The sequence below is a fragment of the Lepidochelys olivacea genome (genome assembly GCF_965140295.1).
Source record: "Lepidochelys olivacea isolate rLepOli2 genome assembly, chromosome: 6".
Lineage (NCBI taxonomy): Eukaryota > Metazoa > Chordata > Testudines > Cheloniidae > Lepidochelys > Lepidochelys olivacea.
The window spans coordinates 5,205,348-5,274,298 of record NC_140416.1 but is presented as its reverse complement, the minus strand read 5'-3'; the positions used below and the strand labels follow the sequence as shown (position 1 = coordinate 5,274,298).

General features: G+C 54.9%; 3 protein-coding genes across 3 annotated transcripts; 2 read left to right on the top strand and 1 right to left on the bottom strand.

Moving 5' to 3' along the window:
* Positions 1-19,752: 19,752 nt before the first annotated feature.
* Positions 19,753-24,373, bottom strand: LOC311521514 (carbonic anhydrase 4-like). The gene is made up of 9 exons (XM_084629842.1): positions 24,353-24,373; positions 24,059-24,165; positions 23,879-23,908; positions 23,076-23,240; positions 22,393-22,541; positions 21,702-21,791; positions 21,396-21,468; positions 20,956-21,119; positions 19,753-20,644 (listed from the first exon to the last, which is right to left on the bottom strand). The coding sequence occupies exons 2-9, from the start codon at positions 24,135-24,137 to the stop codon at positions 20,435-20,437; spliced, it is 960 nt and encodes a 319-aa protein (XP_084485968.1). The 5' UTR covers positions 24,138-24,165; positions 24,353-24,373; the 3' UTR covers positions 19,753-20,434.
* A 2,769-nt stretch (positions 24,374-27,142) lies between these two features.
* ARMC5 (armadillo repeat containing 5) lies at positions 27,143-33,218 on the top strand. The gene is made up of 6 exons (XM_084629841.1): positions 27,143-27,481; positions 28,373-28,480; positions 28,956-29,790; positions 30,031-31,472; positions 31,998-32,130; positions 32,361-33,218. The coding sequence occupies exons 1-6, from the start codon at positions 27,175-27,177 to the stop codon at positions 33,151-33,153; spliced, it is 3,618 nt and encodes a 1,205-aa protein (XP_084485967.1). The 5' UTR covers positions 27,143-27,174; the 3' UTR covers positions 33,154-33,218.
* A 2,763-nt stretch (positions 33,219-35,981) lies between these two features.
* Positions 35,982-52,619, top strand: TGFB1I1 (transforming growth factor beta 1 induced transcript 1). The gene is made up of 11 exons (XM_084631407.1): positions 35,982-36,030; positions 41,777-41,931; positions 42,218-42,285; positions 42,779-42,921; positions 43,312-43,408; positions 43,678-43,783; positions 46,875-47,114; positions 47,664-47,837; positions 49,950-50,031; positions 50,260-50,408; positions 51,578-52,619. The coding sequence occupies exons 1-11, from the start codon at positions 36,018-36,020 to the stop codon at positions 51,842-51,844; spliced, it is 1,494 nt and encodes a 497-aa protein (XP_084487533.1). The 5' UTR covers positions 35,982-36,017; the 3' UTR covers positions 51,845-52,619.
* The last annotated feature ends 16,332 nt before the right edge of the window (positions 52,620-68,951 follow it).

Below are 68,951 nucleotides of genomic sequence, written 5' to 3'. Positions count from 1 at the left end.
ATATCACATTGGTAGATGTGCAGGTGAACGAGCCCCTGATGGCGTGGCTGATGTGATTAGGTCCTATGATGGTGTCCCTTGAAAAGATATATGGACAGAGTTGGCACTGGGGTTTGTTCCAGGGTTTGGTTCCTGAGTTAGTGTTTTTGTTGTGTGGTGTGTAGTTGCTGGTGAGTACTTGCTTCAGATTGGGGGGGCTGTCTGCAAGTGAGGACTGGCATGTCTCCCAAGGTCTGTGAGAGTGATGGGTCGTCCTTCAGGCTAGGTTGTAGATCCTTGATGATGCGCTGGAGAGGTTTTAGTTGGGGGCTGTAGCTGACAGCTCTTGGTGTTCTGTTACTTTCTTTGTTGGGCCTGTCTTGTAGTAGGTGACTTCTGGGTACCCTTCTGGCTCTGTCAATCTGTTTCTTCACTTCCCCAGGTGGGTATTGTAGTTTTAAGAATGCTTGATAGAGATCCTGTAGGTGTTTGTCTCTGTCTGAGGGATTGGAGCAAATGCAGTTGTATCTTAGAGCTTGGCTATAGACAATGGATCGTGTGCATCATCAAGGATCTACAGCCTATCCTGAAGGACAATCCCTTATTCTCATAGACCTTGGGAGACAGGACAGTCACTGAGGCCAAACATCAACAGACTGACAGAACTGAAGCATTGCCAGGTATCTGGCAAACACTAAAAACTCTCTGGCAGGCAAAGAATTGTATCAAGCTGTATGACCGTTTTATTATTTCTAAGAAAATCGAAATAAAATATAAATGTTTTCTTTTCTGAATACCATCTTCAGTGGCATTATTGGCCCACTGGGAGGATTTGAGGACTGGCACTGGTCCCAAGGCAAATTGAGTTTGAGACCCCTGGTATAAAGCTTATACAGGGTAAACTCATGAATTGTCCGCCTTCTATAACACTGATAGAGAGATATGCACAGCTGTTTGCTCTCCCAGGTATTAATCACTTACTCTGGGTTCATTAATAAACAAAAGTGATTTTATTAAGTATAAGAAGTAGGATTTAACTGGTTTCAAGTAATAACAGACAGAACAAAGTAAGTCATCAAGCAAAATAAAGCAAAAACATGCAAGTCTAAGCCTAATACATTAAGAAGCTGTTTACAGGTAAAATCTCACCCTCAGAGATGTTCCAAAATGCTTCTTTCACAGGCTAGACTCCTTCCGAGTCTGGGCCCAATCCTTTCCCCAGTACAGTCCTTGTTAGTTCCAGCAGACATCTTAGGTGGAAACTAGGGGTGTTCTCATGACTGGCAGCCCCCGTTGTTCTGTTCCACCCCCTTATATAGCTTTGGTGGGAATCTTTTGACTCTCTGAGTCCCCACTCCTCCTTCTAAATGGAAAAGCACCAGGTTTAAGATGGATTCCAGTATCAGGTGACATGTTCACATGTCCTGTGAGACCCCAGTCTCCATTCTTCCAGGGCTGGCCTGCATGTACCCAGGAAGGTCTGCAAGTGAACAGAGCCATTCACGACGAATTGTCCTAGTCAATGGGAGCTGTAGTAAGATGAGGCCCTGAAACATAAACTCTTGCATTAGAGACCTGGTATGACGCCTAAGGCCTGAACTAAAGTAATGGTCAAGACTTTGCTAACATAAAGCAAAGTTAAGCTGTGAGCCAGAGGAAAGCCCTGCTCACAGAATCTGGCAAGAAGAGGGCTAATGTAAAAATACACGTACCTAAAATGGTACTGGGCACTAGTTATGGAAACACGTGCCAGGATAGTACCAGAACATGCCGGTACTTGCACATTCCCCAGATAACAGGGACAGGCTGACCTATCCTAAAGACAGGGGCAGGAAGGTAATATGGTAGAGCTGTTTTGTGAGAGGCAGCAGCCTCACATGTAGGGGGGATTGCACCTCTACATGTCAGGAGTGATCTGTAACTTGTTTGAACCTGTGTCTAAGAATGCATCCCTGAGCGGATGTCTGTCTGGCGTAGGGGGCAGTGGTAAATCCCGCCACTGACCGAGCCCGTCCTTTGTCAGGGAGCACATATGTACTAGGAGAACTGCAGACATCTGGACCGAGGAGCTAGAGACTGTGTTTCGTTTGGCAATAAACCTGGCCGGGTGCCTTCATACCTTACCAGAGTCTGTGGTCATTGGGGGTTCTCTCGGGGTTGCTGTGTCAGCGATCTGCACAGAGCTGAGGCAGCACACAGAGGGAACACCCCCCCCCCCCGCAACCAACTGTTATCAACATTGAACAGAGCAGAACATCACACCCGTGACTTGTGACACCAGGAGCCATCAAGATTCTAAACCGCCATCAGTGGCCCACACTTTGCATAATTACAATAGGACCTCAGAGTTATACTTCATATTTCTAGCTTCAGATACAAGAATGATACATGGATACAAATAGGATGACCACACACAGTAGATTATAAGCTTTGTAATGATACCTTACAAGAGACCTTTTGCCTAAAGCATGTTGCAGTTACATCATTTTCACGTTCTTAAGCAGATTTCCATAAAACATATGGAGTGCTACGTCACACCCACACCGGAGGTTTTAATCACTGGCAAAGTGTCTAGAAGCTAGGGTGGAGGTTGGGCTGCAGGGACTGGAAGGATGGGTAAAAATAAATGAAAGGTTTTTGCTAATTTGCTAATGCAAATGGACTTACCAGCATGAAGTTTGCCTCTTTAAACACGGGGATGATTTTGTTGTTTGCATTTCATTTAGGAAGTGAAGGTAGCTTCAGTGTAGGTGGCATTGACACAGTTATTTGCAATTGTGCAAAACACCAGGGATGGCCCCTAATCCTGGCAAAACAAATGGCACTTCAGTGAGCAGTGCCATGCCAGTAGTGAATCAAACAGAAGTTGTCCTGTGTCTTGCTTTAATTCAGCTCCAATTTCACACCACAAAAGGCATATTATCAAGAGTTATTCAAGGCAAATCAGTCGACAAGCGAATTGCCAATGAAGCAAGAAGGAAAACCATGCTTGCTAACGTTTCTAAAGGGAAAAATTTCCAAAAGTAATTTTTGTTGTTGATTAAATCCTCCAAATTGTAACTCCCTTTCTGGGTTATTTATTTATCAAACTGAAGGTATGACTGACCATTTGGAGATTTCCTCCGTATATTTTAAAGAATGTTATTGAGCAAAGAAGCCACAGAAGTTATTCCATTATCTAACCCTGCAGCCTCTGCCAAAAAATGCTCTGGATTAGAAAGGTAGATTCATGAAAACTAGAAGAGAGTATGTCTGATGCAGAATGTGTTGAAAAATGCAAAGCCTATAACCTCTGTTCAGATTAATTTTTCCTTGGGTACTTGGGGGATTGCCAATATCCCTTTATAACAATTACTCAGCTCAATCAGTAAAACATATTCTGAAGTTGTGTTTTAGAAACAATGATATGAATGAATCTGTGAGCAGGTATTTAACATAGTTTTATACCAGTGTAACAACATCCACAGAGCTGAACCGTTTTGTAAAACTCTTTTAGTTTCACTAAAATATTCACTTAACTGTCTGAAAACCCCTTCTCCCAAAGTCTAAGCTGTGGCTTCAAAACCAGTAATAGTTTAAGTCCCAAAAGACTAATTATTAGCTAAAACAATGAGGAGTCCTTGCGGCACCTTAGAGACTAACAAATTTATTTTGGCATAAGCTTTGGTGGACTAAAACCCACTTCATCAGAGGCATATTTATACATAGTACATGAAAAGATGGGAGTTGCCTTACCAAGTCGGGGGTCAGTCTAACGAGCCAATTCAATTAACAGTAGAATACCAAGGGAGGAGAAATCACTTTTGTAGTGATAATGAGGGCGGCCCATTTCAAACAGTTGACAAGAAGGTGTGAGTAACAGTAGGGGGAAATTAGTATGGTAAAATTAGGTTTTGTAATGACTCATCCACTCCCAGTCTTTATTCAGGCCTAATTTGATGGTGCCCAGTTTGCAAATTAATTCCACTTCTGCAGTTTCACTTTGGAGTCTGTTTTTGAAGTTTTTTTGTTGAAGAATTGCCACTTTTAAGTCTGTTATTGAGTGTCCAGGGAGATTGAAGTGTTCCTCTACTGGTTTTTGAATGTTGTAATTCCTGATGTGAGATTTGTGTCCATTTATTCTTTTGCGTAGAGACGGTCCGGTTTGGCCAATGTACATGGCAGAGGGGCATTGCTGGCACAGGATGGCATATATCACATTGGTAGATGTGCAGGTGAACGAGCCCCTGATGGCGTGGCTGATGTGATTAGGTCCTATGATGGTGTCCCTTGAAAAGATATATGGACAGAGTTGGCACCGGGGTTTGTTCCAGGGTTTGGTTCCTGAGTTAGTGTTTTTGTTGTGTGGTGTGTAGTTGCTGGTGAGTACTTGCTTCAGATTGGGGGGGCTGTCTGCAAGTGAGGACTGGCATGTCTCCCAAGGTCTGTGAGAGTGATGGGTCGTCCTTCAGGCTAGGTTGTAGATCCTTGATGATGCGCTGGAGAGGTTTTAGTTGGGGGCTGTAGCTGACAGCTCTTGGTGTTCTGTTACTTTCTTTGTTGGGCCTGTCTTGTAGTAGGTGACTTCTGGGTACCCTTCTGGCTCTGTCAATCTGTTTCTTCACTTCCCCAGGTGGGTATTGTAGTTTTAAGAATGCTTGATAGAGATCCTGTAGGTGTTTGTCTCTGTCTGAGGGATTGGAGCAAATGCAGTTGTATCTTAGAGCTTGGCTATAGACAATGGATCGTGTGCATCATCAAGGATCTACAGCCTATCCTGAAGGACAATCCCTTATTCTCATAGACCTTGGGAGACAGGACAGTCACTGAGGCCAAACATCAACAGACTGACAGAACTGAAGCGTTGCCAGGTATCTGGCAAACACTAAAAACTCTCTGGCAGGCAAAGAATTGTATCAAGCTGTATGACCGTTTTATTATTTCTAAGAAAATCGAAATAAAATATAAATGTTTTCTTTTCTGAATACCATCTTCAGTGGCATTATTGGCCCACTGGGAGGATTTGAGGACTGGCACTGGTCCCAAGGCAAACTGAGTTTGAGACCCCTGGTATAAAGCTTATACAGGGTAAACTCATGAATTGTCCGCCTTCTATAACACTGATAGAGAGATATGCACAGCTGTTTGCTCCCCCAGGTATTAATCACTTACTCTGGGTTCATTAATAAACAAAAGTGATTTTATTAAGTATAAGAAGTAGGATTTAACTGGTTTCAAGTAATAACAGACAGAACAAAGTAAGTCATCAAGCAAAATAAAGCAAAAACATGCAAGTCTAAGCCTAATACATTAAGAAGCTGTTTACAGGTAAAATCTCACCCTCAGAGATGTTCCAAAATGCTTCTTTCACAGGCTAGACTCCTTCCGAGTCTGGGCCCAATCCTTTCCCCAGTACAGTCTTTGTTAGTTCCAGCAGACATCTTAGGTGGAAACTAGGGGTGTTCTCATGACTGGCAGCCCCCGTTGTTCTGTTCCACCCCCTTATATAGCTTTGGCGGGAATCTTTTGTCTCTCTGAATCCCCACTCCTCCTTCTAAATGGAAAAGCACCAGGTTTAAGATGGATTCCAGTATCAGGTGACATGTTCACATGTCCTGTGAGACCCCAGTCTCCATTCTTCCAGGGCTGGCCTGCACATACCCAGGAAGGTCTGCAAGTGAACAGAGCCATTCACGACCAATTGTCCTAGTCAATGGGAGCTGTAGTAAGATGAGCCCCTGAAACATAAACTCTTGGCCAATGTACATGGCAGAGGGGCATAAAATCCTTTCCCCTGGTACAGTCCTTATTAGTTCCATCAGACATCTTAGGTTGAAAACAGGGGCTTTCTCATGACTGGCCTGCTTTGTCCTGCTCCACCCCCTTTTATAGCTTTGGCACATTGCGGGAATCTTTTGTCTGTCTGGGTCCCCGCCCCTCCTTCTAAATGGAAAAGTACCAGATTTAAGATGGATTCCAGTATCATGCAACATGGTCACATGTCCTGTAATACCTCATTCTTCATTACCCAGGGGCTGGCCCACACCCACATGTACACAGGAAGGCTTGCAGGTAAATAAACCATCTACAACCAATTGTCCTAGTCAATGGGAGCCATCAAGATTCTAAACCACCATTAATGGCCCACACTTTGCGTAATTACAATAGGAACTCAGAGTTATACTTCATATTTCTAGCTTAGATACAAGAATGATACATGCATACGAATAGGAGGAATATATTCAGTATGTTATAACCTTTGTAATGAAACCTTACAAGAGACCTTTTGCATAAAGCATATTCCAGTTACATTATATTTACATTCATAAGCATACTTTTATAAAGCATATGGAGTGCAACGTCACACCCCCTCTGCCCACTCAGTCCAAACTCCTGGCGGTGGGGGCTTGTAATCCAGTCCTCCTGAGATATGTTGCGAATTATACCTGATAGGTCATGTGCAGTTCGAGTCTAGGCTGAGGCACATGAACAAAGTCCCCAACTGCAGAGTTCCCAAAGATATTAAATTTCTTATGCTTGAGCACGGTGCCCCCCTGCTAGCCAGAAGGGGACCCCGAATGCAGGTTATACAAAGATTGTATACCTTTTAGCAAAGCATGTTGCCCTCGTGCATCGGAAACCTTAGCCAATAGACAAACCCTTTCCTTATCTGCCACCTATCCCTGCTAGGTACATTCCCCGTGATAAACTATTACTTCAACTGCGCAACATGGTCCTAAAGCAATGCACCAGTAGCCTTTCTTATTAGGATGGGAGGCCCACATCACAAGGCCAGGAGGCAGGGAGTTAGAAATAGACAAAGAACAGAAACCAGGAGTCGAGACAGGAGTGGAAACAAGTGGGAGGGTTTTCACAGGAATGCAGTATCTAAGGAACACTCCTCCTGGTGCATGATGTTGTTGCCGGCACCCAGTGCCGAGAGGCTAAACAACAGCTGAGGTTGCCTCGCTACCCGGTGTGCGTCACACAATAATCACAACGGAGTGGAGAAGCAGAAAAGTTTATTTGCAGCTGCAAAAAGGTACAGGGAGAATAAAATCTCAAATCCTGCACACAGAGCAGGAAGTTACACAGGCTTTTATACATCCTTTTTCCCAGCATACTTATCCAATAGCAAGCTGCCCTAAGTATCCATATAGCCAGCCAATCCAGTTCCCAGCTAGTGCCCTTGTTCTCTGTATAATTTGTTAAACCATACATAAAGCTGCTTTATTCAGCATTTTTCTTCCATATCTGCCCTGTTTGGCCTTGCTTAGTTTCAGGCAGTCTGACTCTGCAGCATATTGTTGCAGATTCTCAGCATAACTGCTGTGTGTGCCTCCAGGCGGGGGGGCCAAGGACACTTGGGCCTAGTACGTAGAGCTGCTGCGAGTGCCTCCAGGCGGGACGGGGGGCCAAGGACACTTGGGCCTAGTGCAAGGGGGCTTCATCGACACTCGTGGTCTTCCATCCCCTCGAGTTACCTAGTGGCCATGCCCCAGTGTCCCCAACAACTCCCTCCTTTGAGAACACTCAACAACCTTGGCTCTGAGTTTTCTCACATGGGCTACTTATTTCCTTACAATAGGACTTTGCATAAGCACTTTGTGATAGCCCTGAAGAGAATGACTTATTAACTTTTGCAAAAGGGCCCTAACACATGATACTGCACAGCACAATACCAGTAATACAAGCAATACAGGAAAGAGAAGTTTCAATAGCAGGCTAAATAAACCACCAAGCCAAGATGACAAACCCCAGCCTGAAAACAAGGTTTGCAACCAATCATTCTCGGGGGCAGTATAGGCAACCTGTGCTCCGGCTCGGGCATGGGCCTCAGCCTGTACCACCTTTTCACAGATCTCATAACTGCGATCATTTACATATATACAACATGGGGCCCGATGAGGGCACAAACCCCTCCTTGGGATGCCAAGAGATAGTCCAAAGCCAGCCTGTTATGGAGGAAAAACGTCCTGAGCTGCTGTACCTCTTTATTTAATGTTTTTACTGCTGACCCTAAATTACTAACCGAGTCCTCCAACTCTAAGGCAACTTTCTCAAGTACCATTTGCAGCCTTACAGTATAGCGGCCTATGCATGCCATGGCTGGCCCGGTAAACAGTATTCCCAGTACAGAGCACCCTACAAGCTTCTCGGTTGTGAGGGAATTCTTCATATTGCCCTCCAATGCCGTAGTCAGTCGCCGCAGGGTCTTTTCTCGTGACTCAACAGAGGTGTCTTGGGCATTTCTAATCTTTCCTTTGGAGTGTGGCAGTTATTGACAGATGAGGAACTCCATGAGCTATATAACAGCTGGCAGCACCTTGTAAGCCTTTCGGCCACATACAAAATAGTGACCCTGTAGGGCCCAGTAAGGACTGTTTCTTAAGGGGATACCTGGGATATTTAAGGCTGCTTTTCCAAACAGTTCATATGCCCCTAAGGGGGCATCCCATCCTCCTGTTTGGGTACAAGTGAGGGCGTTTCTAACTGTGCCGTTCAAATTACACTCGCCATAGGGACCACTGCAAACCCACCATTGGCTTGCTACATTGGAGATGTTAACTGGACGGCAAGTTATATTTCCAAACCTTTCTTTTGTGGTAAGTTTATTTGTAAGAGTTTCCCTAAAAGGGGAGGAACCATTACACCCACACTGCTGGCCTCCCCTGTTGGTCTTTATCCAATACCCATCAGCCCACTGTGTAATAACACAGGAGCTTTTTCCCACAGGACACCCATCGTGACCAGATTGTTTTCGGGTAAAACATAACACTCCCTCAGTGAGTACTGCAACTGAATACTCCTGGTCCTGATAGGTGGCCTGCTGTAAAGAGGTCTTGTTCCAGAATGGTGAGTTCGTTCTTTCCTGCTCTTTGGTAGTGGCTAATTCTGCTAGGGTCAGGGGCAGCATGTCAAGGGGCATTCCCGTTTTGGGGGACAGTGGAGTTGGAGCACATACCTAGCAATCAGTCTGGTTTGTTAAATTAGCAACATGGTGCGCAAGCAAAACAAAGGAGTTATGCTCCCGATATGCACGGTTTGGAAATACCAATACAAAGAACAACAATGTTACCCAACTAATTATCACCAGAGTCTTCCCAACCCAGGGTCTCCAGTACCTGGGTGGGCCCATTTTAGCATTAAGGTGCCCGCTATCTGTGTGTCTTAAACAGTAGCTTTAGCCCGAGATCGTCACTAGATGAGGAGTCAGCAGGTTGGACGGTCCACTGTTCTGCTGACGAGGGGGCGGGTACTGCCTTCAGACGAGAGTGATGGATCCAGTTCTTGTCTCCCTTGATCTTTGCCGCTGTATGGGAAATCAGCAGGACGGTATAGGGTCCCTTCCACTTTTCCTGGAGAGGCTCGTCTTTCCAGGTGCGAACAAGCACAGAGTCACCGGGCTGTAAGGAGTGAACGGGAGAGTCCAAGGGGAGAGGCTGGGAATCCTTGGTATACCTGTGAAGAGACAAGAGAACAGCAGACAGGGAACACATATACTGTGACAACAAACCATTACCCAACTCCCATTCCCCTGACAGAACCGGGGTGCCATTCATAGGCTATGCCCTTCCAAACATAATTTTAAAGGGACTGAGCCCTAATCTACCCTTAGGGAGAACGCGGATAAGGAGTAGGACAAGGGGCAAAGCATCAGGCCATCGCAGTGAGGCTTCTTGGCACATTTTTGAGAGATGCCGTTTAAGGATCTGATTGATACGCTCCACTACCCCACTGGCTTGCGGTCTCCAGGGCGTATGGAGTTTCCAGGGGACCTGTAAGGCATGTGAGATGCTTTGAATGATTTTTGACGTGAAATGTGTCCCGTTGTCAGATTCCATCCACTGGGGGAGTCCAAAGCGAGGAATGATCTCCTTAACAAACTTGAGGGCCACTGTCCTGGCAGTGCAGTTACAGCATGGGAAGGCTTCTGGCCATCCGCTGAACCGATCCACTATGACAAGGAGATATTTGAACCCTTGGGTCCGGGGAAACTCAGTAAAGTCTATTTGCCACACTTGTCCAGGGCCCGGAGTGGGTTCTAGGGCAGCTGGTGGCACAGGATGTCCCGGTCGGGGGTTATTCTTTTGGCAGACTAAGCAGTCCGCTTGTACCTGGGCAGCCAGGGGTCGGAGTCCGGAAGTGATAAAGTATTTTCCCATTAGCTGGATAAGTGTTTCCCTGCCAGCATGAGTGGTTTGATGTAGTTTCTGCAGCACCGGCCGGATCAGGCCCTTTGGTAAGAGGACCTTCCCTTCCGGGGAATGGAGCCATCCCTCCTTTTCCCGGAGACCGAGTTTGTCAGTTAGCTGTCTCTCCTCCCCAGAGTACTGAGGGGTTGGAAGCTCCCCTACTGATGGGATAAGGGCATGCATATGGGCGTTCTCAGCCTGAGGGGATGGCAGGGTGGCAGCATGCTTAGCCTCTCTATCTGCCCGGGCGTTACCTCTGGCCACGTCTTGATCCTCCCTTTGATGGGCTTTACAGTGTACCACCACCACTTCCGAGGGGAGTTGTACGGCTTCTAGGAGCCGGAGGATTTGGGGCCCGTACTTGACTGGGGAGCCTTGGGCTGTCAGCGTTCCCCTTTGCTTCCATAGGCCAGCATGAGCATGCAGCACACCAAAAGCATACTTTGAATCAGTAAAAATGTTGACCCGCTTTCCTTTTGACAGTTCAAGTGCACGGGTCAGGGCTATCAGTTCGGCAAGCTGGGCAGAGGTCCCAGCAGGCAAACCTTCAGCTTCCACGGTGTCATGGAGGGTCACAACAGCATAACCCGCCCTCCTTTGCCCATCTATTACAGTACTGCTACCATCAGTGTACCACTCACAATCTGCATTTGGGAGGGGTACATCCTTTAAATCCGGACGGCTGGAGTACTGGACATCTATGATCTCTGAACAGTCATGTTTCTGTTCCTCTGTTTCTGGCAAGAGGTTGGCTGGGTTAAGGGAGGGGCAAGGCTGTAGGGTGACTTCAGAGTTCTCTAACAGCTTAGCCTGGTACCGAGCAATCCGAGCCTGGGTGAGCCAAAGCCCTCCCTTTGCATCCAATAAGGCTCGGACCATATGGGGAGTATAGATTTGCATAACCCCTCCCAATGTTAGCTTCTCCGCTTCCTCAAGCACTAGGGCAGTAGCTACCACCGCCCGTAAACATGCCGCCCAACCCTTTGCATCCTGATCCGGTTGCTTAGAAAAATAAGCCACAGGACGCTTCCATGCTCCTAACAGCTGTGTAAGCACTCCTAGGGCCATCCCCCTTCGTTCATGTACATACAACTGAAACGGCTTAGAGAGATCTGGCAGGCCCATAGCTGGGGCTTTCATCAATTTTCTTTTCAGGATTTTAAATGCCCTGTCAGCTTCTGGGGTCCAATAGAAGGGGTCATGATCCACTCCTTTTACACAGTCGTACAGGGGTTTAGCCCATAGTCCAAACTCTGGGATCCATATCCTGCATATCCTGCCATACCCAGAAATGCCCTGAACCGCTTACGATTACTTGGAGTAGGAACTTGACAGATAGCTTCCTTTCTTTCGCTTGAAAGCTGACGCTCCCCTTGCCGTATGTGAAACCCGAGGTATCTGGGAGGGCGATTTGAGCCTTACTCCGTGCTACCCGATATCCCCGGAGTCCAATAAAATTCAGGAGGCTCACGGTGGCTTTAAGGCAGGGGGTTTGTCCCACAGTGAGATTGATGGTAACAGCGGTACAGGCCGGCACTAAGAGAAGTGGCCGGGGAGGAAGCGGCCGTGGACGCGACCGTCCGGGCCTGCAGGAGAGACGACTGGGTCGCAACCAGTGTGCCCTGTGTCAACAGGAGGGACACTGGAAAAATGAGTGCCCAAAGAGGAAAGAAAAGGGGGGTGCCCCTATGATGGCGATGGTGGAGCAGGAATAGGGGTGTCAGGGGAGACGGACCACCCTACCCCCGGAACCCCGAGTAAAGATGCTGGTGGGAAGCTCAGAAATAGATTTTTTAGTGGACTCTGGAGCGGCCCGAACTGCCGTAAATCAGCCTCTTCAGTTGCCAGTAGCAGATTCCCTTACTGTGGTGGGAGCCACAGGCAGGGACACCAAGTGCCCAGTGTATGCCCCAGCGGAATGTGCTTTGGGAGACAGGACTATATCCCACAAGCTGGTATACCTCCCTGAGTGTCCAACGCCTCTGCTGGGACGGGATCTGCTTTGTCGCCTCGGTGCCACCCTGCATTTTACTGAGGACGAAATAACCCTTACCTTACCCCCTGAGAATGCCTGGATCATGACCCTTGCAGTTGAGCCCTCAGCCATGCAAGCCCCAGAATGGAGTCCGTGGGAAGACCAGGTGTACCCCCCCGTGTGGGCATCAGGGATTCCAGGAAAGGCCACCCACCAGACTCCCATTGCTATTCAGCTCATACCAGGGAAAGGCCCAGTGCAAGTAAAACAGTATCCAATCAAGAGGGAAGCCAGAGAAGGTTTACAGGAAACTATAGATTGATTCCTAATATATGGTATTCTCCGGGAATGTCAGTCAGTCTGGAACACTCCCATTCTACCCGTACAGAAGCCTAATGGCACGCATCGGCTGGTACAGGACCTAAGGGCAGTCAATGAACGAGTTAAGACTGTGCACCCTCTTGTCCCTAACCCGTATACCTTATTGGCTTCTATAGGGGGACAGTATACCCATTTTTCAGTCCTCAATCTGAAAGATGCTTTCTTTACCATCCCAGTTGCCACCCCGTCACAGGAAATCTTCTCCTTCGAGTGGGAGGACCAAAAAAGGGTTAAAAAGCAACTTTGCTGGACAGTGTTGGCCCAGGGATTTAAAAACTCCCCCACCCTCTTTGGCCAGGCTCTGGCCAGGGACCTACAGGAGTGGGATAATGAGGAGGCTCTCCTTCTGCAGTATGTAGATGATTTGTTAATTGCCACTGTGGGCCAAAAACCCTGCCTTAAAGCCACCGTGAGCCTCCTGAATTTTATTGGACTCCGGGGATATCGTGTAGCACGGAGTAAGGCTCAAATTGCCCTCCCAGAGGTACGGTACCTTGGGTTTCACATACGGCAAGGGGAGCGTCAGCTTTCAAGCGAAAGAAAGGAAGCTATCTGTCAAGTTCCTACCCCAAGTAACCGTAAGCGGCTCAGGGCATTTCTGGGTATGGCAGGCTTTTGCAGGATATGGATCCCAGAGTTTGGACTGTGGGCTAAACCCCTGTACGACTGTGTAAAAGGAGCAGATTATGACCCCTTCTATTGGACCCCAGAGGCTGACAGGGCATTTAAAATCCTGATTAGAAAATTGATGGAAGCCCCGGCTCTGGGCCTGCCAGATCTCTCTAAGCCGTTTCAGTTGTATGTACATGAATGAAGGGGGATGGCCCTAGGAGTGCTTACACAGCTGTTAGGAGCATGGAAGCGTCCTGTGGCTTATTTTTCTAAGCAACCGGATCAGGATGCAAAGGGTTGGGCGGCATGTTTACGGGCGGTCGCAGCTACTGCCCTATTGCTTGAGGAAGCGGAGAAGCTAACATTGGGAGGTGTTATGCAAATCTATACTCCCCATATGGTCCGAGCCTTATTGGATGCAAAGGGAGGGGTTCGGCTCACCCAGGCTCGGATTGCTCGGTACCAGGCTAAGCTGTTAGAGAACTCTGAAGTCACCCTACAGCCTTGCCCCTCCCTTAACCCAGCCACTCTCTTGCCAGAAACAGAGGAACAGAAACATGACTGTTCAGAGATCATAGATGTCCAGTACTCCAGCCGTCCGGATTTAAAGGATGTACCCCTCCCAAATGCAGATTATGAGTGGTACACTGATGGTAGCAGTACTGTAATAGATGGGCAAAGGAGGGCGGGTTATGCTGTTGTGACCCTCCATGACACTGTGGAAGCTGAAGGTTTGCCTGCTGGGACCTCTGCCCAGCTTGCCGAACTGATAGCCCTGACCCGTGCACTTGAACTGTCAAAAGGAAAGCGGGTCAACATTTTTACTGATTCAAAGTATGCTTTTGGTGTGCTGCATGCTCATGCTGGCCTATGGAAGCAAAGGGGAATGCTGACAGCCCAAGGCTCCCCAGTCAAGTACGGGCCCCAAATCCTCCGGCTCCTAGAAGCCGTACAACTCCCCCCGGAAGTGGCGGTGGTACACTGTAAAGCCCATCAAAGGGAGGATCAAGACGTGGCCAGAGGTAACGCCCGGGCAGATAGAGAGGCTAAGCATGCTGCCACCCTGCCATCCCCTCAGGCTGAGAACGCCCATATGCATGTCCTTGTCCCATCAGTAGGGGAGCTTCCAACTCCTCAGTACTCTGGGGAGGAGAGACAGCTAACTGACAAACTCGGTCTCCGGGAAAAGGAGGGATGGCTCCATTCCCCGGAAGGGAAGGTCCTCTTACCAAAGGGCCTGATCCAGCCAGTGCTGCAGAAACTACATCAAACCACTCATGCTGGCAGGGAAGCACTTATCCAGCTAATGGGAAAATACTTTATCACTTCCGGACTCCGACCCCTGGCTGCCCAGGTACAAGCGGACTGCTTAGTCTGCCAAAAGAATAACCCCCGACCGGGACATCCTGTGCCACCAGCTGCCCTAGAACCCACTCCGGGCCCCGGACAAGTGTGGCAAATAGACTTTACTGAGTTTCCCCGGACCCAAGGGTTCAAATATCTCCTTGTCATAGTGGATTGGTTCAGCGGATGGCCAGAAGCCTTCCCATTCCGTAACTGCACTGCCAGGACAGTGGCCCTCAAGTTTGTTAAGGAGATCATTCCTCGCTTTGGCCTCCCCCTGTGGATGGAATCTGACAACGGGACACACTTCACGTCAAAAATCATTCAAAGCATCTCACATGCCTTACAGATCCCCTGGAAACTCCATACGCCCTGGAGACCGCAAGCCAGTGGGGTAGTGGAGCGTACCAATCAGACCCTTAAACGGCATCTCTCAAAAGTGTGCCAAGAAGCCACACTGCGATGGCCTGATGCTTTGCCCCTCGTCCTACTCCGTATCCGCGTTCTCCCAAAGGGTAGATTAGGGCTCAGTCCCTTTGAAATTATGTTTGGAAGGGCATGGCCCATGAATGGCACCCCGGTTCTGTCAGGGGAATGGGAGTTGGGTAATGTTTTTTTGTCACAGTATATGTGTTCCCTGTCTGCTGTTCTCTTGTCTCTTCACAGGTATACCAAGGATTCCCAGCCTCTCCCCTTGGACTCTCCCGTTCACTCCTTACAGCCCGGTGACTCTGTGCTTGTTCGCACCTGGAAAGACGAGCCTCTCCAGGAAAAGTGGAAAGGACCCTGTAGCATCCTGCTGATCTCTCATACAGCGGCAAAGATCGAGGGAGACAAGAACTGGATCCATCCCTCTCGTCTGAAGGCAGTACCTGCCCCCTCGTCAGCAGAACAGTGGACCGTCCAACCTGCTGACTCCTCATCTAGTGACGATCTCGGGCTAAAGCTACTGTTTAAGACACACAAATAGTGGGCACCTTAATGCTAAAATGGGCCCACCCAGGTATTGGAGACCCTGGGTTGGGAAGACTCTGGTGATAATTAGTTGGGTAACATTGTTGTTCTCTGTATTGGTATTTCCAAACCGTGCATATCGGGAGCATAACTCCTTTGTTTTGCTTGCGCACCATGTTGCTAATTTAACAAACCAGACTGATTGCTGGGAATGTGCTCCGACTCCTCTGTCCCCCAAAACGGGAATGCCCCTTGACATGCTGCCCTTGACCCTAGCAGAATTAGCCACCACCAAAGAGCAGGAAAGAACGAACTCACCGTTCTGGAACAAGACCTCTTTACAGCAAGCCACCTATCAGGACCAGGAGTATTCAGTTGCAGTACTCACTGAGGGAGTGTTATGTTTTACCCGAAACCAATCTGATCCCTATGGGCATCCTGTGGGAAAGAGCTCCTGTGTTATTACACAGTGGGCTGATGGGTATTAAATAAAGACCAACAGGGGAGGCCAACAGTGTGGGTGTAATGGTTCCTCCCCTTTTAGGGAAACTCTTACAAATAATCTTACCACAAAAAAGGGGTTTGGAAATGTAACTTGCCGTCCAGTTAATATCTCCAATGTAGCAAGCCAATGGTGGGTTTGTAGTGGTCCCTATGGCGAGTGTAATTTGAACGGCACAATTAGAAATGCCCCCACTTGTACCCAGTCAGGAGGATGGGATGCCCCCCTAGGGGCATATGAACTGTTTGGAAAAGCAGCCTTAAATATCCCAGGAATCCCCTTAAGAAACAGTCCTTACTGGGCCCTACAAGGTCACTATTTTGTATGTGGCCGAAAGGCTTACAAGGTGCTGCCAGCCAACTGGACAGGTAGCTGTTATATAGCTCATGGAGTTCCTCATCTTTCCATAACTGCCACACTGCCCAAAGGAAAGATTAGAAATGCCCGAGACACCTCTGTTGAGTCACGAGAAAAGACCCTGCGGCGACTGACTAAGGCATTGGAGGGCAATATGAAGAATCCCCTCACAACCGAGAAGCTGGTAGGGTGCTCTGTACTGGGAATAGCACCACTGTTTACCGGGCCAGCCATGGCATGCATAGGCCGCTATACTGTAAGGCTGCAGATGGTACTTGAGAAAGTGGCCTTAGAGTTAGAGGACTCGGTTAGTGATTTAGGGTCAGCAGTAAAAACATTAAATAAAGAGGTACAGCAGCTCAGGACGTTTTCCCTCCAAAACAGGCTGGCTTTGGACTATCTCTTGGCATCCCAAGGAGGGGTTTGTGCCCTTATCGAGCCCCGATGTTGTGTATATGTAAATGATCGCAGTTATGAGATCTATAAAAAGGTGGTACAGGCTGAGGCCCATGCCCGAGCCGGAGCACAGATTGCCTATACTGCCCCAGAGAACGATTGGTTGCAAACCTTGTTTTCAGGCTGGGGTTTGTCGTCTTGGCTTGGTGGTTTATTTAGCCTGCTTTTGAAATTTCTCTTTCCTGTATTGCTTGTATTACTGGTATTATGCTGTGCGGTATCATGTGTCAGGGCCCTTTTGCAAAAGTTAATAAGTCATTCTCTTCAGGGCTATCACAAAGTGCTTATGCAAAGTCATATTGTAAAAAAATAAGTAGCCCAAGTGAGAAAACTCAGAGCCAAGGCTGTTGAGTGTTCTCAAAGGGGGGAGTTGTTGGGAACACTGGGGCATGGCCACTAGGTAACTCAAGGGGATGGAAGACCACGAGTGTCGATGAAGCCACCTCGCACTAGGCCCAGGTGTCCTTGGCCCCCCCTCCTGCCTGGAGGCCCTCGCAGCAGCTCTGTGTGCTAGGCCCAAGTGTCCTTGGCCCCCCCCCGCCTGGAGGCACACACAGCAGTTATGCTGAGAATCTGCAACAGTATGTTGCAGAGTCAGACTGCCTGAAACTAAGCAAGGCCAAACAGGGGAGATATGGAAGAACAATGCTGAATAAAGCAGCTTTATGTATAGTTTAACAAATGATACAGAGAATCAGGGAACTAGCTGGGAACTGGATTGGCTGGCTATATGGATACTTGGAGCAGCTTGCTATTGGATAAGTATGCTGGGAAAAAGGATGTATAAAAGCCTGTGTAACTTCCTGCTCTGTTGTACAGGATTTGAGATTCAAATCTCCCTGTACCTTTTTGAAGCTTCAAATAAACTTTTCTGCTTCTCCACCCCGTTGTGATTATTGGGTGCAGCACACCGGGTAACGAACCAACTCAAGCTGTTGTTCAGCCTCTCGGCACTGGGTGCCGGCAACACCACCACAGTAAGGGAATCTGCTACTGGCAACTGAAGAGGCTGATTTACAGCAGTTCGTGCCGCTCCAGAGCCCACTAAAAAATCTATTTCTGAGCTTCCCACCCGCATCTTTACTTGGGGTTCTGGGGGTAGGGTGGTCCGTCTGCCCTGACACCCCTATTCCTGCTCCACCATCGCCATCACGGAGGCACCCCCCTTTTCTTTCCTCTTTGGGCACTCATTTTTCCAGTGTCCCTCCTGTTGACACAGGGCACACTGGTTGCGACCCAGTCGTCTCTCCTGCGGGCCCGGACGTTCGTGTCCATGGCCCCTTTCTCCCCGGCCACTTCTCTTAGTGCCGGCCTGTACCGCTGTTACCATCAATCTCACTTGCTCTCTCTCTCCTTCTCTGTCTCTCTCAGACTATAAGCTCGGTTTGCAGTCTCTACGATTTGTGCCATGGTCATGCCCATTAAATCCTCTTTTTTTTGTAACTTTCTCTTAATATCAGGGGCTGCTCTGCTCTTAAAAATTCCCTTAATAATTGACTCAGTTGCCTGATCATCGGGGTCTGCATTAGTGTTCTGTCGAATTGTGTCCCGAATACGCTGTAGAAAGGCCCCTGGGCTTTCTTTTAAATTCTGCATTACTTCATATGGCTTTGCCCAATTATTATGTCGGACAGCCGAGTGACGGAGTCCATGTAAAAGCAACTCCTTATAGGAGGTAAGGCGGGTCATATCCCCAGGATCATTTGGATCCCACCTGGGGTCTGCTCGGGGGACTTGTGCATCCGGGTCAGGGACATTAATATGATCCCGGTCGTACCGTCTCTGCGCTTCCTCCCTTGCCTTGGACACAACCTGTTGTCTTTCAACCTCAGACAATAGGGTTCGCAGGAGGACGTTACAATCATCCCAGTCCGGCTTGTGACTGCTGAGGCACCCCTCAAAGACTGAAATAAACCGGCTTGGGTTCATGGAAAATTCCCCAGCCTGTGTTTTAAAAGCTGCTAAGTCTATTGGATTGAATGGCACATGGGTGTAAACTTGCATAGTGGTAGCCTGACGTCCGTCTGCCCTGGGCAAGCCACAATGGTCTCGGTAAGCAAAGGATAGAGTCCCACCGAGGGGGCAATCTCTGTAACCCGAGGCATCCTACCCTTATAAGGTGGGGGCGTGGGGGCCGAAGGGGACACCGGCTCTGCCATTACAGTGGGGGTGGGGGTCTGGGGACTAACATTAGCTGCTACCGAACCAGTCGGAGTCAAATTACAACTCTGCAGAATTACAGCTCTGTTCTATTTCTTAAAGCCATAAACGCTTGTGCATACAAGTATTCATTCCATTTACCCATTCAATGACAAAACAAAACTAATTGGAGGATTATGTTGTAATTAATTGACCCTCCTGGTGGCCACCACTCCTGGTCCTCTAGTTGATATTGAAGCCAGTCAACTGTACAGAATCGTTTTAATTGGCTCTTAGTCATCGGATCCGCACCAAATACCTTCCAGTTTGCTAGAATGCATTCTAGGGGCATACACCATGCCCTAACCCCTGAGCTCTGTCCCTGTCCCATACCTACAGGGTAACTCTGGGCGTCCCCAGGTTGCAACAGAGCATACAATCCGGATTTCAAAAGGTTCCTACCTTATCCAAGGGACCGGTTCTTCACCGTGGCCTGCAGCTGCTCCTCCCCCATGTCTAAGGGACCAGTTCCTCACCGTCGTCCACAACAACTTCCCCACTATATGAGTGCGTTGCACCATTGTCTCCTCCGAGGCCCCCGGTGAACTCACCAGTGCGCGCTGGGCGTCGGTTCTCGCCGCAATCCTCGACCTCCAGGAGGGGTCCGGGCAAGGCTAAATTGCAGCCTCGTCACCCACCCAGGGACGCCAAAAGCTGTTGCCGGCACCCAGTGCCGAGAGGCTAAACAACAGCTGGAGTTGGTTCGCTGCCCAGTGTGCTACACCCAAGAATCACAACGGGGTGGAGAAGCAGAAAAGTTTATTTGTAGCTGCAAAAAGGTACAGGGAGAATAAAATCTCAAATCCTGCACACAGAGCAGGAAGTTACACAGGCTTTTATACATCCTTTTTCCCAGCATACCTATCCAATAGCAAGCTGCCCTAAGTATCCATATAGCCAGCCAATCCAGTTCCCAGCTAGTTCCCTTGTTCTCTGTATCATTTCTTAAACCATACATAAAGCTGCTTTATTCAGCATTGTTCTTCCGTATCTGCCCTGTTTGGCCTTGCTTAGTTTCAGGCAGTCTGACTCTGCAGCATATTGTTGCAGATCCTCAGCATAACTGCTGCGAGTGCCTCCAGGCGGGGGGTGGGGTGGGGCAAGGACACGGACACCTGGGCCTAGTGCGAGGGGGCTTCATCGACACTTGTGGTCTTCCATCCCCTCGAGTTACCTAGTGGCCATGACCCAGTGTCCCCAACAACTTGCTTGCTTTTAGACAATGGTGGGCCCCAAACCAAAATGGAGTCACATATGCTAACTTTTCCTTAACAGATATATTAGCTGAAGGTTGTGTTCCCATTCAGTCTCCAAGAGGACTGTGATCAATGCTGTCTCCAGGACTGTGGAGCAAAACCTATCACTATTTTATCTATGGGGAACTGAGGCCCAGAGCGGGGATGGTGCTTGATGACGGTCACATAGGGAGTCTGTGGCTGAACCAGGAATGGAACCCAGGAGTCCTGGCTCCCAGCACCCCCCGTGTCTGGCTCTGTCTCTTTATAGGTGCCAGGCAATTGCTGTGATACTGATGAGCAGAGGGATCAAGGTTGCAGGCCGCAGGGTGGAAGAGGAGCTGGGGGCGACTCGGAGGCCCGACGAGGCCTGCACGTGGCGATTCCCAAGGCTCTGCAGAGGCCGGTAGTTGTTCTGTAGCCGGGGCCCAGCATCTGAGTTTGTGGAGCTGAGGATGGAGGGGAACGCAGCCACCTGGGGAGAGAGAGACAGATTAGTGGGGGGGGGGTCAAATTGAGGGGGGAGGCAAACTTGGGGTGCCCTACTGCGTGCAGAGGAGGACACCCCATCAATGGAGAGAACTGGGAAGGTTCTGATGGGGACCACTTTGGAGCAGAGAGAGTGGGGGTTTGAACAGCAGAGGGGAGGTGAGCTGGAAAAAGAGACCAGGAGCCCTGACTCCCAGCCCCCTCTGCTCTAACCCACTAGACCCCACTCCCCTCCCAAAGCTGGGGAGAGAACCCAGGAGTCCTGACTCCCTCCCTTCCCCCCAGCCCCACACTCACCACACCAGGAGGCACCAGGATGGGGTTGGGGAAGACAGTCCAGACCACGACTTCGTCACAGTTGGGGGTGGTGAGGGAGCCCTGGTAGCGGTAATAGCGGGCTAGGTTCACCGAGCCCAGGAGCTCCCGCAGGGAGAAGGAGCCGTCCAGATCTGTTTTCTTCCCTGGAGGGGCAGAGGGAGAGTGAGGGCCCCTCCCAGAGCTGGGGATAGAACCCAGGAGTCCTAGCTCCCAGCCCCCCTGCTCTAACCCACTAGATGCCACTCTCCTCCCAGCTTTAGGGACAGAACCCAGTAGCCCGGACTCCTAGCCCCAACCCCGTTCCTCTCATCCATTAGTCTCTCTCGCCCCCTGGTGGCACAGAGCTGTACTGCCCCCAGCCCCAATGCTAGGCCAGCCGTAATCCACCTCTCGCGCACCCCAGTTCAGGGGATACTCACCCTTCAGAGCCACCTTCTTCAAGTGTTGGGTGAAGGAATCCCAGGAGTGGGAGGGGCGTGTGTGGGCTGTTGCCTGAGGGACAAGACCACATGAGTACAGCAAATAGGGAAACTGAGGCGTGGGGAGGGCTGGGAGTCATAGAGTGACTCAGGGTAAGACTCCAGTCCCTCCTTGAATCATTAGATACCATTTCCCATCCAGAGAACCCAGGAGTCCTGCTGCCCAGCCCCCACTGGACCCCGCTGCCTGTCCAGAGCTGGGGATAGAACCCAGGAGTCCGGGCTTGTCGCCCCGCACTGCCTCACCTGGAGGAAGAAGGCCAGCACAGCGATTCCCTCGGGATCCTTGAGGGCGTCAGCCACGCTCAGGTTGTTCTTGGTATGAACAATGTGGAGCTAAAGGGGGAGAGAGAGAAAAATTGGAGAGTGCCCCCTATGGAGCCCCTGCGTGCTCCCTGCAGCCCAGCGCCCTCTACGGAGCCCCCCACCTGCTCCCTGCAGCCCAGCGCCCCCTGCTGAGCCCCCCGCCTGCTCCCTGCAGCACAGCGCCCCCTGCTGAGCCCCCGCCTGCTCCCTGCAGCCCAGCGCCCCCTGCTGGGCCCCCGACCTGCTCCCTGCAGCCCAGCGCCCCCTGCTGAGCCCCCCGCCTGCTCCCTGCAGCACAGCGCCCCCTGCTGAGCCCCCGCCTGCTCCCTGCAGCCCAGCGCCCCCTGCTGAGCCCCCCACCTGCTCCCTGTAGCACAGCGCCCCCTGCTGAGTCCCCGCCCGCTCCCTGCAGCACAGCGCCCCCTGCTGAGCCCCCCGCCTGCTCCCTGCAGCACAGCGCCCCCTGCTGAGCCCCCGACCTGCTCCCTGCAGCACAGCGCCCCCTGCTGAGCCCCCTGCCTGCTCCCTGCAGCCCGGCGCCCCCCCGCTCTGCCCCCACAGCCCACTCCAGACCGCACAGCATCCCCCAGCTCAGCATTGGGGCCAGTGCTGCGCCCCCTGCCTCTCTCACCTCCATGGAGAATCCTTGGTAATTGATGAAATGCTCCGAGCCAGGCTGGGCTGCCCCCTGGCCCCAGTGCAGGTGGAAGGATTTGGCTGTGTAGATAGCTGGGAGCCCCTGGGCGCTGAGACGGAGCCCATCCGCTAAAAGCACGTCCACTGTAGGGGATGGGAAGAGAGACCAACACAGGGAATGGGACCCAGGTGTCCGGAGTGGCAGTGCTGGGCACTCACTCCGGGGCAGGGACCAGGGTGGGGAATGGGACCCAGCAGGGCTGTAACATGGGCAGGGTGAGCCGGGCAGCCACCCAGGTGTGCCCCACTGTTTGGTTCAGAAGCTGGTGGGAGCGACCTGCCCGCTTGGGCCCCTGGGTCTCTGAGCTGTGGGGAGCCAGGGTGCTGGCTGGCTGCCAGGCAGCCCTCCCTGCCCTGTGCCCCGAGCCAGGCCACCTCTGCACAGCCAGGTGCTCCCCAGGCAGGGCGGGTGGCACGGCTCCTCTCCCCTTCTGTGCTAAATGGAAGGCAAAATCGGAGGGGGGGACAGGCCCCCTGCCTGCCCCCCCATGTGTCGCCTCTGGGGGGCACAGATATGTTTGCTCACCACAGGTGCTAAAATGCCTAGTTCTGGCTCTGGGACCCAGGCACCTGGCCTGGCAGTGCAGGGTGCTCGGTTTAGGGGCAGTCTGTGCCTACCTGTCGTCCCCTTGTTTTCCATGGAGATAAGCTTCCTGGCATCCCCATAGCCAGCGAGGGACACAGCCCCCAGGTGGGGATTGTGGACAGTATCAAGGGTGACGATGTTGATCGGGGATTGCCTGGTGCCGTTACAGTGACCCAGAGCCGCCCATGTCTCTGGACCTGCCAAGAGGGGAGAAGCCAACAGGGAGGGGGAAGGGCCACAGAAGAAAATGGGGGAGGAGTCAGAATGTTAATCAGCTGGTGTCACCCACCCCAGAGGTGGCTGCATGAATCATAGAATATCAGGGTTGGAAGGGACCTCAGGAGGTCATCTAGTCCAACCCCCTGCTCAAAGCAGGACCAATCTCCCATTTTTGCCCCAGATCTCTAAATGGCCCCCTCAAGGATTGAACTCACAACCCTGGGTTTAGCAGGCCAGTGCTCAAACCACTGAGCTATCCCTCACCCCAAATTTTAGTCCAGGAGTCAGGATTCCTGGGTTCTGTCCCTGACTCTGGCAGCGGAGTGGGCTCTGGTGTGATAAAGTGGGGGAGCTGGGAGTCAGAACTCCTGGGTTCTCTCTGCAGCTCCGGCCAGGGAATGCTGTCTAGTGAGTTAGAGCAGGGGAGGCTCCTGGGTTTTACACACGGCTCTGGGAGGGATTGTGGTTTAGAGCAGGGAGGTGGGGCTGCCCCACCCCTTCTCTGTGCCTCAGTTTCCCCACCCACCCAAAAAGTGAGAAAAGAGTAATTAATCCCACTCTGGGTGAGGTCAAAGGCTGCATGTCTGTGTCGCAGGGGATGGATGGGTTCTCTTACCACATTTTGGGTCTTCGTAGCACCAGGAACCTGCAGGACAGAGAGAGGTGGGGGAGGGGGTCAGAGCCGGGAGGTGGCCAATAAATAACCACATCCTGCTGCCCCCTCTCCCCTGGGCTTGGCCCCAGCAGGTAGGGTCACTGTAGAGCAGGGGCGGGGCGGGCTGGGGAGCAGCTTTACCTGTTGTATCGGCACTGGTGAAGCCGGTGCCCAGCAGCGTCCCCAGGACAATGAGGTGCTGGACCCAGGCAGGATTCATGTCTCCGATGTCACCTGCTGACAGCAACCTGGAGAAAGGATTGGAGAGTCTGGATTCAACTCCCCTGCCCTGGTCCAGCCAGTGCCCCACTCTGGGGCCAGATTGGAGCCTGCGCCCTAGAGGGGACGGGCCCCATGCCTCATTTCCCACCCCTGGAGCTGGCGCCCCTAGAGGAGTCAGGCCCCTAGAGATGCTCAGCAGCAAGCAGCTCTCACCTGCTCTGTGCCTGGTGGGGGAAGGTCACACTGCAGGGGTGAAGGGCTCCTTGCAGCTCCTTATATACATGGGGTCACCGCCCAGTCCAGCCCAGTGCAGCCGGGGGGTGGAATTACAGGGAAGGGATGAGTTACATCCACGGGGTGGGGCAGTGACAGAGAGAGGTTGGGAAGGGAGGGAGAGAGAAAACCAGGGAGTGGGAAGGAAAGAGGGGGACGATGAGAAAGAGGAGAAAGGGGCGCCAACCTGGGAGGCCGTGGGCACCCTCTGTAGGGGGAGAGCTGGTCTCAGATGCCCACGTCGGCTCTCGCTCTTCTTGGAAGGGATGTGCAGGAGAGATGGCGCAAGAAGGAAGTGACACAGGGCAGCCTGGCATGGGGCACAGCACGTCCCCCGCTGCTGGAAGGGTACCTCACACCCACCCTGGGGTGAGCAGATGTCCCTGAACCACTGCCCCTTATTGCCCGCCGAGAGCTGGGGATGGAACCCAGGAGTCCTTGTTTCCTGCTCCCCCTGATCTAACCCACTAGATCGCACTCCCCTCTCAGAGCTGAGGGCAGAACCCAGGTGTCCTGGCTCTCAGTCCCCACGTCTAAATTATTAGACTAGATTTTTGCCACCCTCAGTTATTGGCACTCAGAGGATAGAGAGCGCCCTCTATTGAGCCCCTCCCACTCCACTCCCGGCACAGCACCCCCTAATGCCGCTCTGGGGCATTGGGCCAGCCGCCTCTCCTGAACTACCAGGTGTGTTCATAGCCCCCTGAGGGCATTCGGCAGCTGGCGGGTGTACAAGGCGAAGATGCTGATGTTATCTTCTGTAACCCCATGATACCCAGATCTGTTTCCCCATCTGATGAAACTCAAGCTGGGCGGATGGAGCAAGCGTGCTTCCTGGGTTTACAGGTTCTCATTTCCCATTTAAAAGGCTGAGACTGACTCACAACAGTGTCAGGCTGGTGTCTTTCATACACCCTGCTCAACATGTGGGGAACACCCACAGGTCTCCAGGAGCCGGAAGACTTCCTTGAACCCCTCAACTGGGGCTAGAACCCGGAGTCCTCGCTCACAACCTCCCATCTCACCTACTAGACCCCACTCCCCTCCCAGAGCTGGGGGGAGAACCAGGTGTCCTGGTCCCAGGATGGGGTGCAAGAAGGGTCAAAGTTGGCGTTGATCCCCCACCCCTGCCCCGACTGGTTCTCTAGCCTGGAGATGTGGAGTCGCTGGGACTCTCTGAAAACAGGGCAGGAGGATGAGGCCAGATAATTTTGGTGACATACCACGGCCCATACAAGGGTTTTAAATTCATGAGGTTGGCTGCTTCCCCACTGTGACCTGTACTGACCATGACAGTCATTAATGGGGGGCAGGGTCTAGTGGGTTAGTGTAGTGAGTGGGATGGGGGAGGGCTGGGAGTCAGAACTCCTGGGTTCTCCTCAGAGCTCTGGGAGGGGAGTGGGGTCCAATGAGTTAAACAAGGGGGGTCTGGACTCAGGACCGGTTAGGGGGCTCAGATCACAAAGGCATGTGGGGACAGGGGACAGAGGACTCTCTCTTTGTCGGTAGCATCTACAAGTGTGACTGGGAACCAGTCTGGATAACTGGGCCAGCTTGTGGAAACTGGTCTGTGTTGTACCCAGAGGGAAGTGTCTTCCTCTCCTCGCTGGGAGCCTGTAAACAGGCAGCTGCTGACAGTGTAAACTCTGCTGTGCTTCACCCCAACAACTGATCTCCCCTCAGGCCTGGGGGTTGTGCAGACAGAGGTCATGTCATCCTTGCTTATAACCTCTGTCTCTCTCCAGAGGCCCAGCGCCCCTGAGGGGTTAGTGCTCTGCACAGCTAAAGCGCGGAGAAGAGATGGTAGGGATGGAGTCTATTGTTTTGGAGGGGGCATGGGAGCCAGGACTCCTGGGTTCTATCCCAGTTCTGGCAGGGGAGTGGGGTCTATTGGGCACCTGCAGGGGGTTAGGCCAGATGACTCCTGCAGTCCCTTCTAACCCTATGAATCTATGATCAGACCCTGGGGCGGTGGGTTCCCATCTTCTCTGCAGTTCCTCCGAACTCCCTGATGCAACGCTAGGTGAACTGGTACCAAACAGGAGCCTAGGGTGCAGCTGCCCCCTGCCAACCTGTGGGCCCCCCACCCAGTGCGTGTGTGCTGATGCCTGGCTGGGCTTTCAGCCCTGCCTATGGTAAGTTTGCGCCCCACTGCAGTCGGACATGTTCTCCTGGCCTGGCATGTGGGGAAAGTGAGGCACCAGCTGGGGAAGGGAGTCAGTGAGGCAGCCAATGACAGAACCCGAGTCCTGGCTCCCGCGCCCCCTCGAACCCACTCCCCTGCCAGAGCCGGGGACAGGACCCGGGAGTGGGCGCTAGGGTGGGTGACAGCAGCTGTCCAACAGTCTGACCCCGCCCACTGGTTCTCTGTGGCTCCTCCCCCTCCGTGTAGACCCCTCCCCGCTCGTCAGCGCCAGGGAGGTGGCAGACCCCCGGGCAGTGTGACAGCCCCCGCAGCCACGCCCCCAGCGGAGGTGAGAACCGCAGCCCCCGGCAGGCATTGCTCCCCGCCCGAGCAGAGCCCCCCGCGCTACGCCTTCTGGGAGCTGTAGTCCTTTCCCCGTCAGCTCCGGTAGGGAGAACTACAGCCCCCACAATGCATCGCGCTCTCCCCGCGTCTCATGGGAGGTGTAGTTCCACCGGCCGCCTTTAGCGCGGACCCTGTCCGGGCCCGAACTACAACTCCCACAAACCCCCGGGGCCGGACCCCTTTCAAGGGCCCCCCCTTCCCCCGTTGCTCTTGCCCTTGGGCCAGTCCCGCGATGGCCGCCGCAGCCGGGGGGAGCTGCCCCGCCGAGTCGCTGGGCTACTGCCTGGCCCAGCTGCGGGGCGGGGCCGAGCCCGGGCTGGGCCGGGCCCTGTTGGCCCTGCGGACCCGGCACATCAAGCAGCCCGGCGGGATCGAGCGGTTCCGGGCCCGCGGGGGGCTGGGGCCCCTGCTGGGGCTCCTGGCTGGGGCCCTCCGGCCCCGCCGCACCCTCGACCTGGCCCTCAGCATCCTGGGCAACTGCTGCACCGAGGGGGGGAGCCGGGCCCAGGTGCGGGAGCTGGGGGGGATCCCCTCGCTGGGTGAGTGACGCGGCGGGGAATCCCCGACGCGAAATGGTACGGTCCGGGGCCACCTGCCAGGCCTGGGGGTGCAGCCTGGGTGTCGTTCCCCCCCCCCCCCGAGCCAGAGTGGTACAGTCCAGGGTTACCCTATTCCTGCCAGGCCTGGGGGTGGAGCCTGCGTACTCCCCCCTCCCCGAGCCAGGGTGGCACAGTCTGGGGTTACCCTGCTCTGGGTCCCCCCCCCCCCGAGCCAAAATGGTACTGTCTGTGGTCCCCTTGAGATGTAGTGGTATGATCTGGGGTTACCCTGCAATGGCCAGGCCAAATTGGTACAGTCTGCGGTCTCCTTGCACCTGTTAGCCTGGAGGTGCAGCTTAAATCCCACCAAGCTGAAATGGTACTGTCCAGGGCGCCCCGCAGCCGAAGTGGCATGTTTCTGGATTCTCACGGTCCAGGGTTGCCCTGCGCCTGCCTGCCCGCCCTGGGAGGTTGCATCTGGGGCCCCTGTGCTCTCACATTGTGGAACTTGGGCTCCCCCATTGGTGCCGCAATAGTGCTGTGCCTTGATTTCTCTTTTCCCTGGGTACGGCGTGGCTTGGCGTTCGCCCCGTGCATGCATGGTACAATTTGGGGTCCCCACTGGTGGTACAGGCCTGTGCCCCCTCCATCTCTCCTTGGGTCTCATGTCCACCTCAGAGGCGGCTACATCTCCGCACTGGACAAGGGATCGCTGTATAAACAGCCCCCGTGCCCCACCCCGGAGGTGGCTGCACCTCAGCGCTGGACGAGAAATCCCTGAATAAACAGCCCCTTTGACCCCCCCAGAGATGGCTGCATCTCAGCTCTGTGCGAGGGATAATGCACTCACCATGGTTCATAGATGATTTCTTTCTCTCTCTCTCCCCCCAGTGATGATCCTGAAATCGCTTGGAGTCGAAAGTATCCACAACCGGACAGCACGGGCCCTGGGCAACCTGGCCATTGACGTAGAGAACCTGCAGGCTATCCATGATGCTGGTGAGTGGGGTCATGCACCCCCCCTTGCCAACCTGCGAATGGAGGATGGGGGAAGACTAGGAACTGGGATTCTTGCCCCATATTGGGGAGCCCCTCGGATCCTGCTAGCTGAAGTGTAGTACTGAGGCTCACCCCGTACTGAGCATCCCCTGCTGACCTGGGCTGGGGTAATGGGAATTGTTCCATACAGGGAGCCCCTCTCTGCTTGCTTGCATGGGAGTAATAGGGGGGCTCACCCCCATACCGGGAGCGCCCTGCTGACCTGGGGGATAATGGGGTTCACGCTTATATTGGGGAGCACACTCTCTGATCCCTTGTGGGGGTAATATTGGCGTTCACCCCGTACCAGAGAGGAGCCATGTTGGGGTTCACCTGCATACTGAGGAGTCCCCTGCTGACCTGGGAGGGGGTAATTGGGGTTCATTCTCTGGATCTGGGGCTCACTAACCCCCTTTCTCTCTCCGCCCCCTCCCAGGCGCGGTGCCACCCCTGGTTCAAGTCCTTGCCAGCTCCCAGGACAGCGAGTGCCTACAGAGCATCATTCGGGCCCTGCGCAACCTGGCCGCCACCCCAGCGTACCGCCTGGCGCTGGCCCAGCAGGGCGCAGTGCGGGCCATCGCCGAGCGCCTGGCTGCCAGCCCCGACGACCCCGCCCTGGCTGCCGCAGCTGCCCGGGCCCTGCTAGAGCTCACCAAGGGCTGCAGCCGGGACTGCGCCGAGCAGCTGAGCCTGGGGGGCGGGGTGGCCCCCCTGGTGGCATTAGCCGGCCACAGCAAGCGGGCAGTGCGGGAGGCGGCCGTCTCGGCGCTGTCCAATCTCTGCCTGCAAGGGATGCTGCGGCCGGCCGTGGGCAACGCTGGAGGCGTGGCGGTGCTGGTGGGGGAGATCCGGCGCCGGCGAGGGGCGGGAGCCGCCGGCGCCGTCCTGCAGCCCCTGGTCAGGGCGCTCTGCCTGCTGTGCCGGGAGGCCATGAACCGCAGCCGGGTACGGGAGGCCGGCGGGCTGGAGCTGCTGCTGGCGCTGCTGCAGGATGGGCGCCAGCGAGGCTCCCACGCCCGGGTGGTCGTGGCCTTCGTGGCCTTCTTCTACGACCAGGAGGCGCTGGAGGTTCTGCAGGCCGGCGGGCTGGTGGCCCTGCTGGTGGGGCGGCTGGTGGCCCAGGGCCAGTGGGCTGCGCGCTGCGAGGAGGAGGACGAGGAGGAGGGAGAAAGCGAGGACGAGCGGGACGCTGCCTCCTTTGACTTCCCCCCCGAGGGGCGACGGGAGAGCGGGGCACCGGAAGGGGAGTCACCCAGCTTCCAGAGACTCAGGTGAGCGTCTCTCCTGGTGTGCTTGAGGCTCGCTTGAGGGGTTCTCCTCCCCACTCCCTAGTGCTCCCCCCCCCCCCCGGCCCTCCTGGTTTCCCCACCCCCTGCTTGCTCCAGTGCTCCTGACTCACTAGCTCGTCTTCCTGCTCGCTTGCTCTGGGCTCCCTTGGTTCCCCCTTCCTCTCTGCACTTGGGGCTTCCTTGACCCCCACCCCAGCTCTCACTCCTTCCCTCTTGCCACAGGTCCTGGCTGCTCTCTGAGGGTTACATTGCCAGTCCCGGCGACCTCTCCCCACAGTGGTCCCCTGACGGCTCCTTCAGCCCCACCCTCGAGCTGCAGGATGACACGCCGGGGCCTGGCCGGCTGCCTGTGGGGCTGGGCTCGCCCACCTGCTTAGCTCCTCCGTCGCTGGAGCCGGCTGCCAGGGTGCAGTGCTTGGCACCCGGGGCAGAGCTGGACTCAACTGTGGCTGATGGGAGCCATGTGGCAGAGACGCCAGGTGCTGAGGCACCGGTCCTGGCACGTTCGGCTACAGCCGGAGCTGCCAGGCACCATCCAGCAGAGTTACTGCCAGCTGCGGCACCGGATTTAGCTGCCAGGCACCATACAGCATTGCCTAATCCAGCCAGGACAGGGGAGCACAGCGCAGCCCCCATGGTGCTGCTGGCTACACCAAAGTCCCCTGGGACCAAAAGAGAGAATCTGGCACAGATTGCCCCGGATGCTGCCGGCACCGCCCAGAACCTGCAGGCTCAGTTGCCACGGTCGGCGACCCCGAATGAGGAGCTCTCGCCAAACTGCGCTCGGACTGACTTGCAAAATCCAGCATGGTTTCCAGCTGCAGCAGCCACCAAAGAGTTGTGTCCAGGCACCCTGATGTCAGCCGGGCCTGGCTGGCACGTCACGGCACCATCAGACGAGCCAGGTCCAGCGCTGATGTCGCCAATTCCCACCGGGGCCAGCCGGTCCGATCGGGTACCAAGCCCTGTTCCCGAGCGCCTGCGTCCGGCGTCGCCAATTCCCACCGTGGCCAGCCGGTCCGATCGGGCACCAAGCCCTGTTCCCGAGCGTCTGCGTCCGGCATCACCAATTCCCGCTGGGGCCAGCCGGTCCGATCCAGCACCGAGCCCAATTCCCAAGGATATACGTCTGATTTCTCCGATTCCTACCGGGACTGAGCAGCGCCTCCTTGCCGATGACTTCCTGGAGCCCCAGCCCGCTGCTTTCTCCTCGCGGCGCCGTGGCAAATCACGTCCCCATCCAGACGTGGCCCCTTCCACGCCGGCTCTCTTCCATCCCCCAGGCGAGGCCCTGGCCCCACAGTTCTTGCTGTGGGGTGGGGAGGAGGAGCTATCGGCCCCCGAGGCACCTGCCCTGCTGCTGCTGTCCCGGTTCTCCCAGGCTGAGGACCCCAGCCGCAGCCTGGTGACGGGCCCGGTGCTGCGGGGGCTGCTGACCTATGTCACCGGAGCCCCCGTCCCGTTACCCCGCTGCCTGCGGCTGCTGCATCGGCTCACATGCAACCCCATCTGCCTGGAGGCCTTTGTGCGCTGCTACGCCCCCTCCATGTTGCGGGCCTGGCTGGTGCTGGGCGTTCCCCCAGAGGAGGCTGCCACTGTGGGACATGAGACCCCCAGAAGCCCAGGCTGTAGGCACCAGGCTGGCAGGAGGTTCAAGGAGTTGGGTGAGTCCTCTCCCCTGCTGAGCCCCGGTCCCAGGGTATGGGGATCCCCCGCTGTGCCCCAGGGGTAGGTGAGCGCCCCAGTCCTGGGCAATGGGGGTCACCTTGCTGCATTATGGGGCTCCCAGCATCCCAGTGTGAGAGCACTCTGTCCACGAAGAACTTGAGTCCTCTCTCCGGTAGCCCCCCACTGAGGGAACTGGGGTTTGCTCTAGGTTAATGGGGGTCTCCTGCTCCCCAGCTCAGGGTGAGCCTCCTACTTCCGCTGTCAGGTTCACAGTGCCCCGGCGTGGTACTAGGGGGAGCTGTGTGGCAGGGCGCGGGGCTGGGCAGGGAATTCTGCGCGGTGGGGGCTGGGCACCCTGCTGGGGCGGGGTGGGGGGGTTTGGAGGGATGCTGTGTCACTGGAGCTGTGGTGCCGTGGGGCGTTGGCGGGGGGCTCATGCTGCAGGGGCAGGGCAGGGGGATGGGAGATCTGCGCCGTGGGGTGTTGGGGGAGGGGCTCTGACATGCTGCTCCCCTCCCCAGGCGAGACCCTGCTGTGCAATCTGTGCGTTCAGGCTGAGTCGGCCTTCGGGGCGGGCGTCCTCACCCACATGCTGCTCTCAGGTGCCGAGGCCGACCAAGTGGCCTGTGCCGTGGCCCTGCCCCTCATCTGCAGGTGGGTGGCACCGGGGGGGGGGGTGCATGGGTGGGCAGGGGGCTGGTCATTGAGGGGCCTGGGCCCAGCTGGTGGAAGGAGGCCGTTCCGGGGGAGGTGGTGGGAATGGAGGCTGCGGGGGAGGTTGTGGGGCTGATCCAGGGAGATCCTGGGGCCATCTGGTGGGGGGGGGAGGGGGAGGCTGGGGGCCGATCCGGGGACTGATCTATACCCCCCCCCCCGCCCCGCAGGAAGAAGTCCCTCTGCCGGAGGCTGCTCCTGGAGCACTCGGGCCTGCGCCTCCTGCTGGCTGCATTGACAAGTGGCGCCGACCCGCCCTTCACCTTCTATGCCGTGGACTCGCTCTCCCTGCTGCTGGGGGCTGCCGCCCCCCTCCCCGCCCCGCCCGCCCCCAAGCGCTCCCGGCTGGCAGCCTCCCCGCCGTGCCCCTACGAGCGGCTGGTGAGGGCGGGCGGGGCGGACCTGCAGTTCCGGCTGGACTCGGGCGCCCTGGTGCCGGCCTCGCGCCCGGCCGCGTGCGCCGGCTCCGACGTCCTGCGGGCCATGCTGGCGGGCGGGTTTGCTGAGGCCCGCCAGGCCCTGGTGCCCATCCGCGGGGCGGCACCCGCCCCCTTCCTGGTGCTGACCCACTTCCTGCATGGCTGCCGGGGCGAGCCGTGCCCGGCCCTCGGGGGCCTGTTCCCGCCCGGCGAGGGGGAGCTGGCCGAGCAGACGCTGGCGGTGGCCGAGCAGTTCCTGCTGCCCGAGCTGCAGGAGCTGGTGGAGGACGCGTTGTGCCGGGAGCACCTGCGCCCTGGCGCTGGCCCGGACCAGCTGTACCGGCTTGCGGAGCGGCTGGGCCGCGGTCAGCTGCTGCGCCGCTGTGTCCGCTACGTCCTGCTGGGGGCGGCGGAGGAGCCCGCCGGCAGGGCGGCCGCCCTGGGGCGGATCCTCCGAGTCACCGGAGACCCCCAGGGCCTGGCCCAGGAGCTGCTGGAGGTTGCCATGGAGACGCCATGGGGAATGGGCACTGATGGGACCTAGGCGAGGGGGCTGGCTGAGAGCACCGCCCATGCCCCTCTGGGTGGGGGGGAGGGGCTGGGCTTAGGGCACTCTCTGTACCCCTCGGGGGGAGGGGCTTGGGGAACAGAGGAGGTTGGGGGGTCAGGAAGCTGTGGGGAGGTTGATAGTGGGGGGGAACTGAGGGGGAGAAATGGGGTAATGGCAAGGTGAGGAATGGGTATAGGGGACCCATGCAGCAAGAGGTATCAGGGCAGTGGGGATGAGCCGCTGACCCCCAGGAAAATTTGGGATCCCTTCCCTCGGTCTATGGCACAGGGTGGGAGCCTGCCTGCAACCTTCCCTGAGGAAGGGATTGTGGTGTATTTGGGGGGGGGGTCCCTACTTTTGCAGCACAGGGCACCCCAATTCCCCACTTGAGGCCACAGCGAGCAGCGGGGGGGGGGCTTGACTGGAGGCTGGCGCAGGGCAGTGTGTGGGCTTTGTGTGCACAGAGATCTGCCCCCCCCCTTGTTTCCTATGTTCCAGGTAGGGTAGGCCCGGGGGATGCTGCAGGGAATGGTGAGGGGCAGCCGGGGTTGCTGCTCTGTGCTGGCGAGGGGGTGGGTGTGTACAACGGGAGTGTATTGAATAAGCTACTGTACGTGGAGAAATACAGGGTGGGCTTCGCTACGCACATGTGTCTGTCTCCCTTCATTCTGCTGCGTCCCCCCCACCCCCGAACTGGGGAGAGAACCCAGGCTCCCAGCATCATCATCTCCCCCCCCCCCTCGAATGGGGGAGAGAACCCAGGAGTCCTGGCTCCCAGCATCATCATCTCCCCTCCACCCCCCTCGAATGGGGGAGAGAACCCAGGAGTCCTGGCTCCTACTCCCCAGCCTGCTAGACCTGATCCTGGACCCCCAGAGCTGGGGAGAGAACCCAGGAGTCCTGGCTCTTTGCCCCTGCTACTGTCTGTCCCCGTCCTCCCCAGCTGAGGCTAATCTCCCATCTCTGCACCTGGCTGGGGTGTGGCGGGGACAGTGGCAGTGTGGGATCTGCCCCCAGCCGGGGGGCGGGGTGCCTGAGCCTGGAAGGGGCTGGGGCAGCACCTTTCCGAGCGGGCTGGGGACAAGGATGGGGGTGGTGGATCAGGGGTGGGGGGGAACCAGGCTGTGGACTCCCTGCTTGGCGCTGGCTGCTCTTCCAGCTGCCCCCCCCCTCCCCTCCCTGTGTCACAGGAAAGGCCTGCTGCTCAACTGCTTCCAGATGGGCTGGGGGGGAAGGGAGGGCTGCTTCCTGAGTGTGGGGCCTGGGATGTGTCATTCCCCCCCCCCCAGCCTCTCCTCTGTCCCCTGCCACTGGGAGCCCCCCCCAGCCTCTCCTCTGTCCCCTGCCACTGGGAGCTGTCCCAGCCTCTTTCTCCCCCCCCCCAGCCTGTCCTCTTCCACTGGGAGCCCCCTCAGCCTGCCCTCCATCCCCTGCCACTGGGAGCCCCCCCAGCCTCTCTTCCTCACCCCCAGCTTCTCCTCTTCTCCCCCCCCAGTCTCTCCTCTACCACTGGGAGCCCCCCCAGCCTTTCCTCCATCCCCTGCCCCTGGGAGCCCTCCCCCAGCCTGCCCTGCCCCCACTATCACTGCCAGGGGTCCCTCCTGGCTCCCTCACCCACCTCCCTCGCTCCTGGGATCTGCCCTTCGCTCCCCCCTCTGGCTCTCCTGGCTGGGGGACCTCTCTTCTCCCTTTCTTGGCTCCGACCCCGGCTCCTCTCCCCACATCCTGTGAACAGTCAGCCAATTCTCTCATTTGGTGACAGTTTTTTCCCAACGTCCCAGCCAGAAAAGCCCGAGCCGGAGCCCCCCCTGGCCCTGCGGCCTCCCCACTTCCCTTAGCGTCAGCAGCAAGAGGGGAATGGCACAAGAGAGAACCCAGGAGTCCGGGCTCCCAGCCCCTGCTCTAACCCACAAGCTGCACTCCCCTCCCAGGGCAGCGCTGGCCCACTGGGGGCCCTCAGCAGGAGTAGTTTTGCCCCCCCCCAAAGGAAGAGGGGACCCTAGGCAATGGCTTAGCCTGTTCATGCCTAGCTTGGGTGGCTGGGGGGGGGGGGGGAGGGAGGGAAAGAGAAGAGGGGTCCAGGCTCCCAGCCCCACCAGTTGCTGGTCCCAGCTCCCCAACCCATGGGGATGGAACCCAGGAGTCCGGGCTCCCCGCCCCTGCCCCAGCCCGCTAATCCCCACTCCCCTTCCTTGGGGGGTGGAACCCAGGAGTCCGGGCTCCCCATCCAGCCACCACCCACTCGTCCCCACTCCCCTCCCTTGAGGGATGGAACCCAGGAGTCCGGGCTCCCCATCCAGCCACCACCCACTCGTCCCCACTCCCCTCCCTTGGGGGATGGAACCCAGGAGTCCGGGCTCCCCATCCAGCCACCACCCACTCGTCCCCACTCCCCTCCCTTAGGGGATGGAACCCAGGAGTCCGGGCTCCCCATATAGCCATCACCCACTCGTCTCCACTCCCCTCCCTTGGGGGATGGAACCCAGGAGTCCGGGCTCCCCATCCAGCCACCACCCACTCGTCTCCACTCCCCTCCCTTGAGGGATAGAACCCAGGAGTCCGGGCTCCCCATACAGCCATCACCCACTCGTCTCCACTCCCCTCCCTTGGGGGATGGAACCCAGGAGTCCGAGCTCCCCCGTCCCTGTCCTGACCCGCTGGCCCCTGGCCCCTCCCTCGGGGCTGGAACCCAGGAGTCCGGGCTCCCAGCCCCGCGCGCCGAGCGATGCCCCGTTGCCATACATGGTCAGCGCGCAGGGGCCGGAGCCGGGCTCCCTGGCTCTCCGGGAAGACGCGTCACGGGGCGGGAGGGGATCGGGGGGGGCTCTGCCTCCATCCGCCGCTGGGGCCGGGCCGCCATGGACGACCTGGGTAAGGGACCCGCTGCCAGGCTGGGACCCGCCGCGCCCAGCCCGGCCCCAGCCCCAGCCCCTCGCCCTACGCCCGCTGCCCCGCTCCCTGTTCCCCCTCCTTCCCTCCCTTCCTTCTCTCCTTCCCTCCCTTCCTTCTCTCTCTCTCTTTTTCTCTCCCTTTTCCTCCCTCCTTCTTTCTTTTTTTCTTTCACTCCCTTCTTTCCCTCTCTCCCTCTTTTCTCTCTCCCCCTTTTCCTCATTCGCTCCCTTCTTTTTCTCTCCCCTTCTCTCTTTTTCTCTCCCTTTACCTCTCTTTCTCTCTCTTCTTTCTCTCTCTCCCTCTTTTCCCTCTCTCATTCACTTCCTTCTTTTTCTCTCTCCTCCTCTTTTCTCTCTCTCATTCGCTACCTTTTCCTCTCTCTCTCTCCCTCTTTTCTCTCTCCCATTCACTCCCTTCTTTCCCTCTCTTTCTCTCTCTTCTCTCCTTTTCACTCCTGTCTTTCTCTCTTTCTCTTCCCCTCAACTTTTCCTCTCTTGCAGGCTGCTTTTTGCTCCCATCCATCCTTTCCCCCCCCCCCCCGCCGTTCCCCAGAGCGGGCAGGGCATGGGGAAGGAGGATTTTTTTGAGGGGGGGTGCGTCCCCCCTCCCCAGCCTGTCTCCATCTGGAGGAGAAGGAATTTCTCACCACATTCCTGTGGCTTCGTGGGGCCTGGGGTGGGGCCCAAACTGCAGGGGGCGCTAATAACCAGGGACCTCCCCCCCCCCCAGCACCCTCCCTGCTGCCCCCCTCAGAAAGTTATACCCATGTGCTGCAGGGTTCCTTCTCTTTCACCCTTAACACGTGTGTGTGGGGGGGGGCTGTGCCTTAGGGGGCGGGGGCAGTGCTGAGGTGGGAAGAGATGGGGGGCTGTGTCCCGGGAATGTGTCCCAGGAATAGGGGTGGGGGTGGGCTGTGTTATTGGGCGATGGGTGGGTGTTTCACGCTGCGGGGAGGCTGTGTCCTAGGAAGAGTGTTTGGGGGCTGCACCCCAGGAAGGAGCCTGGGGGGGCAGGGCTGTGGGAGGGGGGTCCCAGGATATAGGATCTGGGTTGGGGGGGTCTGAGTCCTAAGAGCAGGGGCTGGATCCCAGGGGAGGGAGCTAAACTGGGGGGATGGGGTGCTGAGCTGTGGGGTGCTGAGGTTGTCCATCCCCAATCCAGGTAAGAGCCCCAGTGAGTCCTGCAGTGAAGACATGTCTGTGCCGGGGTACGGGTGTGGGGGGTCACTGAGCCCCCCACCCCAGGATTCCCCCCCTTGCCAGATTTCCCCAGCACCCCCTCCCAGCAGGAGTGTTGCTGCCCTCTCTTCCTGGCCCCAAACCAGCAGGGTGGGGCGGGCAGCCCACAGCAGGTGTGACCAGGACTGGGGGAACCACTGGGTGAGGAGGGGTTCTGGCTGCGGGGGGAGCCATGGAGGCTGGATGGTCAACCCTCACCCTGGGCTCACTAAACCTGAATCTCACTTTCCCCCTCTGTCCCCTGGTCTGGTTTGTTATTGTAGGGTCTCCTGTGACTGACAGAGGGACTGTATTCATTGTGGTTTGTTGTTGTAGGGTCTCCTGTGAGGGCTGTGACCACAAGCAGTGGTTTGCTAGTGTAGGGTCACTTGGGAGGGCTACCCATGCTGGGTTATTATTGTAGGGTCTCTTCCGGACCTCCAGGGCTTCTGACACTCCTTTGTTATTGTAGGGTTGTCCACAAGGACTCCTTTATTTTTATATGGTTGCTTGTGGGCCTTGAGCCTGAACACCTCTAATTGTTTGCTGCAGGGACATTTACGAGATTGCTTTGTTATCGTAGGGTCTCTTGTGAGCACAAGGCTCTATACACTGGTTTGTTATTGTAGGGTGGCTCGTGAGCAGCAGGAGCTGTTTGGTTGGGTGGGGCCTCGTGTGAGATATGGATGGCATGTGCTGGTTTGTTATTATAGGGTCTCGTATTTACACACGGTTTGTCATTGTAGGGACTTAGATTTACGCATGATAGTTTGTTGTAGGGAGGTGAATTTACACACAATGGTTTGTTGTTGAAGAGTGCTTGGAAGCACTGGGGTTACAAGCTCTAGTTTATTTTTATAGGGTCTCCCATAAGCAGTTGCTGAGAATACTGCTTTGTTGTTGTAGGGTGCCCATTATTGTAGGGCCTCCTGTGCATGCTGTGCAGGTTTGTTATGGTAGGGGGACAATGGGCACTCTGTGTTATCGTAGGGTCTCCTGTGAGCAGAGCAATGGGTTGTTATGGTAGGGGGGCAGTGGACACTCTGTGTTATCGTAGGGTCTCCTGTGAGCAGAGCAATGGGTTGTTATGGTAGGGGGACAGTGGACACTCTGTGTTATTGTAGGATCTCCTGTGAGCACAGCAATGGGTTGTTATGGTCGGGGGGACAGTGGACACTCTGTGTTATCGTAGGGTCTCCTGTGAGCACAGCAGTGGGTTATTATGGTCGGAGGGACAGTGGACACTCTGTGTTATCGTAGGGTCTCCTGTGAGCAGAGCAATGGGTTGTTATGGTCGGGGGGACAGTGGACACTCTGTGTTATTGTAGGGTCTCCTGTGAGCAGAGCAATGGGTTGTTATGGTAGGGGGGCAGTGGACACTCTGTGTTATTGTAGGGTCTCCTGTGAGCACAGCAATGGGTTGTTATGGTCGGAGGGACAGTGGACACTCTGTGTTATCGTAGGGTCTCCTGTGAGCAGAGCAATGGGTTGTTATGGTAGGGGGACAGTGGACACTCTGTGTTATCGTAGGGTCTCCTGTGAGCACAGCAGTGGGTTGTTATGGTCGGAGGGACAGTGGACACTCTGTGTTATCGTAGGGTCTCCTGTGAGCAGAGCAATGGGTTATTATGGTCGGAGGGACAGTGGACACACTGTGTTATCGTAGGGTCTCCTGTGAGCAGAGCAATGGGTTGTTATGGTAGGGGGACAGTGGACACTCTGTGTTATCGTAGGGTCTCCTGTGAGCAGAGCAATGGGTTGTTATGGTCAGGGGGACAGTGGACACTGTGTTATTGTAGGGTCTCCTGTGAGCACAGCAATGGGTTGTTCTGGTCGGGGGGTAGTGGACACTCTGTGTTATCGTAGGGTCTCCTGTGAGCAGAGCAATGGGTTCTTATGGTCGGGGGGACAGTGGACACTCTGTGTTATCGTAGGGTCTCCTGTGAGCAGAGCAATGGGTTGTTATGGTAGGGGGGCAGTGGACACTCTGTGTTATTGTAGGGTCTCCTGTGAGCACAGCAATGGGTTGTTATGGTCGGAGGGACAGTGGACACTCTGTGTTATCGTAGGGTCTCCTGTGAGCAGAGCAATGGGTTGTTATGGTAGGGGGACAGTGGACACTCTGTGTTATCGTAGGGTCTCCTGTGAGCACAGCAGTGGGTTGTTATGGTCGGAGGGACAGTGGACACTCTGTGTTATCGTAGGGTCTCCTGTGAGCAGAGCAATGGGTTATTATGGTCGGAGGGACAGTGGACACACTGTGTTATCGTAGGGTCTCCTGTGAGCAGAGCAATGGGTTGTTATGGTAGGGGGACAGTGGACACTCTGTGTTATCGTAGGGTCTCCTGTGAGCAGAGCAATGGGTTGTTATGGTCAGGGGGACAGTGGACACTGTGTTATTGTAGGGTCTCCTGTGAGCACAGCAATGGGTTGTTATGGTCGGGGGGACAGTGGACACTCTGTGTTATCGTAGGGTCTCCTGTGAGCAGAGCAATGGGTTGTTATGGTCGGGGGGACAGTGGACACTCTGTGTTATCGTAGGGTCTCCTGTGAGCAGAGCAATGGGTTGTTATGGTAGGGGGACAGTGGACACTCTGTGTTGTCGTAGGGTCTCCTGTGAGCATAGCAATGGGTTGTTATGGTCGGAGGGACAGTGGACACTCTGTGTTATTGTAGGGTCTCCTGTGAGCACAGCAGTGGGTTGTTATGGTCGGGGGGACAGTGGACACTCTGTGTTATCGTAGGGTCTCCTTTGAGCACAGCAATGGGTTGTTATGGTCGGGGGGACAGTGGACACTCTGTGTTATCGTAGGGTCTCCTGTGAGCACAGCAATGGGTTGTTATGGTAGGGGGACAGTGGACACTCTGTGTTGTCGTAGGGTCTCCTGTGAGCACAGCAATGGGTTGTTCTGGTCGGGGGGTAGTGGGCACTCTGTGTTATCGTAGGGTCTCCTGTGAGCAGAGCAATGGGTTGTTATGGTCGGGGGGACAGTGGACACTCTGTGTTATCGTAGGGTCTCCTGTGAGCAGAGCAATGGGTTGTTATGGTCGGAGGGACAGTGGACACTCTGTGTTATTGTAGGGTCTCCTGTGAGCAGAGCAGTGGGTTGTTATGGTCGGAGGGACAGTGGACACTCTGTGTTATTGTAGGGTCTCCTGTGAGCAGAGCAGTGGGTTGTTATGGTCGGGGGGGACAGTGGACACTCTGTGTTATCGTAGGGTCTCCTGTGAGCAGAGCAATGGGTTGTTATGGTCGGGGGGACAGTGGACACTCTGTGTTATCGTAGGGTCTCCTGTGAGCAGAGCAATGGGTTGTTATGGTCGGAGGGACAGTGGACACTCTGTGTTATCGTAGGGTCTCCTGTGAGCAGAGCAATGGGTTGTTATGGTCGGGGGGACAGTGGACACTCTGTGTTATTGTAGGGTCTCCTGTGAGCACAGCAATGGGTTGTTATGGTCGGAGGGACAGTGGACACTGTGTTATTGTAGGGTCTCCTTTGACTGCGGTGCTGGGTTGCTTGCCCAGGGTTCTGGTGAGGGCTGAGTCGGGCTGGTGTGTGATCTGTGGTCTTGCCCCTCCCTGGCTTGGCTGCTCCTGGCTGCTGGGGAATGAAAAGGCCTCTGTGGGGCTCAGTCTGTGGTGGAGAATGTTCCCACAAAGGAGTGATTGTATGAGGGGGGGAGTTGGCTGGGGTGGGAGAGGGGCAGGGGCGCTCTCCCCGCATAGTCAGTGGTGGCCCCCCTGTGGTGCTAGGAGGTGCAGGGAGTGGATGGGGGGCTCAGCAGGGGTTGCCGTGCTGCAGGGAGTGGATGGGGGGGCTCAACGGGGGGCGCTGTGCTGCAGGGAGTGTGGCGGGGAACTGTCCCTTCACGGAATGTGCTAATCCCAGTGCCCCTCTGTCCCTCCTCCCCATCTGCCCCCCCATCTCCTTCTGTCCCGTCTCCTTTTCCAGGGGGCTCTGGCTCCCCTTCTTTCCTGCTTCGCCCCCGTATAGTGGTGTTTGGTACGTACTGTATGAGCTCCCCATGTTCACAGCACACGTGGCTACTCCTGGGGCACTGCCTCGGGTTATCATTTGTATTGCTAAAGGTTGAATCTGTTCTTGGGAGAGGAGTGGGGTCTAGTGGTCAGAGCATGGGGCTGGGAGTCAGGACTCCTGGGTTCTATCCCAGCTCTGAGAGGGCAGTGGAGTATTTTGGTAAGGGGAGGGGGGGGGGCTGGGAATCAGGAATCCTGGGTTCTATCCCAGCTCCGGGAGGGTAGTGGGGTCTAGTGGGGGATAGAGGATCAGGACTCCAGGGGCCTTCCCCCAGCTTTGGAAAACTACAGATCTTGATGCTAATTCCACAGCCCCGGGCCTGGGCATCCTCTCTTCCTTTTCTTGTCCCTTGTCTCTGCTTCCCCAAGCCCCTGCTCCCTCTCTGTGCCCCCTCCCCCCCCCAGCAGTCCACCCCAGATCCATCCTAGCCTCTCCCCAACCCCCCACCTCTCTCTGCTCCCCCGACAGATGCCCTGCTGGCTGATCTGGAGACCACCACCTCTCACATTTCCAAGCGCCCAGTACTGCTCACGGACTCTGGGGCAGCCCACGCTAACGGGCTGGGGCAGGATGGGACGCCTGAGGCCAGGCCCCCTCCTCCACCCTACAACCCTCAGCAGCAGGTAACACTAGGGGGGTACTGCAGGGAGTGGGGCGAGGGCTTAGTAGGGGGCGCTCTCCTCTGTCAGTGCTGGCCTGGCCCCAATCTGCCAGCGCAGTGCTAGGGGGCACTGAGCTGCAGGGAGCTGGGACGATCAATCCCTGTGCAGCTGTTCATCAGGCTCTGCACTCCACCCCAGAGGTGGCTGCATCTCCCTAGTTAGTCTGAGACCCAGCAATCTCATGTCACTGGTGAATAGAGGCCCATTCAGTGTCTCCTTGCACCCCCTCATGTCTCTCTCTTTGCAGGCCATGTCCATGGACCCTCTGCCTGTCTCTGTCCCGCCCAGCGGGGGCGATAAAGAGCATCTCTACAGGTGGGTCCCAAGCACGGCAGGGTTAGGTCTACAGGGGCGGTACTGGGAGGGAGTGAAGGGTATGAGTGTGGGTAAGGAGCTGGGGGGGAGCTCATTGGGGGAAGGGAGGGAGAGACTGGCAGGGGTGGGGTGTGTAGGGCGGGGGAGAAGTAGGTGGGAGTGGAGGGGTGGGGGCAGGGGAGAAGAAGCGGGCGGGGGTGGGGTTTCTGGAGCAGGGGAGGAGAAGTGTGTGGTGGGGAGTGTGGGGTGGGGAAGGAGAAGCGGGTGGGGATGGGGCAGGGGTGGCAGCAGGCAGGCCTCCCCTTGGCTTTGGCCCAGTCCCTGCTGGCCATGGTCCAGCTGCTCCATTAAGAGGCTCCCTATAAATAGCGTCTCCATCCCGCCCTGCCTCCCCACTGCTCCCTGGGCTGGGTGGGAGCTGGCTCCTCCCTGCGAGGTGGCTGGGGGAGGGGGGCTGCTCCCCGCACTCTACTCACCCTCTGCTCCCCCCCAGCACTGTCTGCAAGCCCCGCTCGCCCCGGCCCAAGGAGCCAGCCGCGCCACCCTTCTCCTCGTCCAGCGGGGTGCTGGGTGCCGGCCTCTGTGAGCTGGACCGGCTGCTGCAGGAGCTCAACGCCACACAGTTCAACATCACAGGTAGGGCGCTGCCAACCTCTCCCCGGGCACTGCTGCTTTGGCGCACCGCCGCCCCCCTGCTGGGCTGGGATCCGGGCTCCCCTCCGGGGCACCGCCACCCTCTGGGCCGGGATCCAGGCTCCCCTCCGGGGCACCGCCGTGCCCTGCTGGTCCGGGATCCGGGCTCCCCTCCGGGGCACTGCCTCCCCCTGCTGGTCCGGGATCCGGGCTCCCCTCCGGGGCACTGGCATGCTCTATTGGCCTGGGATTGGGGCCACTCTAGGCCTTAGCATCTCTCCCTATGGTTGTGAAATATTTTCCCCTGGTGGATATGCTTGGTCACTGCAGGCAACTAATGGAAACACTGTGTATGTATGTGTGCGTTTGTCTGTCTGTCTGTCTTTTCCCCAGACGAAATCATGTCCCAGTTCCCATCCAACAAGGGCCCTGATGGGGAGAAGCGGAAGGAGAAACCAGAGGATGCCGGGGAAGGGGGGTCCCCAAGCCAGTGAGTGACCCTCCCATTTCTGGCCGTTGGTCCTTGGGGTTAAATATCCCACTGGTTGGGAGTCCAGACTCAGTACTGAATGGGCAACACCCCAGAGGTGGCTGCATCTCAGTGCCAGGTGAAGAATCCCTGTATAATCAGCCCCTGCACGCCCCCCCCCCGAAGAATATGCATTTCAGGCGCGGTGAGGGATTCCTGTATAAACAGCACTGGGAGCCTTTGGTGGGAAGTTGGGGGGCCCAATGACCATGCTGTCGTTTCCCTCCTAGCTCGGCTGGCTCCACCCCCCCTCCTGTGAAGCCATCAGCCACATCTGCTACCCTGGAGCTGGACAAACTCATGGCCTCATTGTCGGACTTCAGAGTCCAGAGCAACGTGAGTCTGGTACAGAGGCACTACGGGGGACAAGGCTCAGTCTGGGGGTGGGGGCTAATGGGATTCGGACTCTTCCTGTCCCGCAATGGGATCCAGTAAGTGTGGGAGTAAAAGAAGCAACGGGGGGAGGGGGCACGTGTGTGCAAGAGGAGGGACTTGTGTGTGTGTGTGTGTGTGAGAGAGCAAGAGCGAGCAAAGGCTGGTATGTGGAGAAGGGAGAATGTGTAGAAAAGCATGTGTGAGAAGTGGTGTTTGCAAATGTATGCACAAATGAGGGTTCAATGGCGTGTCTGAGTGAGCCTCTAAATGATCATGGAAGAGCAAGTGTGCTAATGAGCAAATGCACATGAGTGTGCAAGATGCAGTGCATGCAAATGAGCATGGGAGAGTGTGTGCACAAGGGGCAGTGTGTGCAAATGAGTGAGCAAGGGGCAGTCTGTGCACATAAGTGTGCACAATAATTAGTGTGAGAGTCAGTGTGCAAGGGACCCTGGGTCTGTGTGGATGTGGAAATGAACGTGCAAGAAAGAACATGTGGGAATAAGTTCATGAGCCCACAGGCGTGCACTCAGTATATGTGTGCAAGCAAGTGCAAAGGTTGGTTTGTGTGTGTGTAAATGGGGGTGCAAGAAAGAGCGACCCAGCAGGTGGGCAAGGGAGTGTGGAAGTGGCTGTGGCAAGTATCTGGGCGTGGGTGAGAAGCCACAGGTGTTGGTGCCAACATGGGTGATGGGGGCTGTGATTGTGAGTATGAAAAAGGACAAGGTGGTGCACAAGCGCGTGCCCTCTCACAGGGGAGCCAGGAGGGGTGAGTCTGGGGGACAGCTGGCAGCTGCCTGGGATCAGACGTGGCCTGGTGAGATCACCCGTGTGGCGGGCAGCTGACTCTGACTGTCCCCTGCCTACAGCCGCCCTGCGGGAGCCCAGGCACCGGGCACATTCCTGCCCTGGCACCAGCCTTCTGGCAGCCCACACTCTGGTATGTGGCTCAGCCTGGCCTGCTGCTGTGTGCCGTGTGGTGCTGTTTGGCACTGGACAGTGCTGAGGACAGTGCTGAGTGCTGTCCGTGGGACAGGGCAGGGTGGCATTCTTCTGGGTGTGGTGATGCACAGGGCAGCATCAGGCTCTGTAGCTTGCTGGGATGGTGCTGCATGGCATTGGGTATTGTATAGCATGGCATGGTGCAGCCCAGTGCTGCCGGTTTGGCCTGGTGAACAGGTGAACACAGCGAGTGCCTGGTGTGGGATTCTCTGTCTAACCGGAATGGGTGTGGCACCGAATGCCAAGGTAGGTAACAGATGACTTGGCGTCGTGCCCCATATCCCAGCAGCAGGGTACAGCGTAGTGCAGAAACCTGTATTAGTCTGGCATGGCACTGTGACGTTCCCCTGGTGTTATCTGGACTGGTGATCTGCTAGGTCACTCCAATCCTCAACTCTGGGAGCCAGCCTTACCCTGCTCTGCTGTGAGAACCCCCACTCCTGGGCTGTTCATGCACAGCCACTGGCATGTAAGATGCTCCCTGCTACGTGAGTGAGCACTTTTGGCCAGCTGCTGCTTGGATTGTGCAACCGAGTGACACTAGCCAATAGCTCCGGTCCCAGGCACAACCCTAGGAACCTCCGTCTGGCAGTGTCCAGTTATGCCCACTGGACTCTGCAAGCTCATATGAGTTTGTCAATTTAACAAAGCAATTGCTATGTACCAGGCTTGTTATCCCAAGGGGAGACTCTGACACACTGCAAACCAAACGCACTGCTTCAGGTAGAATAAACAAAAAGATTTATTAACTACAAAATATAGATTTTAAGTTATTGTAAGTCAAAGCACAAGTCAGATTTGGTCAAATGAAATAAAAGCAAAACGCATTCTAAGCTGATCTTAACACTTTCAGTGTCCTTACAAACATAAATGCTTCTCACCATAGGCTGGCTGGTTGCCCTTCAACCAGGCTCTCCCCTTTGATCAGCGCTTCAGTCACTTGGTGGTGGTGGTGTCTGTAGATGGAGGTGGAAGAGAGAGAGCATGGCAAAATGTCTCTCCCTTTTATCATGTCCTTTCCTCCCTCTTGGCTTTGCCCCTCACACCCCTTCAGAGTCAGGTGAGCATTACCTCATCGTAGTCCCTGACTGACCAAGGGAAGGGGGATGACTCACTCGAGAGCCCAGCAGATCCTTTGTTGCTGCCTAGGCCAGTGTCCTTTGTTCCTGTGAGGCTGGGCTGGGTTTGTCCCATACATGCCCTGATGAGGTGTGAACTGCCCCTCTGCTCCTGGAGAGATTTTGCCTGGGCTTGTTTTAAGCCGTGAGGACACATTTTCAGCCTCATAACTACATACATGAAATCACACACCTATTACAACATGTTTACAACATCACTATAACAACAATTTCTATAACATCACTACAACAACAATGCTCAGTTCCATCATGAGCCTTCTGAAGACACCCGACATGACAAACTTTGCAATGGCTACCACGCAATCATGATAAGGATGAACATGGGGATGCAGGGTGTTCCCCCGAGGTACAGAGCATCACCTGGCGTGGAATGGTGGCTGGCATGGCCTGTGGCATGGAATGGATTGGGGTGGCATGCTCTGATCTGCCCTGGCATGGGTAAGGGGGTGCTGTGGTACAGACTGGCCAGCACACACCATGGCTGGGTGGCAGAGGCTGTGGCCAGGTTTGGGGTGGCTGGTTGGCGTAACGCCTGGCACAGTGAGTTGGGGGCAGGGAGTTAGGGTGCTGTTTGTGGCCATGGGGCACGGGGCGTTGTGGTGCTTCAGAGGCTGTGTGGCAGGGATGGGCACAATTTGGTGTCCTGTGTCATTCCTTGGAGGGGTGGGGGGGAAGATGGGGGCAATGAATGGGATGCGATCGGTGCTTTGTGGAACAGTTTGGTGTCATTTGTGGTTACGGCTCCTGCAGGGCCATATTCAGCCCTGCCTCGTGCCAATATGGGCAGCTTGGTTTGGCACCGTGTGGTGTGCCCTGCATTGCTCTCCGTTGGGACACAGCGTGGTGCTGTATCACCCGGGCGCCTTTTGGTTCATGTCTCAGCACTCATATCACAGCCGGTTCCCTTCCAGCTCCCAGGGGTCTCGGCCGCGCCGCCCCCGGCCCCCGCCCGAGTCTCCCTGGCGCAGCAGCCGGTGATGTCATCCGTCTGCCCCAGCCCCTCTGGGCCGCCTCCCCCAGGAGCGCCGGCCCCGCAGGGTGGCAACTTGGACAGCATGCTGGTGATGCTGCAGTCGGACCTGAGCCGCCAGGGGATCTCCACCAGCACCAAGGGGCTGTGTGCCTCCTGCCAGAAACCCATCGCTGGACAGGTGAGGACAGGACTGGGGGCACCTGGGGGGGAAGGGGGAGGGGAAATCAGGGAGGTGGGTACAGGACTCAGGGGCTGGGGGCGCGCAGAGGAGCAGGGCACTTGGGAGCAATCAGGGGTAGGACTGGGAAGTGGATTAGGGGAGGACAGATTGGGGAGGGGGCGGGGTCAGTTTTGGAAGGGGAGGGACAGATTGGAAGAGCGGGTGGGAGATGCGGAGGATGTGGTAGGGCACTGAGTGGACGGCGGATGGGACCATGCAGCACTGGGGAGGGGGAGGGTGGGGGAAAAGGAGGAGCACCAGGTGGGGTGTGAGGGGGAGGGGAGGCAGGTCAGGGGAGGGGCTATCTGGCGGACGAGGAGGGGTTGGGGGAAATGGGGGGAGGGAGGAAGGGGCCTGTGGAGGTGGGAGTCCAGGACTAGCGAGGGGAAAGGGAGGGGCCAGTGTGGGAAGTTGGAGAAGGGAGGAGCTGAGTCTTTTGTCCTCTTGGTAGTGGGTGTGCATCCGTCTATCTATCTATCTGTCTGCCCTCCCACCCGCCCTTGCCAGGTGGTGACGGCGCTGGGCAACACCTGGCACCCCGAGCACTTCGTCTGCACCCACTGCCAGAAGGAGATGGGGGGCAGCAACTTCTTCGAGAAGGATGGCGCCCCCTACTGTGAGAGGGACTACTTCCAGCTTTTCTCGCCCCGCTGCGGCCTCTGCAATGAGCCCATCCTGGATGTGAGTTGGCCACGCAGCACCCTGCTGGTGCCATTCCCTCAGAGCACAGTGCAGTGCAGGAGAATGCAGTGCTGCACAGTGCTGTGTGAGAGCGCACAGTGCCGTGCAGTGTTATGAAGTGTGAGAGCACAGTGCCAATGAATGCAGTGCAGTGTGAGAGCGCACAGTGCCATGCAGTGTTATGAAGTGTGAGAGCACAGTGCCAGACAATGCAGTGCAGTGTGAGCGTGCTGTGCAGTACCTTGTAGTGTGACAGCGTTAGAGCATGCAGTGACATTCGGTGTGAGAGCACAGTTCAACACAATTCAGCGCAGTGTTAGTGTAGTGCCACACAAGGCAGCACATTGCAAAAGTGTGAGACAGACACCGTGTAGTGCATGCAGTGATACACAGTGTGACAGAGCAGTGTGCCACATGGTGCAGTGAAGCACTGTAGAATGCAGTGCTATATACTGTGGTATAGTGCTATAGAGTGTAGTGCGAGCAATGCAGTGACTGAGTGCAGTTAAACACAATGCAATGCAGTACTGTATGTAGTGACTGCATGCAGTGAGACCCAACAGCATGTGTGGTGAGGCTATAGAATGCAGTGCACTGACTGCACTGTTATGACATGGAATGTAGGGCTGCAGATTGCAGTGTGATAGGATACAGTGCACTGACATAGAACAGACCAGTACAGATTGCCAGTGCAGTGCTAGAGAAGGCAGGGTAATGCCTCAGAAAGCAGTGAGAATCTATGGGATGCAGTGTGCCATGATGCAGGGTGACACAACAGTACACGGAACACTGCAGGGCAATGCAGTGTAACATAAGGCAGTGGGTGTGGATGGGGAATTGGCCATGCAGCGCCAGAGTGTAGTGTGGTGCAGTGGACTCTAGGGTGGTAGCTTCCCCTTCAGGCAAGTGGGGTCATCTCACCCTGTGTGATGAGACACCCCCCGGGGAACAACCTGAAACTGAGACCACTGTGCCTCCTTAACTCTCCAGCCTGGGCTGTCTCTCACAAAGCTATGCCAGTGACAAGCAGCAAACCCCTCCAGGTGCTGTGATCACTCAGCCATCAGCATGGGGAGCCCCACACCCAGCAAAATTGCATGAAGGCTCTCTCAGCCAGGCATGAAATATAAAGAGAGAGGCACCAGCCAATCACCCCAGTCCCCAGCCTTGCACCCCAGAAATATACCGTCTTACACTGCTCAAGACTCTCTTGGACAGTGAAAGCTCATTAATTAGTTTGCCACGCCAACAAAGGGTAGTGGACATGCGATGGCCCTTGTTAACCTGAGCTGAGATTCCCCAAGCACTTCAACCAAAACTGCACTGTTTTAGGCGAAATTTAAACAGATTTATTAACTACAGAAAGATCGATTTTAAGTGATTATAAGTAGCTGGCATAGAGCTCAAAGTTGGTTACAGAAGAAATAAGAATAAATTTGCACTCTAAAGTCTACAGACTAAGCAAGATTTGAGTCAAGCAGTTTCTCACCCTAATAGATGGTACCGGCAGCTCACAGTTCTCAATACACAGGCTGGATTCCCTTCCCAGCCTGGGACCAATCTCCCTAGTTCAAAGTCTTTGTCTTCCAGATGCTCTTGCAGGTGTTGAGATGGGGGAGAAGAGAGGCCAAGTGATGATGTCACTCTCCCTCTTTTATACTTTCCTCCAGCTGCCAGAATGATCCTTGCTGTGATGTGGGTTAGGCGGCTTTCACTGGGTACGTGCCCTCTCTGAGGGGTCTCTGGGATGGCCACTGGAAGAGTCAATTCCCCTTAATGGGCCATCAACACATGTCTGGTTGGTCCTGATGTAAATCTGTCTTACTAGGCGCTCCTTTGTTGCCTCTCAAAGGCTCGCTGTGAGCGATTCCCAACCTCACCACCTATTTCAGTAACACACACATAGCAAAATTTCATAACATCAGATACAATGATCACATGTCCAATCCAACGGGATAGCAATGTTCAATGGCTCAAGACTTCTGAAATGATACCTCACAAGCCATACGTTGTACGAAACACTTCATAATCATACTGCAGTGGTGAATGTGGGGGGGCCCAGGGTGCTATTTTGAGGCACAGAGTGTCACACCCTGACTCTGTCCCTTCCAGAAAATGGTGACAGCTCTGGACAAGAACTGGCACCCGGAGCATTTCTGCTGTGTGAAGTGCGGGAGGCCCTTCGGGGAGGAAGGTGAGTGAGCACCCCTGCCCCACTGTATCCCACGTCTCAGAGGACCTAGGCTGCGCCCCAGTAACCCCTCCAAGAGGCAGACCAGTCCCCCAACTAGCATTGCCCCCCACTGCAACCTCTCTGTGGGAGCACCCAGACCCCTCACTTGCAGTGACCCTCCCCAGCCTGCTGCAGTGCGGCCAGTCACTGAGGAGCGCACTGCACCCTGCTCTCTGTCTCCCCCCACAGGCTTCCATGAGAAGGACGGCCAGCAGTACTGCCGCCAGGACTTCTACGAGCTCTTCTCCACGCGCTGCCAGGGCTGTGGCCAGGCCATCCTGGAGAACTACATCTCGGCCCTCAGCGCTCTCTGGCACCCTGAGTGCTTTGTCTGCAGGGTGAGCCCCCCCGTCCCCGCCCGGGCACAGCGCTGTGGGGCTGGAGGGGAGGGGGCAGTGGGGGAGGAGGTGGGGGAAGAGGGCAGTGCAATGTTGGGGTAGGAGGGACCATGGAGGGAATAGGGGAGGGGCACTCTGGGGGATGGGGGAGTGCTGGGAGTATGGGGAATGTGCAGTGCTGGGGGGGGAGGAGATGGGGAAGCACAGGGGAAGTGGGGGGATGGGGCAGTGGAGAGGGAAGGTGCAATGCAGGGGGAGGTGGGGGGATGGGGAGGGGGCAGTGTGGGAGGAGGCCAGGGAGGGAATGCAGGGGATGGGGAATGGGAGGGGAAGATGCAGTGCGAGCAGTGGTGGGGGAGGGGGCAATGTGGGGGATGAGGGGACGGGGCAGTGCAGGGGGCTGTGGGAGTGTGGGGAAGTGGGGGAGGGGCTGTGGGGGATGGGGCAGTGCAGAGGGAAGGTGAAATGTGGGGGGAGGTGGGGGAGGGAGTGCAGGGGGATGGGGAGTGGGAGGGGAAGATGCAGTGTGAGCAGCGGCGGGGGAGGGGGCAATGTGGGGGATGAGGGGACGGGGCAGTGCAGGGGGCTGTGGGAGTCTGGGGAAGGTGGGGGAGGGGCCGTGGGGGATGGGGCAGTGCAGAGGGAGGTGAAATGTGGGGGGAGGTGGGGGAGGGAGTGCAGGGGGATGGGGAGTGGGAGGGGAAGATGCAGTGCAAGCAGCGGTGGGGGAGGGGGCAACGTGGGGGATGAGGGGACGGGGCAGTGCAGGGGGCTGTGGGAGTGTGGGGAAGGTGGGGAGGGGCTGTGGGGGATAGGGCAGTGCAGAGGGAAGGTGAAATGTGGGGGGAGGCAGGGGGAATGGGGAGAGGGCAGTGTGGGGGGAGGTGGGGGAGGGAGTGCAGGGGGATGGGGAGTGGGAGGGGAAGATGCAGTGCGAGCAGTGGTGGGGGAGGGGGCAATGTGGGGGATGAGGGGACGGGGCAGTGCAGGGGGCTGTGGGAGTCTGGGGAAGGTGGCGGAGGGGCCGTGGGGGATGGGGCAGTGCAGGGGGTGGAGGCGGGGGGACGCGGAGGGGCCCAGGCAGGGAGAGGCGAGGGGAGGGAAGCCGGGGCAGCGTGTGGGAGGGGCGGGGCGTGCACTCACCCCTCCTGCCCCTTCCCCCCCCCCAGGAGTGCTACGCGCCGTTCCTGCAGGGCAGTTTTTTCGAGCATGACGGGCGGCCCTTCTGCGAGACACACTACCACAAGCAGCGGGGCTCGCTGTGCTGGGGCTGCGAGAAGCCCATCGCCGGGCGCTGCATCACCGCCATGGCCCGCAAGTTCCACCCCGAGCACTTCGTCTGCGCCTTCTGCCTCAAGCAGCTCAACAAGGGCACCTTCAAGGAGCAGAACGACAAGCCCTACTGCCACCCCTGCTTCCTCAAGCTCTTCGGCTGAGCCCCGCCCTTCTCCAGGCAGGCCCCGCCCCTGGGCCCAGCCACACCCCAGCAGGCCCCTCCCCCTGTCCTAGCCACACCCCCAACCGGCCCCGGCCCCTGGCCCAGCCACACCCCATCATACCCCGCCTCCTGGCCCAGCCACACCCCAGCAGGCCCCGCCCCTGGCCCAGCCATGTTGGGCAAGCTACGCCCCACCCCACAGCCATGCTTCAGCAGGCCATGCCCTGGGCACATTCACGCCCCGGCAGGGGGCACCCCACAGCAAGGCCACGCCCCGGCAGGCCCCTGAGCTGGCATAGCCACGCCCACCGTCTCTGAGTGGGGGAAGGAAAGGCCATGGTCCCCAGCACAGGCATGTCAATCATTGCCAAAGGCTGGGTAAGCCACGCCTCCCAAGACACCCTGGGAAGCACCGCCTCTTTCAGAGCCACACCACAACCGGCCGGGGCCAGCACATCTGCCATTCCTCCCATGCTGCTGATAGGTCTTGCCCCCCACAAGCCACCTGGAGGCCCCGCCCCCGTGCTAAGCAGAATTCGAACCCCAGGCCCACAGGGGATGGGCACTGGCCATGGATCACCTTGTCCAACAAGAAGGCATGGTCATTGGGGGCAGAGAGGAAGGGCCATCAGCCTAAGGCCTGCCTTCAATGGGGTGTGCTGTCTGGGCTAAGCCCCAGCCCCTGGGCACAGCAAAGTAGGGGGAACGTGGCTTATTTTTTCCAAAACTCACGTTGAAATGTCATAGGATCACAAAGTGTCTTCAGCTCTGGGCTGGGGGGGTGTGGGTGGGGAATGTGGGGGGGGGGCGTAAAATGGGGTAGGTGGGAGATAATTCAGGGCAAGGGGAGAAAGGGGTTTATTACAAGCACAAATAAGGGAGGTATTTTATACTCATGCTGATGTGTTGCTGTTCAAACACAGTGGGGGTCTCTCCAGACCGGCACCAACAATCCTCACCCCCAACGCTATGTGGCTGTTAAACAGCCGCTGCGCCCTTCCCCAGAGGTGGCTGCATCTCAGTGCAGGGTGAGGGATTCCTGTATAAACAGCCCCTGTGCCCCACCTTAGAGGTGGCTGCTTTGCAGTGCCGGGTGAGGGCTCCCTGTATAAACAGCCCCTGTATGCCACCACAGAGACAATGGGGTGGGGAATAGGATTGGAGGCCTTTCCCCTCTAGGGGGTGCTGGTGTGTGGAGGGGTGATTGCCTGCGTATGGGGATCCTACTGTGTTCCACAATGTGTCTTGTCTTTTATTTTGCTTTTTATACACTCAGTTACGCTGACGCTTTAAATATTTATTGTAATTTTGCGGCTCTTTTAAGGAGCGTTCATGACAGCACTCTGGGCTCTGTTCCAGCTTGGAGACAGGATCGGGAAGAGCCAGAGAGCCTGGGGGCCGAGCGTAATGCGTCCTGTGGGGGGAGCGGGATTGTAGGCAGAGAGCGTTCTGATCTGAAAGAGGGCAGCGGGAATGCTGACGAGACAGAAGAGATCAGGGAATGAGACACGGGGCCTTTTCCCTCTCAGGGGCACCAGCTCTGATCCATCCCAAGCACTGGCTGGCTCAAACTGTGGGCAATAGGCCAGGGGCCTTTCCCTTCTAGGGGCCGCTGGTCCCAGGTTACTTGCTGGGGGAGTAGGCAGGATTGTATCAGGGTCACATTTCTTCTTTTCTTTTACTGTATAAGCCCAAAATGCTTCTTCACTCTCACTGCTGTCAGGTGCCCAGTGGGCGTCGGCACGCATGGGTCATTTCTACCCGGCGTGCACTCACTGCTGTATCCATGGGTATTACAGAATAAAAGCCACGTTTGAATAAAACGCTGTGTGTGTGTGAGTGTGTGTAAGCGAGAGAGCACAGTGTTGCCCCCTGCTGGAGGGTATCAGGGCCCCCTGCGTGTGTATCCTGGGCGTAGGATCATCATGCGCGTGTATCAGTGTTCGGGGGGGGGAGTGTCAGAGATTCTGGCTCTGGGAGAGAGCTGGGGGTTGGGGTGTGGGCTCCCGCCGGACGGCACTTACCTCGGGCAGCTCCCGGTCGGCGGTGCAGCGGGGCTAAGGCAGGCTCCCTGCCTGCCCCGGCCCCATGCAGTTCCCCGAAGGGGCCAACAAGCCCCTGTGGCCCCAAGTGTGTGAGTGCAATAACGAGCCTGATCTTAACGGCCTTACCGGTCACGTTCCCCTTATTACTTGGTTCAGCTCCTTCGTCTTCCATGGAGCCACACAGGACAATGCTCCCCACCAGGGCAATAAATGGGGTTAGATGCAGAGTCAGTAGCCAGAAGAGACTCTGACCGCCTGTACAGAGCAGGCCAGAATTGCCCCCAAATAATTCCTAGAGCAGAGCTTTCAGAATGGGGCTGCCTTGATAGACAGAGGGCTATCTGTGGGGAATGCACAGATAAGGGTCTATGGGGCTAGACAGGGGGGTCTGTATGGCACTGTGTGGATAGAGGGAGAAGGACAGAACTCCAAGCTCACGCCGCTCATCATTGGCTTGTAACTGGGGTTCCCAAGGCCACGAGGCCGAGGAAAGGGAAACCAGCAGTCACAAGGGGACTAGAGGAGATAGACTCTGACCAGCCCTAGGTCTGGATCTGAGCCAGCACCCTCCAGAGGGGACAGACTCCATACTCCATTCCCCACCCCTCAAGACAGCCAGTCCCCTACTCCAGGGCCCGATTGGAGCCAGCCCCGCCTAGAGGGGAGAGGCCCCATTCCCCTGATCCAGCCAGTTCCCCACTGTGGTGTTAGGTGGACAGAGAAGTTTCTTTCACTTCCTCCCCTTAACTGTTGGGCAGTGTTGCCCTGTGTCTCCCATGTCCCACCCCAGAGGTGGCTGCATTTCAGCACTGGGTGAGGGATCTCTGTGAACTGAAATGCACATACTGGGGGGGAAAGCTCCCAAAGTGACTAAGTGATCCTGGCCCCTAAGGGCCTAAATCCCTGAACATGGGGCTCAGGGCATTTCTACACATCAAAGTTATTTCGGATTAACCAGAGTTTTGGGGGCTAAACTGCCCTGAGTTCCCACGGACGTTTTTTTCCTAGCGAGCTGGCACAAGCCACCAGATTGAACTCAAATTCCCAGACTGCGCTGGCCAGGCCCATTAAAGTCACTGAACATCCTCTAGGTGGGATAGTGGTTGTCCTAGAAACATACACCCCTGCTCCAGCCATTGGAAAGTGCAGTCAGGGCAGCCAACATACAATTCTGCTCCTCGCAGCGCCCCTTGCTGGGGGAAGCTACAGCGTGGGGAATAGAAAGAGAGACAGGGCGTCTTATCACTCGATCTTGGTTTTTTATGAGGTAGGACGATTTGGTTTTCTAGTGCCAGTTTGGGGATTAAAGTGCACAAAATGTGGGGGGGGGGGTCAGCCCCCCCCTCCCAGCCCCCTTGTGGTGGTTCTGCCTCTGTTTCCCTCTTAGTCCCAAGAATAGGGACAGGCCTAACTTCCCTCAGGGCAGTGATGGCAAGTCACCATCTCTAGTCCAAAGAGCTCTGCCACCCCCCGGGCTACCCTTCCTCCACTCCCTCACAGTGCGCTGGCCGCCGGGGCTATCTCCATGGGGGCAGAATTGTTGCTTCCATCATGGGACTCAATGGGCAGGGCGGGGTGGGGGGGGGAGATTCTGGCAATGTCGGGAATATCTGGCAAAGAACCAGGCCAATGAATAAAGAAGAAATGATCTCTGGTGGGACAGACAATGAATAAAGAAGAAATGATCTCTGGTGGGACAGACGTTTGTCGGAGGCCATTGATAACCCCAGGGCAGGTAGACGAGATTGGGTGGGGGAGGGGGAGTTGCACACTGCATGCCACTAATACCAAGGCTCAGATCCCACCTCGCTCTTCTCTCCCAGGGAGCCCCAAGGCACTTTACAAAGGACGGCAAGTGTCCTTGTAGCCCCTTTCACCATACGGGGAAAGTGAGGTACAAAAATGTGACCGTCCCAGACCTTTAAAGGTATTTAGGAGCCTAACTTCCACGGAGAGAGGTGCCTAACTGGGCAGAACTGGGAATAGAACCCAGGAATCCAGACTCTTATGTAAGGGGCTGATGGCCCATTTGTGAAACTCAGTGATTGGCCCCCTTCCGACCCTGGAGAAAGGGGAAGGGCCAAAGAGGAGTCAGGATCCTGAGACTGACAGTCCCCAGGGCAAATGGGGAGCAGCTAACTTCCAAGTCAGCCGGATTGACAGGGCAGGCAGGCCAATGAGGGAGTCAACAGCATAGTTTAGGAAAAAAAACCCTCTCACTCCTGCCCGGGGCATGGGCTGCTGGAAGTTCGCCTTGTTGTGCGTTCTCTGTGGCCTCTAGCCTAGTGGCTGTGCTAACCAGGAGGCGTGGCTCTTGTCTAGAGAGCAGATATTCAAAAGGCCTTGACAAATCGGAAAATTGGTCTGAAATCAACAAGATGAAATTCAGTCAAGAGAACTGGAAAGGACCATACCTGGGAAGGAAAAAACCCCAGCGCACGGCTACACATGGGGGAATAACTGGCTAGGCGGCAGTACTGCTGAAAAAAATCGGAGGGTTATAGTGGATTGGAAATTGAATACGAGCCATCAGTGTGATGCAGCTGCGCAAAAGGCTAATATCATTCTGGGGTGCATTAACAGGAGTGTCGCATGCAAGACACGGGGAGTAATTAGTCCTGCTGCGCTCAGCACTGGCGAGGCCCGAGCTGGAGAACTGTGTCCAGTTCTGGGCACCACAGAAAGAGGTGACTAAACTGGAGAGAGGCCAGAGAAGAGCAACAAAAATGATACAAGGTTTAGAATGTTAAAGAAACTGGCATGTTTAGTCCTGAGAGAAGAAGTCTGGGGGCGGGGGGCTGATAACGATCTTCCAAAATGTTAGGGGCTGTTATAACGAAGATGAAGATCAGTTGTTCTTCATGTTCACAGAAGGCCGGACAAGAAGCAACGGGCTTAATCTGCAGCAAGGGAGCTTTAGGTTAGATATTAGGGAAAACTTTCTAACTCTAAGGTTGGTTAAGCTCAGGTTACTGAGGGAGGTTGTGGAACCCCCCAGGACTAGAGCGGTAGATATGCCCAATGGCCTGGGATGGGATGTTAGATGGGGTGGGATCCGAGTTCCTACAGAGAATTCTTCCAGGGTGTCTGGCTGGTGAGTCTTGCCCACATGCTCAGGGTTTAGCTGATCGCCGTATTTGGGGCTGGGAAGAAATTTTCCTCAAGGGCAGATTGGCAGAGGCCATGGGGGTTTTTCGCCTTCCTCTGCAGCGTGGGGCACGGGTCACTTGCTGAAGGATTCTCTGCACCTTGAAGTCTTTAAACCACGATTAGAGGACTTCAACAGCTCAAACATAAGTTAGGGGTTTGTTACAGGAGCTGGTGGGTGAGATTCTGTGGCCTGCGTTGTGCAGGAGGTCAGACTAGACGATCATAATGGTCCCTTCTGACCTTAAAATCTATGATTCTAGAGTTTTTTAAGAACAGGTTGGACAAACACCTGTGAGGGAGGGTCTAGGTTTCCTTGGTCCTGCCTCAGTGCAGAGGGGGTGGACTATGACCACTCAAGGTCCCTACAGGTCCATGATTCTATAATAATTAACATGATGTTAAACACAACTTTGCAGCATGATAATAATTCCAGGCTCTTACCATCTGGAGATCTCAAAGTGCTTCACAAAGGAGGTCAGTAGCATTATCCCCACTTTACAGGTGGGGAAACGGAGGCACAGACAGGTGATGTGACTAGTCCAGCAAAGCTGGGAACAGAACCCAGGAGTCCTGTATCCTAGGTCAGTGCTCTGCTCACTTTACCATGCTGCACCCTCCCAGTGTAGCTGTAAGGGCCAAAATCTCCAAAAGCTAAGTGTTCCAACAAACATAATGCTTCAAAGCCCATGGGAAGGAATCCAGCCTCTATTTTATTGTGGGAGAGGAGTGCTGACATGAATAGACTAAAATCTTCTCCAGAGCCAAACTCACCCACGAGTGCCTCTGCTGGGCTTTTCCTTCAGTTGATTTTAATCGCAAGCCTCTGAGGGCTAAATGGTCTGTACTGGTTTGAAGATGTGCAGATGCTCTGGTTGTCTGTCAAGAAAGGAGCGTGCCGTTCTCTCCCCGGGGGGTGCCTTCCCTGCCGCACAGATCTTTGACTTCCAAGTTTTCTGCAAAGCATTCAGTCTGCTGGGACCGTTTGAACATCGGCGTGTTGCCTTGCCATGGTATTGAGTTCGGCCCTGCACTCCCACGGTGGGAGAGGTGAATGCCTAAAACTCAAATGCTGGCAGACTTGTGAAGGTGGCAGGTACAGTCAGACACACACAACGGTAACTGTGCCCCAGGCTCTGTGACTGGAGTGTTGAGCAAGGTAACACAGGGAGTGTATGGTGGGGAAAGGGAGAGAACCCAGGAGTCCCAGCCCCCTGCTGTAACCACTATATCCTAATCCTTTCTGAGCTGGGGAGAGACCCCAGGATTCCTAGCGGGGAGGCCAGCTCCCCCTCAATCCAGCAACATTAATTTTGTAGCTTTCCTAGGCTTTTTGTGTGGGGGGCTACATCTCCCATAAGGTTCCCCCCCCGGCACCGGGGAAAACCCTCTTTTCCACATGCCCTTGCAAGGGGGATGTGCAGAGCCAGAGAGCTGAGGTGGAAGCAGGGATGGGTACTGCTGCCCGACCTGTGCCTGTCTCTCCCACAAGAGCTGGCTGCTACAGCCCCTGTGCCCCACATGGGCTTCTCCATGCGGCTCCACCATCTCCCCCCATGCAGCTGTCTACCTGCTGCTTCCTCTCTGCATTGAGGCAGGCAGCCCCCCCAGGTAGGTGCTGGAGTGGGGGCTCCTCCATAGGATCCCCGAGGGGGTTTGCTAGAGATAACCCTCTCCCCTCCCAGAGCTGGGGATAGAACCCAGGAGTCCTGACTCCCAGCCACCCCTGCTCTAACCCTCTAGACCCCACTCTCCTCTGGGAGTGGGAGTCCCTATAGTCCCCACCCAGGGAGGTGGAGGGAACCCCAGAGGGAAAGGAGCTGGTGGCTTTTCCCAGGATTCCAAGGAGACCTGGGGGGATGCACCCCTAAAGTGTCTGTGGAGGTGGGGAGCCCGGGCTGGGTATTGGTGCCCCTGGATGGGCTGGGGCCAAAGCCCTGGAATGAATTATTCTTTACAGGGGTGGGGGTGGTTTGAGAAGGGGGCTGGCTGTGACACAGGGGAGTTAATCATGGATCTGTCAGTGGGCAGCAGGGATCACCCCCTGGCTGAGATCTGTGTCGGGAGCAGGCTGGAGGGTTTAGCTGGATGATCCCCTATGGGTCCCCTATGGAGATTCCCAGCTGGGGTGGCTGTGCTTGGATGTGGGGGAGGAGGAAGCTGGACTTCAGCTCTCACTGAGGGCAGGGAGCTTGGACATCTGCAGGCAGATCAGGCTGGGACAGGCTCTGGCCAGCAGCTCAGGGGATTGGGGAAGGGATGGGGCCGCTGGAGGGAGGTCTACCTTGCATTTTCACATCTACAGACCCACCCATCTCCCTAGGCTTCAGAGGCCGAGCCGCAACATCTACACGGCAGCTTTTAAGCACTGGAACACAAGCCCAAGTCTGGAGACACCAGCTCTTGGACTCACGGTGTTGGGTTTTAAAACACAGGGTAGACATACCCTGAGTGACTCTGAGCCGGGTCATGGTGGGTTGTGAGTAGGGCTTGGCCGAATTTGAGTTTTGTTTTTCAGGATATTGAGGGATCAGATCAATGCTCCTGTTTAAGCCTTGTTTTGTTTTAAAAAAATTTGCGTGGATTTACATTTTCACAGTTGCAGCCAGTGTGGGGAGGGTCAGGCTAATTATCTAATGGCAGCAAACACCGAGATGCACCGAGTTACGGCTTTATACCCGTTGAAACACCAACTGTCGCCATCGCGTGTCAAAATATGCAAAGGCAATCGCCTTAACTCAGGCTCTGTCGAAACAGGTCTCAGGCTGCATTTTTCTTCTGTTGCCTGTAAATTCTCATTATTGTGGGTGGAAACATGTTTTCGTCAGTTTGCGAGTGCGCGTGGTGCGATCGACATTTACTGACGCTTACTGAGAAAAATCTATGGCTCCCAAACCTAGCTTTGTGACTTTCTCTGCTCGGGTGGAGCCGCTGCAGATCCCTTACCCTGCTGGCTAAAGCATTGGACTGGGAGCTAGGACTCCCGGGTTCTATCCCCAGCTCTGGGAGGGGAAAGGGGTCTATTGGGTTGGAGCAGGAGCCATCCCCTCCCCCAGCCTTTCTCTTGGGGCTCAGCTGGGGGAGGGGATGGCTCCCCAACCCACTGGGGAAGGGTTTGGGGGATTTGCTTCCTGACCAGCAGGTTTTCTGCTCCCTTTGCCCCTGCCTCTCCCTGGTGCAGGGAACGAGACCAGGCTGACTTCTCTCTCCCGGCAGGTGCCTGGATGGAGAAAGAGAATCTCCAGTGGGAAGGGCCTGTGGGAGCAGAGCCACATGGGACATCCTGGAGCAGGGAGATGCTGGTGGGGGGCAGGGTGGAGACCCCTCAGGGAAAAGACCCACTGGAGAGGAGGTAGATTTAATGTTTGCCTCTGGGCAACAGAGACCCAGCAAAGGGGAGAGAACTCACTGCCGCCCAGCGTGTGGGAAGAGCCATGGCTGGAGCACACACCTTGTCCGGCACCGGAGATCCCACACTGGGGAGCGGCCCTACAAATGCCCCATCTGTGAGAAACGCTTTGCCCAGAGCTCCAGCACCAACCAGCAAGAGCAGATCCATGGTTGCAGAGAGGTCCCAAATTCCCCAACAGCGCAGGAGGCTTCAGCCACAGCTTGGACCTTCCTGACCACCAGAGATCCCACACAGCATGAAATCTGGGCTGCTACCCCACCCCCAAGTATGTGGGACCCCTCCCCACTAAGTCACAATATCTGGGGTCAGAGGAAGGAGAGTGCCAAGGCTGTGGGTTTGGAAGGCTCTGGAGGTGGTGGAATAAGGGTTTGTCTGCACTGGGGAAAGCCAACTAGCATAGCTGTCCCGGTGTAACTACTCCACTCTAGCTATTCCCATGTAACTATCCCACTCTAACTGTCCTGGTGTAACTACCCCACTCTGGCTAGTCCTGATGTAGCATAGCTATTCCCACATAACTACCCTGCTTTAGCTGTTACACTGGAACAGCTACAGGACAGTGGAATTACCCCGCTCTAACTTTTTTGGCGTACCTATCCTGCTCGAGCCGTTCTGGTGTGCTGTAGCTGTTCCAATGTAACTAACCCACTCTACCTCGCCTGGTGTAATGTCAGCTATTCCGGTATAACCCTCCCACTCTAGCTATAATGTAGGTGTAGCTATGCCCCGGTAGTAATTCCCCTCTACCTATTCCCGTGTGTAACATGCCTATTGCATCTGACCATCACAGCTATTGCAGTACACTTTCCCCCTGCATGAGCTAAGCCCTTGGCTACACCTGGGGATGCGGGTGGCACATGGGCCAAGTGGAGTCCAGAATGCTGGAGGGCCAAGGGGCAGGTGTGGGAGGGGAGGGCTGGCATCGGCGCAGTATTCTCGGGGAGGGATTAGTTATGGGTGGTGAGGGGGCAGAGATGTGGCATCAGCAGGGAGTCCATTGGTGCTTGATTATTAAAAAGAGAAGAGGTTGTGGTGACCCAGATTCTGCTGGTTGGTTCTGTAGCAGGAATCCCCTGTTCCCCCATGCTGGAGCTGTGGGGCAAAGTGTGCCACATCAGGACCATCTCCCTGTTTGGGATAAATCACTAACCCTCCCAAAGCCCATCCCATCATCTCCCTTGATCTCTGTGCCCATCCTGAAAATGGGATCTGGCTACTACCAGCCTAACTGGTTATAACCATCACTAGTGGGTTTCTTTAACTGCTTACAAACAGGTACAAAACCTACATATTATACAGGGATCCTTTGCCCTTGCAGCTGCCTCTGGGGTGGGTACAGGGGCTGTTTAATTGGCTCACAGCAATGCCACATGCTGAAGACACAGAGGGAAGAAAACAAAGCACAGAGGTGCTAGTTTAAGGAAGGAGAATCAAATGGCCCAAGATTGTTACTCCCCAAATCACATTCTAGCACCTCACCATGGCCCGCCTAGATCAGTAACTCACTTGTCAATTTGTAGGTGAAAGGGGGTGGCCTGCCCTAGGGGAATTGCCAGGGTTTTCCCTCTGACCTTTGGAAAACTCCACAGGACAGACTAACTCTGTTGACCCTTGGGGAGAGGGGGCATGGATACAGCCTTCTGATTGAAAGATTTGACATTCAGGAAGTAAGTCTTGAAAAACAAAACAATCTTTCTTCAATATTTTCTGGTACAATAAACTTTAAAAGCATATATCAAGAAACAAAACCCAAATCCCTTTAACACAAGTATGCATATCAAAGTCCCCAATACTTCAATACCAGAAATATAAAGGAAATAACCTTTAAGTGGTTACACTCTGCATTGGGTGATCAATCACATGTTGAACGCTAACAGCAAGTTCTTACTAAAACATTAAAACTGTATACATAGTTAAAAACACACATACACAGACATCCAACTTTATTATCCCAGGCCTACACATTCATACATTCTAATTATTCCTTATGTGAGGGTCATCATGCTTACTTCTTCAGTTCCTCTGATTTAGGTCCATCTGCTATCCTTCAAACTGCTTTGCCTTCCTTTTCTTTCTTCAATTATTTCAGTTCTTATTTTTCACCTTCAGACAGTTCTCCTGATGTTCACTCATTCCAGTGTCTTCCACTCAGGCTAGTTAAAGCTTCCTCAGCTCTCTGCCTTATATACAGATTCTAGTTCTTTCTGATTGGTGGGAATGCATGGGATTGTAAAAAAATAACCAATCAGGTTTAAGCCCTTTATCTGTCAATCAAAGTGCACCTGGTTGAAGACCTGAGCTGTAGATGCTGGACCTGATTGAAGTCCTGTGTTATACTTAACTGACCCCTTCCTTCAAGTTTTTGGAGTGACCTTTATTTCATCTCAGCCTGCTGATTGGCTATTGGCCAAATCTCTCCTCCATTTTGGATTTCTCTGACTGTGACTGTTTGTGACCACTGTCTTGTTATCCTGTAACCACCTAAAATTATCTTTATTAATTATCAAAACTCTATAACGATGAACTATCCATATCTAAGCATACCCTAACACTACCGTTCACTGTCACCACTCTATTTTTATTATTTTAAACAAGTTTAATTTGGATCTCTCCCTGCTTCAGCTAGTGGCCAATGCTGGGTGCTTCAGAGGGAATGAACAGAATAGGGTTATTATTGAGTAATCCACTCCCTATCACCGAGTCCCATCTTCTGGCAGTTGTAGGTTTAGGGACACCCAGAGCATGGGATTGCATCTCTGACCATCTTGGCTAATGGCAATTGATGGACCTATCCTTCGTGAGCTGAACTAATTCTTTTTTAACCTGGTTATACTTTTAGCCTTCACAACATCTCCTGGCAATGAGTTCCACAGGTTGACAGTGTGCTGTATGCAGTACTTCCTTATGTTTGTTTTAAACCTGCTGCCTATTAATTTCATCGGGTGGCCACTGATTCTTGCATTATGTGAAGGGGTAAATAACACTTCCCTATTCACTTTCTCCACACCCGTCATGATTTTATAGCATTCTGTCATATCCCACTTTAGTCATTTCTTTTCCAAGCTGAAAATGTCCCAGTCTTATTAATCTCTCCTCATATGGAAGCTGTTCCATCCCCCTCATCATTTTTGCCCTGTTCTGTACTTTTTCTAATTCTAATATATCGTTTTTTAGATGGGCAGACCAGAACTGGGCGCACTATTTAAGGTGTGGGCGTACCCTGCATTTATGTGGTAGCATAATATTTTTCTGCCTTATTATCGATCCCTTTCCTAATTGTTCCTAACAGTCTGTTCATTTTTTTTTTTTGACTGCTGCTGCACATGGAGTGAATGTTTTCAGGGAACTATCCACGATGACTCCAAGGTCTCTTTTCTGAGTGGGAACAGCTCATTTAGACCCCGCCATTTTGGGTATATGTACAGTTGGGATTATGTTTTCCAATGTGCGTTACTTTGCACTTATCAACACTGAATTTCATCTGCCATTTTGTTGCCCAGTCACCCAGTTTTGGGAGAAACTATGTAACTTATTCACAGTCTGCTTTGGACTTAACTATCTTAAGTAATTTTGTATCATCTGCAGATTGTGCCACCTCACTGTTCACCCCCTTTTCCCAGATCATTTGTAATATGTTGAACAGCACTGGTCTCAGTACGGGTCCTTGTGGGACCCCACTATTTACCTCTCTCCACTGTGCAAACTGACCATTTATTCATGTCCTTTGTTTCCTGTCTTTTAACCAGTTACTGATCCATGAGAAGACCTTCTCTCTTATCCCATGACAGTTACTTTTCTTAGGAGCCTTTGGTGAAAGACCTTGTCAAAGGTTTTCTGAAAGTCCAAGTACACTAGATCCACTGGATCACCCTTGTCCACATGCTCATTGAACCCCTTCAAAGAATTCTAATAGACTGATGAGGTATGATTGCCCTTTACGAAAACCGTGTTTACTCTTTTCCAACTCATCTTGTTCATCTCTGCCTGATAATTCTGTTCTTTACTATAGTTTCAACCAGTTTGCCTGATACTGAAGTTAGGCTTACCAGCCTGCAATTGCCGGGATCACCTCTAGAGCCTTTTTTAAAAATCAGCGTAACATTAGCTATCCTCCTGTCATCTGGTACAAGGGCTGATTTAAGGAACATAAGAACGGCCATACTGGGTCAGACCAAGGTCTATCTAGCCCAGTATCCTGTCTTCCGACAGTGGCCAATGCCAGGTGCCCCAGGGGGAATGAACAGAACAGGTAATCAACAAGTGATCCATCCCGTCACCCATTCTCAGCTTCTGGCAAACAGAGGCTAGGAACACCATCCCTGCCCATCCTGGCTAATAGCCATTGATGGACCTATCCTCCATGAATTTATCTAGTTATTTTGAATCCTGTTATAGTCTTGGCCTTCACAACATCCTCTGGCAAGGAGTTCCACAGATTGACTGTGCTTGTGTGAAAAAATACATCCTTTTGTTTGTTTTAAACCTGTTGCCTACTAAGTTCATTTGGTGACCCCAGTTCTTGTGTTATGAGAAGGAGTAAATAACACTTCCTTATCTACTGTCTCCACACCCGTCATGATTTTATAGACCTCTATCAAACCCCCGCTTAGTCATCTCTTTTCCAAGCTGAAAAGTCCCAGTCTTATTAATCTCTCTTCATATGGCAGACGCTCCATGCCCCTCATCATTTTTGTTGCACTTTTCTGAACCTTTTCCAATTCCAATATATCTTTTTTGAGATGAGGCGACCACATCTGCATGGAGTATTCAAGATGTGGGTGTACTATGGATATATATGTGGGCGTACCAAGGCATATGTTACATACCACAGTTAACAGTTAATATTTGAATTTCTTCAGAAATCTTGAGTGAATACCATCTGATCCTGGTGACTTATTACTGTTTAATTTATCGACTTCTTCCAAAACCTCCTCTATTGACTCCTCAATCTGGGACAGTTCCTCAGATTTGTCACCTATCTTCTTTGAGTGCTCCTTTAGCCAATATCTCACTCCTGAGGTTAAGCAAGGGTGCAAGGTGTATCTCTTGCACGTATGCAGCTTCAGACCTGGTCCCTGTGCTGCTCTCCTCTCTGCCACTTTGGTCCCTGCACAAGTGATTGCTGATTGGCACGGGAAAGTTTCCTACAATGGGGGAATGAACAAAGCAGCACTGCCAAGGAATCTTCAGTGGAGGATTGGCGAGTACCTCCAGGAAAGTTTCCTAGTGATCTCTCTGAAGAATTACCATGAAATCTCTCCTACACAGGGCCGTCCTTACCGATATGCAAAGTATGCAGCTGCGTGCTGCGCCAGCCCTGCTCCGTCTCTTCCCCATGGCCCCTGCCCCGCCCCAGTGCCGCCCCCACTCCACCCCTTCCCCAAAGCTCCCGCCCCTGCTCCACCCCACCTCTTCCTGCCCCTGCTCTGCCCCAGCCCCACCCCCACTCCATCCCTCCCCCTGAGGACTGTAGCAGGGGTCGGACCTGCCCTGCATTCACCGGGCCGGCAGTAAGTGGAGCGACCCGGCCCCAGCCCCAGCCCGCTCCGCACTGCCGGCTCCCAGCCGTGCCACTGGTGAATGCTGGGAGGCGGTTCCCTCCTTCTGCCCAGTCTCAAGGCTGGGAGCCAGGGGAGCAGAGCAGAGTGGGCTGTGGCCAGGTCACCCCACTTCCCACCGCCCCATGAGTGCAGGGTCAGGCCTGCCCTGCACTCACTGGGCGGCAGGAAGTGGAGTGACCCAGGCCCAACCCGCTCCGCTCCACTCCACTGGCTCATGCTGGGGGGCAGTTTTCCTCCTGCCCCCCAAGCCTGCACCTGCTCCCCCGCAGAGCCCGGGGGCTGCCCCTCCCCACGGGGGGGCTGCGTAGGGCACCAAAATGGCTAGGGACGGCCCTGCTCCTACATCATTTATTTGGGGGAAAACACTGGGTCTGGTTTTTTTGTTTTAAAAGCCCCAAAGATTCTATTTCCCTCCTTCTCTCTCTGATCTCGGCCTACACTGGGGATATTTGATGTTTTCACTTTTAGCGCCAGCTACTGGAGTCAGGTGATGAGTTAAGAATCACAGCGTTCATTAGAAACTCAAATTTTTTTTAACTCTTTGCTTGTGGAGAAAAGTTTAAAGATCTAGAGTTAAAAAAAAAAGTACCACACAATTTTTTTAACAAGAAGTCTTGTGCTTTTTTGAAGCTAATCTTGTGATTTTGCGGGGATCTGAGTGGTGATTTTTCAAGACTTGGATTTGGAGACAGGTTTCACTGTTCTGGGATGCTTTACTGGGATGAAATAAATCTAAACAAATAATCCCCACCAGGAGTTACCAGGGCTGGTTGCAGGAAGTGGGTGAGACTTTCTGGCCTGGTCTTGCCTGGCAGAATTTGATTTTTATTTTTTATAATTTCAACAGATAATATTGATGTTTCTTAAGTATTTTTTTAAATTCTTTTCAAATGTAAATGTTCACAGTTCCAGGAAATTAGGGGGCAAGGCTAGACAATAGTTATTTAATGACAGTAGACACTGAGATTCAGAAAGTTAAAGTTTTATAATGGTTAAAACACAAACTGTCACCAGCACTCATCAAAACTATGGAAAGTAGAATACCCTTAAATCCATGTGTAACAAGCCTCATTCAGAAGTCGAAATCACTGCATAATGAGTTCTCAAGCAGGATTTTTCTACTTTTCCTGTCTGTAAATTGCAATGACTATCGATGGAAATATTTTTTCACTGGTTAGTGTGGGGATGGTGAAAGTAACGTTTACCGATAAAAATCAAATCCTTCCAAGCCTAGTTATGCTGGAGGCCAGCCAGGATGGGCACAAGGGGCCCCTTCTGGCCTTGAAATCTGTATATATCCCCTCCCACTGCACCCAGGGGCCTTGTGACCATGCAGACTTCCAGAGATCCCCCATAACTATGCCTCAGTGCAGAAGAGTCAATATTATGTGCTTTGCAGCAACAATACCCCAGCTGAGATCGTGGGGCCCTAACTGTGCCGGGTGCTGCCCAGATCCATTGCCCTTACCCCAAAGATCTCAGCCTGTACATTCAAAAACAAACCCAGGGGTGGGAGTTAGGCTTATTAAGCTACTGGAAACTCCCCCGGTGTCCAAAGTGAAGCAGTGCAATGTAATCAGTGGTCCCGCAGAGTTCTTTAGTGGCTTACAGACAGTAAATTAACATCCTTTCCCCTAGGGGGAGCCACTGTGTCACTAGCTGGCTGTAGACTAGTTATTCTGCAATTCACAAATTCAGGGCTCTCCATCCTGGCGCTTAAGCATCCAAGCCACAGTGATGCTTCCATCCAACCTCTCGTTACACCCATGCCCCCCTGCTGGAGCAGGGATGTTCAGCCTTCTGCTAAAATACACTTGGGGAAAAGGAAAGGGACATTTGTCAAGTTAAACAAAAAAATGCAACCAATGGGCCCATCTAGCCCGATATCCCCACTCCCTGCGGTTCCAGATCAGACCCCTGCATCCATCTGCCAAGATCAGAACCATGGGCCCATCTAGCCTGGTATCCTGTTTCCAGCAGCGGCTTCAGAGGAGCCTGTAAGGAGGCCCCTAGTGGACAGTTCCAGAACAGCCTGCCTGCTGGGAAAGCTTCCTCCAAACAACTGTTACTTCCTCACTCTTGTCCTTTCAGCTCCTTCTGATGATAAAAAGGGAAAACATTCGAGGCTGAGCTTTTCCCAGCTCCCCGCTGGGTTTGGATCCCCACCACAAAGGCAGCTGCAAAAGCCCCATTCTTTAAAATAAAAATTTCCCTGACTCACTGATTTTTGCCAAGTGTTTTGACCTTCTCCCAGCTAGGACAATGGAGATCGGATGGCTCAGGCATTACAATCCTAACTTAGGATGTGGGGGACGTGAATTCATTCCCCATTCCACCACAGACTCTCTGGGGGGCCTTGAGTAAAGCACATATGTGCTCATCACACATGCAGCTCTGCATTATGACAATAAATAAAATCTAATCTCATGCTTCAGAGCTTCATCCCTGCAGCTGTCAGGAAGGCCTTTTCCCCCTGATGCACAGTTGGCCAGGTTCATTCTGAGAGGTTTATTTCCTCCCTTCCTCTGAAACACAGAGCTTAGCAGCTGGAGGCAGGACACTGGACAGGGTGAGCCAGTGCTTTGAGCTGGTCCAGAGAATACTTTCTCTGTGCCTGACTGATGGGTCTTGTTCACGTGGTTAGGGTTGCCAGATTTGGGGTCAGGAAGCAATTTCCCCCCAGGTCAGATTATCTGAGGCTTTGTTGTTGTTTTGCCTTCCTCTGCAGTGTAGGGTGTGGGTCACCTGACAGCATCATCTGGGCATATCTCATCTAATCAATTCCTCGAGGAGCTGAGCCAGAAGCTCTTCCCGCATGCAGTGCATTTGTAGGGTCGATCCACCATGTGGGCATCAGTGGTGGGCTGGGTTGGGATCTTCTCCTCCCTACTCAGGGTGGCCCTGCATGGCTCTGCTCCTGCAGGCCCTTTCTGGTGGGGA

Bases quoted from the DNA above. Each gene is read 5' to 3' on its own strand.
- TGFB1I1 (XM_084631407.1), top strand. The intron at 50,032-50,259 runs GTGAGTGAGCAC...CTCCCCCCACAG, and splicing joins GAGGCCCTTCGGGGAGGAAG to GCTTCCATGAGAAGGACGGC. The intron at 50,409-51,577 runs GTGAGCCCCCCC...CCCCCCCCCCAG, and splicing joins CTGAGTGCTTTGTCTGCAGG to GAGTGCTACGCGCCGTTCCT.
- ARMC5 (XM_084629841.1), top strand. From the start codon at position 27,175: ATGGCCGCCGCAGCCGGGGGGAGCTGCCCCGCCGAGTCGCTGGGCTAC. The intron at 28,481-28,955 runs GTGAGTGGGGTC...GCCCCCTCCCAG, and splicing joins GCAGGCTATCCATGATGCTG to GCGCGGTGCCACCCCTGGTT. The intron at 29,791-30,030 runs GTGAGCGTCTCT...CTCTTGCCACAG, and splicing joins CCCAGCTTCCAGAGACTCAG to GTCCTGGCTGCTCTCTGAGG.
- LOC311521514 (XM_084629842.1), bottom strand. From the start codon at position 24,137: ATGAATCCTGCCTGGGTCCAGCACCTCATTGTCCTGGGGACGCTGCTG. The intron at 23,241-23,878 runs GTAAGAGAACCC...CCCTCTTGGCAG, and splicing joins CTACGAAGACCCAAAATGTG to GTCCAGAGACATGGGCGGCT. The intron at 21,469-21,701 runs GTGAGGCAGTGC...CTTGTCCCTCAG, and splicing joins TGCTGGCCTTCTTCCTCCAG to GCAACAGCCCACACACGCCC.